The following is a 71,757-nucleotide window of genomic DNA, read 5'->3' on the forward strand; positions in this document are numbered from 1 at the left end:
CTCACCTAATCAATTATGTATTGCTTTTGCTCTTTTAATTAGCCCACACCCACAGAGCAATCCACAATCAATTTGGCCTGTCACACTCGACATTTCACATAATTCGCCCGATAAAGAAGCAAGCTGGGAGCATTTCGTTGCCAATTGACGATTCGCATTGGCAACTGATCCAAAAGGCGAGGATGTGGATACGGGGAGTGGGCGCTCCTACAGCCTCACATAATCCCAAGAGCTCGACGTAGCCGTGGCATTTTGTTTAGAAACTTTTAATTAGTGTTGCGAAAGTTTTTCAATTAACACCACCTGCACAACTATTTATCCTGCTCGCCGTTCGCTGGGCGGCGCTGAGCGGTGGGGCAGCTTCTTCGAAACATTTGCCCTCATTGTTGTTTGTGTCCTGGCTGTCGACTGTAAATTATAAAAATATTTTGCACTTGCTTGCCGGCCTGGTGCTATCGTTGTTGCCCTTTCAGCCGGGCCCTGCACCTCGAGCAGCTCCGAATAATTCACTGCAAACGCCCCCGACATCCTACTCATTCAGGTTTCAACAAAAAAAGAATAAAATCAAGTAGCCAACGTTGGGAGTGCGAGAATGGCGGAAATTGTGGGCAGCCGCTTTATGGAATGTTTTCTAATTGATTTTCACTCGATCGTAATTTAATATAAATTGCGCAAGTTTTGACAGCCAACGCAGTTGGCAAACACGGAGGTCCCGTTGTTTCCTAATATTAATTAGCCAGGCCGAAACAAAAACTGATGTTGCTGATGCTCTGACATCCGAAATGCCAGGGAAAACGAAAATTGCCAATGGAAGTGGGAATGGAAATGGAACGACTTCGCTAATGAACAACTTTTGGAGCCCTGTAGGGGGGGCGAGCCATTAACCTTGAAATGACAATCAATTATGACAATTTCTCAAAATGATAAACACGGCATGTGGCCCAGTACTTATTAACTTCCAAAGCCCTCTTATAATGGGCTAATTAGTGGGAAGTACGTATTAAGAGAAATTAAATAATTGTCAGAAATATAAAACAACAATCTTCAGAATACCTATTCTTTAGTTGGGAGAAAGTTGTAGCCAGCCATCATCAGCAGTTAACTTACACTCCCCTGAAATACTTCAATTTCCAAATATAAATCCCTAACGGTATTCTTTATTTAATCAATCATAATCCTCAAGCTCTGGCGGAAGCCAACTTCAAGAGAACTTTACGTCACATTAAACCAATATGAGCACACATCGGAAAAGTTGACTCCCGAAAAAAGGGAAATTATCGATTTCTTCTTCGGCTTGGATCATTATACAAAGCTGGCCCTTCCTATTGCCAACTTAATGAAATTTCTGCTTATGAGAATTCGCTTGTTGTTGACACATAAACAAGGCGAAGGCATCAATAATAAAGGCCATTTGGCCGCCAATAGAGGCCAGAGATGAAGTCATTGAACCGATGACGACGCAACTTCCTAGCCAAACAAAGGAATCCTGTGATCCTGCGCATGCGGATTAATAATAATAATAATAATAAATATTAAATGCCATTACAGCTGCTTCGGATTTATCTCAATGAAATTATCTAAACGACGTAATCTGGTATTCAATTGCGTGTCCGCAGCCCGAATGAAGATGCGCCGCCCAGACGAGCTAATCCGGGTCCGAGAAAGTCCCGGAAAGTATTCCCCGGAGTTCACGTAGACCGTAGAGCGCGCAGCGTAGAGCGAAAACTGTTTAGAAAAGCTTTATTTATGTCGAGACATAAATTTAATGCTAACAAGCATCCAGAACAGACGCGCCACGCCCGGCCAAAGGTGCAAGTGAAATTTATTTGGCTGATTTTCCCTCCGTCGCACTTGACGAAACAGCTGCAGCTGCATCTGCGAGAAGCGCCAAGGGTATAAAATTAAATTTCAACTTTTAACGAATATTTACGTGTTGCCAGATAAAAGTGGCATAAAAACTTTCCGCAAAGTGCGAAGCAGTTGCCCTAAGAATGGCCCGGCCCTTAACAACTCAAACTCAACCCCGACCCGGCGAAAAAACGCAAGTGTTAAGTGTGAATTATAGTGCAGCATGTGGAATGCATGGAAGGTGCTTAAAGAACAATGCAATCCATTTCGATGGCACACACGTTGCCGGCGAAACAATTCAGGGGATCCTTAAGAATCGATTAAGAGCCTTGGAGTACGAGGTATTCAGAAGAGGCGGCAGCATAAAATAGCTGCCCACTTAACTCCACTTACATTATATCAGAAAAATGCGCTATTTTATTAGCTGCTTTTGGTAGAATCAGGGGAAATATTTTTGTAAGTCAGTTAAAAAAGTTCACAAGTAATGAATATTATGGGTCTTGGTTAAAATATAAAATGGGTAGAGGCTACCGTCTTTACCCATTTTATAATTTATCATCTTATTTACGTGAATAAGAGACTGTTAAGAAATAAAGATGCTTTTAATAGTATTTAGTATTACGAGTACATGTTTATTGCTTTCAACCCAGTACCACGATTTCGTTGCTTAAACCCAATTAGCATGCTAACACAGTATAAACATATATTTATACTTTAATTATTAAACTCAAATAAATGACACTTGGGACTCTGGCATGAAAAACCAAACGCTACAATGAAACATAGGCTTCATGAAAAATAAACTTCTTTCAAATTAGTCAGAAATGCATTTGACAATTATTGAAAGCATTTTTATGATATTCGTTTCAAGTTTGCAGATTAAACGAATGCGAGCAGTATTCGAAATCGTAAACCACATGTTAATCGTTATATATATATATATACAAACACAAAATGGCATGAGGAAAAAGCAGCTTTTGATGCTTGCTCAATGCGACTTAGTAAACATTTATTAAATTCTGCAAATGTATATATGTCCCCAGAGTTCGGTTTTAATTGTTGTGTGTGCGGAATACTTCGAATATTATGTTCTGTGTCAAAGGGTTTGGATCCAAAACATTCTCACTAACAATGCAAATATATTTCGAATTAGTCACAAATTGTTTCTCAAGCCAACTGAAAATTGCAAGCCGGCAGGGGAATGCATATGTATCTATGGGATCCATGGCTCGTATATTAAGGTGCCTTTTTGGGGGAGGAAAAGTGAGTGCGGGCTTCTCGGGGCGACAGTTTTTGTGTCACTAGGAGCTGGAAACTGGAAGCTGCAAACTGTGACTGCCTGGCTGCAGGCCGAACGAGTGCCAGCCATGCAGAATTTTTCAATTTTCTTGGCAGCCAGCACAAATGTAATTTATTTTGCCGCACACACAGACTCTCGAGTGCAGATTCAGATGCCAGATACAAGATACAATGCCGTGCCTTCGGCAATAGTGCAACACAATTAACCTTCATGTCTTTTTGGCAGTTGCGGCGCCCACTTGTGAACTTCTTCAAATTATATCTCGGCTCGAGTGTGTGCCTAAATCTGCATCTCTGAGTCCCTCGAGATTGTTTGCCCACTTGAGGCTCTGCAAGTTTTTAACCAGCTCAAAGTCTCAATGGTCCGCAATTAGCCAGAGCGTGCGTTTACCTCAGCTATTTAGCTCGGCATTTATTCTTTTCGGCTAAAGGGCTGCTAATTGCGCTCTTCAGGCTTCCGTTTCGAGTTGCTGCACTAGCTCAAGTCTGGCTCAAGTCCCAAATGCATGCTCGACTTGAGGCTTCTGATTCAACTTCTGCAGCCTGTCCAAATGATTCACTTTATGAAGTGCGCAGCACAAAAGTGGGCAAATTGCAATTGCCTTTGCAATATACGTACACAGGGAAAAAGTGCAAAGGATGTGACGACCCGTTCTGTGAAATCCAGTATCATTTCTGTCTATCTACGGGCTGTATTGCTTTTGCCCTCTCTTAAATAAATAAATAAATCCTCTTTACAAATATTAAAGTTACATATGTAGCTTGAAAAAAACTTTAAGAATATAAAATGGATCGTCACGGTTTTTTTCTGTGTAGCTGCCACTACTAAAGCCATTTGCTAGTCGGCTGAAGTCGCTTTAATTGCCAGAATTTCAACATTAAATTGAGTTATAGCAGCACCTTTCCCCTGGCTCCAAAGCTTGGGCCCAACCAGGGGGCTGCATTGACATTTCCATTACCATCCTCGGCCTGTGCATTTGTTATGCAATCCGTGCCAAAATAGAACCGGCGGAGCGAACATTTTTCCCATTTGGCAGGCAGAGCAGCCAGACAAATCCCAGCCTGACAACGCAGCGCATTTTAAGTATTAATTTGAGCAAATCTTCGATAGCCCGAAGCCAGCGATTAAGGAATGCCCTAATCGAAGAGCAATGTCTTTATTTTTAAAATCATTTGTAAATCAGGAGTGAACTATTTTAAACGTTTTTATTTTTTGAGATAAATTATAAATATGTGGTGTATCAATAAATTCCTTATGAATTCAAAAAATATGTTTAAAATCAGTTTGCATCATTGGTACGTAATATTGTGAAATTAAAGCCGGTTAAATTAAAGTTGAATCGCAATAATAATCAAAACATTATGTAAAATAAAATTTATTTGTTAGTTTCAATTGCATTCTCTCTAGTTTTTTAATCCAAAAATCCAATCAAATGTTAATATGCTTAATTTAAATTCCTGAAATTCGGTTTCTGACTATATCGAATAAAACTGAATGGATCCCAGTACAGAAGTGCACAAAACAGTTCAAAAACCCTATGTCTCAGCACCACAGGGGAGGCCTATCACTTTGCCCACAGAGGTGCTAACCCTTCGACTGGGAAATTGATATGGCTACCGATTGATAGCATTTTTATATCCCTATAGAGTACATACAAAGTTTCGGTAATAGAAATTCGCCCGTTGGTGCCTGGGAATCGAAACAAAGGCTGGAAATACCGACTGGGAAAGGCACAAAACGAGCCAACTGCATCACGGCTTTGGGCCATGGCTCGATGCCAATAGCCATTCTCATAAATGTGTGTCTGTCTCAGTGTGTGTTTGAGCACTGCCCCGAAAAGAAAAAAAGTCCTGGGCGAAAATGTAGATTTTCCAGGAAATTGTGGGGCGTAAAATATTTTGCACAAAAGTTGTACAACAATAGCATTAACAAGGCGAACAGAAGTGAAACAGAAACAGCAGAAAAGCTAGAGCGTGTTGGCAAATATTTGAACAAATATTTGGAGTGCATTGAACGCTCGAATGCGTCGAAAACAATCGCCAACCATTTCCCATGAATATTCCCTGTCCGTTATTTTTTGTTTTTCAATTTCCCGCGCTCTCTTTTTTTGGCGATGGCAAACGCTCACACACTTGTATGCCATGCGTACTTTTAGCCGGACTCAAGGTCAACTATTTTGACTTTTAATTAGAACGGGTCATAATTACAGACAGGCGGCCAACTTTGTGGGCCACAACGCCCACAAAGGTCGGCGGTACTTGGCTGTAACTCAAAGGAGCTGCCGGCTTTGTCAACTTCCTTGACAGTGCGGCCACGTGCGACACGCTCCGGGCGGAAATTAAAATTCTGGCGGCGTTTCAAAGGCAACTACAGCAGAGACAAAGGACGCAGACAGACAGCAAAGAGCATCTAATAAACTTTCGCGCGCGGGCAATGAATTTTCCAAAGCCAAGTTGTTTTCCTCGAGCTTGGCTCTTCTATTTTCCGTCGACACTGAGGCACGCGCTGTTCGGTCTAGACACAAATCAAAATCAAAGAACTACGTCCCGCACTGCCAATCAATGTTGCTTTTGGTCGGGCTTATCCTGTAGATAAAACGAACGTACCTCTGGCTCGAAGTAACAGGACGGGAGATCCATTCTTAATTGTACCCTAGCATACTTACGACTCTTATAAATATTTAGTGAAATATATTATATTTAACTATTAAACTTTTTAGAAACATTTTTATGACAAGAAAATATTTTGAAATACCTTTTAAGACAACATAAAATTATTGCTTATAACATATGTAATTTAATGTCCTTTTAAGACTTAACGCTGAATAACATTAAATAAAAGTTAGTAATTTTCTGAAAGATTTTATTCTATCCCATAGAATATGTAACTAATCAACTATTTAGTAAAAATATGTTCCTTAATAATCAATTAATTAGAGCTTTAAAGTTTTTCAAATAGTTATTGATTAGTCAGATTTCTGATGTCGACTATGGTGAAATCGAACACAAAAATAAAATGTAAAATTTCATATATTAGCAAAAGACCACTAAATAACTAATTTTCGAATTTTGTCGGAGTGCAAGTCCTAGCCAAGATTTGCATGCAGCTGGTGCCACTTCTTCAATTAAAGTCCAGCGAAAGTTCGTTTATTGACCGAACCTGAGCTGGAGCAATTGTAACAGTTTATCCAAGTAAATAAACGGCTCAGAGAGGGTTAATGAACGGCCAACAGGGAGGGGAAAATGCATTTTAGTTTGCAGTAGGATTATTTATCTGACTCTTTTGCCCTGCCGGGTATTTAATGGGATAATTTCGCTAAGAAGAGATTTTAAGCATTTGTTAAAGTTTTATAAACTTTTAAGAAGCTACTTGTAAAGAACCAAAGTATAATTGCTTAAAATAAATATGGCATATCTGTATATTTAGTCTTATAGTGCAATTTTCAACAATTTGAAATTATTAAAAAACGTTTCGAAATAGCAGTTCATTTTGGTCGTTACATTTTGAAAGCTTCTAACACGCAATTTTAAACCTGCATACTGGATAATCGGAGTGCTATCTAAGTCACTTAATGTTCTTTTAGGGAGCTTTGATTCAATTGGTCAAAGCAACACTATTCCCATTTAAAGGCATATTCCTGTGAGCCGTAGGTGACGCAGAAGTCACAAAATAATTTCCACTTTCGGTGTTGACAATGCAAGTAACAGCTTCCTCTACCCCTATCCTGCCGTTTTCGTCCTGTCTCAGAAACAAAGGAGCTTTTAACATGTCTGCATGCCAAGGGGAGTGTGTGCGGACGAGTTGAAGTAACCTTTGGCCGATTAAACATAAATCCCTATAAAGCAACAGAGTAAAAATTGCCAACGAGCCAAGTAAAAACTTTGGCAAAGTGCTCAACGTCTTGGAGCTTCCCGGCATTCCGCGCTTTCCACGCTCGCTGGCAAGGACGTTCTGCCGGGTGGCGGGTGGTGGGTGGTGGGTGGTGGAAGGGCGGAGGCCTTTGAAGCGCCGTTAATGCAAAGGCGGTGCGGCCAGGGGCCAGGGGGCGGCTGAGTAATTTATATGCCACGCACAAGATCATCGCTGTTAGAGCATTAAAAACTTAAATAGTTTTAATGCGACACAAACTATGCGGGAGTGGAGCCGAGAACACGACGAACAAGCTTCGCAGCACCGCGCCCAAGGTGCGTATACTTAGCGCAGCCTTAATTATTGTACTTTTCCGGCGGAGGGCTGTAAGCCAACATTCATAATGTGCAATGGCTCGTTTGCTCGGCAGAAGACAATCTTGTCCTTTATGCCGGGCCAAGTAAATTTAAATAGGGATGCAGATGGCAATGGAGAAACAAACTCGGCTACAAGCTGCCTAAGGAATTGATTTGAATGAGCAAGGAGCAGGAGCAGCGAAAGTCCCGAAGAATAACAATAAACATTTCTATCTGCTTCATTGGTTATTTACTCATTTCGATGGGGGGAGAGGCAGCGGAGGCATCAAACAAGAAAAACAGCGTAAAACGAAAAATTCCCAGTCCCTCGTTGGTTTTTGAAATCGCGAAAAGGGCTTCACTGATGGCAGCCAAACTAAAGCGGCCAAATAAGCAACCGCAGGGCAGGGTCTGCTGATTTCTCTTTTCTGTGCTCCAAAGACAGAAGCTGCTTATAAAGCAATATACAATTCGCTGTGGGCGGCCAGGCCACAACAATCGAACCGAATCGATATTTTTCGCTGCTGGCCGACAGCCCACTGCCTCCCCTCTTTCCTCTTGGTTCTCGCATCCCATCCTCCGCATCTCGACTTTTCTTGTCTTTGGCCGTGGCCAAAATGGATTTCTGGCACCCCCGGGGGACCCGTTTCGCCGGTGTCACGGGCACTTGGGCGGGGTTAGGTGGAAATGCACTCCCGATCTGAGCCTCCGATTCCGGGCACCCCTCCCGCCGGCCGAGGGCTCCAGCTTGGGAGTTTTCACGCCTGAGTCCGTGGTGAAGTTTTCCCACCAGCTCACGCAGTCAGCTGCGAGACGAGGTTGGCTTTTCTGGCTTTCCGAGCTTCGCTTTTCCAGAGTGGCGCCGACTCCCTGAACGAGTGCTCTGTCATACCATCTGTGATACTGGGAGAGAGCCAATAAGGGGAAATTCTGTGGGAACAGTCTGCCATTGGCTCTTATACAGACGGGAATGAAGAAAATAAATATAACAATTGGTGGAAGGCAGCGAGGAAGTCGAGGAATCCTACAAACAATAACAATAACAAAGCAGAACGTGTAGGTAGCCCGATGGCTACAATCAAAACTCCTTGATTTTTCTGAAATTTTAATATAACATATGTAATATAATTATTATTTCTACAAGGGTTTACGGAGTCTGCAAAATTTTTAAATTTATTTGTATATAATCTTTGCAATTATGATTTTTAGATTGGTTCAAAATAACAAAACCAATAATGCTTAATTTTGCTGAAAAATACTAATTTTAAGCTCTGTACGCTTATATATTATTGGTGTTATAATAATGTAAAAAATTAATAACTAAAGTGTATTCTGTTATTTTCTTGGAATAAAATAGTGTAAGCTAAACAATGTAAATTTTGATAAAATTTTTTGATTTTCGGATGTGTCTTTTGACTTACAAATTTTAGGAATTCACAATCTTGTTTTTAAGCTTTTCTGATTAAAAATAAAAATTGCATTGTCTTTAATATCTTTTATATATATATTCAAATAAACCATTTCATTTTCACAAATTCTCATAACAGACTGGGGTGTTCTGTTCTCTAATGAATTTAATTTGTGTATGTTGAAGAACGCTTTTGAAGAATGTAATCACTTTGAAATGGGCCTTTTTATTTGAGATTATTTAATCCATATGCACATGTAATAAACAATCCTAATGAACTGCAAATGCCGGTTAGATAACTCGTGGCATCGAAAATGTTTGTATCTGATTTATTTCCCAGCTTCCTTAATTGACATAGAAAAGTGTATGAATGTGATTTAATGATGAATCCCGTTTACTTCTAAGTTTATAAGCGCGTAAATCACATTGAAAATATAAATAAAGTAGCTCTGGTTCCTTGGCTGGGAAACCGGTGAAAGTGGTGCGCTCTCTCGCGACGACTTTCCCTTGCGCTCTCTCGCAGCCCTCTTTCTTTCCCCAGAGAGCGAGGGAGAGAGTATAACAGTTTCCCGAGCGAAAAACGAGGCACGAGGACGTCGCCGAGAGCAGTGACGAACGCCGCCTGCCTTTCACTTGGCGGAGGCGTCTGCCTGCCTGGAAACCCGTCGAGCGTTGCGGGCGCAGCAGTTGAAAAGCGTCCGCCGTGAGCGACAGACACGCCGCAGTCGACCCGTTCGAGCCCGCTCGCCCGCTCTGATTCGATTACATCCGATCGGGCTCCGATCCGCAGCCCCGCCCGTGGAGCACTCCGCCGGAAGGACTGCAGTCCGGAGTTACTAGACCCAAAGAGGTGGCCAGTAGGTCAGCCAACGCGTACCAGCCCCTTGGTGCCCGAGATTCCGCGTGGTTCGTGTGTGTGGCGAGGGAAAGTGGCGAAAGCAGGGGGCAGTACGTGCCGCCATCAGGATTTTGCGAGTGCGCCGGGTAACGTGAGACGGGAAACGGAAAACGGGAACTCCGGAAAACAACCTGAAATCCATTTGCCGCAATTTGAGGCAGCAGCGACAACAACATGTGTAAGCGCTAACGAGCGCGAGAACGCGAACATTTTGATTGATTTTGATTGACATGCCACTCAACGCATGCCACCCACTGCGAAAAAGTGACAGAAAATAAAAAAGGGGAGTAAAAATAAAGCAAGCACCCAGCTCGAGGAACAAAAACATCGCCCCAAGTATTCCACCAAATAAAACCAAACAAATAGCTAGCAAATATTGAATCGTTTGGAGCGCTTTCGGGTCTAAAAAATAATTGCCTCGAGGGCTGTCAGCGAAAGTGCCAGCCAAACAGGAAAAACTACCCGCCACACAGGCCCAGAAACAAAATGCAATCAAATCAAGGCCCATAAAAACCGCACAAAACACGCTCGCATAAAGGAAAGAAAAGCCAGTCGGAAAATAATACAAAAAATAATAAAACCCACAGCATCAGGCGGCTAATCAACTACAACAAAATAACAAAAAATATACACATATAAAAAACGCTGAGTTTGGTAACTGTTTTTTTCGCCTCAGTCGGATTTCCTGCTCCCTTGCTGTGTCAGTGAAGTGGTGTGTTTCATTCGTGTGTCCTTGTGCGTGTGTTTCTGTGCGCTGCGTATCAAAAAAGGATAAAATATGCCGGCATTGATTTTACCCTGCGACAACAACACCATCGGCTGAGCAGCAGCCAGGACGGCAACAACTTTCATAATAAGGAACGACGAGGGAAAGTTGCAGGAGTCGAGGGCAAAGTTTTCGGACATTTTCGGTATGTTGCTTCTAATTTCTGCACTGTTTTAGTTATTCCGCTTGTTGTACATAAAACTCAACAATATTGCTGTCAAAGTTCTGACAGTTTGAACTTTTTATATGCTCGAACTGCCGTCCTATCATCCCGCCCTGAGCTTCGGGTCGAAGGAGCCCTGCCCGATATTTGTTATGCGGAAAGTTGCCTGTATAATTAGGTTAAATGCCTGTAAATAAACAAAAGTGTTCGATTTAAAAGAGTTGCCCACGCAGAGTTTGGCATTTTGAGGACTGGCTGCTTTTGGGGATTGGGAATGAAGTTTCGCAAGAAGTTTTATCCGGACAAAAGAGTTCGCACAACTTTGGACAGGAGCTCAAAATAATAAAATGGGAGATTGTTGCTCACGGATCTGCAGATCAGCTGTGAAATGTTTTCAGCATTGTTTTATTGCCTTAATCTGGGAACTTGCTATTAATTTGTTCAGCATTCCATTAGGCTCGAGTAAACTACGGCTGTCAAACGGCTTGCCAACATGATAAAGGCCCTTTGATAGGGTCATTTAATTGGCAAACACACAAAGTGCCCAAAGTAAAACTTGCTGATTTTTAAAATGTTTGTGTTGCGGCTGCTGTAAATTTCGTAAAGGGGAAAGGTGAAAAACCACAACAAAGGACCTCCGCTCACCCCGCATTTTTACCCTCCCCAAATGTTCGAAGTCGGCACTTTTCGGGGCAACCGGGGCTTAAACTGCAAATATTTGGAAGCCCACCGAAAGTCGTGTGTTTGCCTCGAATTAAATGGAAACAAGGAAATGCCGAAGGCAATGCCTTTTCAACGCTGACGGCGTGCAAATGAGAAAATTCATTATTTAACATTAATTAAGGCTTATTATGCACATTATCAACACAGTGGGCCGAGCACGCACACACGTACGTCGGTAACCGCATTAAGTGTCAGTCAAAGACTCGACTAAGTAAACACAAGCCAGTGGCAGCTTTGCCCCGTACACTGTGTGTGTGGGCGGCGACACAGTGCGGTTGATTGTCAGCGAGCGTGTGTGAGCCTGTGGACAACTATCAGCCACACCAGCTCACCAACACACGGGCTCAGGTGAAAGTTTTACTTTCCGCACAGCCTCGAACCCCCAAAAGGAAAGTCAGGTTCCTAATTCAAAGCCCATCGGAGGAAAGCGAAGGGATTGGTGCCCGGCAAGGAGAAAACAGGAAGCAAGGCGGCAGCAAAAAAGCTCAGGGAACAAGCTGAAGTCTGGGTGGGTTAGACTAGCGGTCACTTGCTGTTAAACAAAAATATTTCTGAAAAGCAAACGATCAATCAGTTTGCCCTTCAAAATGCTGGGAAAGCATTTGTCAGATACAATGAATACATTTTGTACGGCTAAAAATTATAATTAAATAAAAGTATAGATAGTTTAAAACCCCTCGGTTACTTTGTGAAAATTTTTAAACATTTTTTCTGCGAAGCCATCCATTTCGCTCCAAACCTGTTTGAAAGGATGAGCACGCCCGCTCTGATAGCCTGCACCGCCGCTGGGCGGAAAAGGTGTCTAAATTATTCAGTAAATTGTTAAGTAAATAACACGAAGGGCGCACGTTAAAAAGCAACCAAAAGCAACAAAAACGGCAGCCAGAACAACAGGCACAGACATCACACCGCCCCCATCCTCCCGTGTCTATGGGCCACCGAGGAAATTTACCTCTCATATGGCCATGGCGATGACGATGATGATGGTGATAATGGTGGTGATTCTGGGCTGATGATGATGCCGATGCTCTGCAACTGAAGCCAAAGCACATGTTGACACGCCGCACAGTTCACGGCTCAGCGGAGTCGCCGGCAGCAAATGTACAATTAAATAAACACCAAATGTGGAATGCTAGCCCCGAGGTTTCCGAAATGGGCGGCCAGAACGGAACGGAACCCAACGAAAACAAAGCCGGAAACGGAAGCAGCTATGAGAGTTCAGGCGGCTGGAACGACGCACTCTGAGCCCAGTAAACAATAGCGAGAAATTTGTTGGCCCAGGAGCAGGAACCGATGCAGGAAAGTCGAGAGTAGACAAAGGCCCTATTGACTCACCTCAGTGGCCATTCCGCCCTCAAAGCGGCAATAATTGTGGAGGGCTCTGGGTGGCAGAGCTACAAGTAGCAGAAAAACTGCACTCTACAGAATCCAGTGAATGATTTCGCATAGATATTTGAAAATTCAAATTCTTCGGGGTGGCTTTTGAATTGTATTTTTTTGGGGAGTTATTTCTGATTTTCACTTTTTTTTATATGTACAACATTGTCTCCCCCCCTTGCTTAGTATACTTTGGAAAATATTTAGAGCTTTATCTGTTTATTGAAATAAAGCTGACTGAGAAAAAATAAGACTTACATGAAGTGTGACAATTATATACATTTGTTAAAACAAGATTAAGAAAATTTAGAGCAGTCCTTTTTAAAAAACAACAAGAGAATTCTTTGCGTTCCTGAATTTTGGTAAATGTCCTTAAGTTTTTAATTTTTAAAATTAAATTTTCAATTCTTTTTCAGCACACATACCTAAACTCAAGCCTCAATAAAGTGTACTTTTCATTTTTTTGGTGTTTTATTTGTTTCTATAAAAAACGTATTTTTAATTATTTTACATTTTACAAGAAAAATTTGGAAACAAATATTTAAAGGAATAAATGCTTTACTTTATCTATTGCCTTTGCGATGTATTCAAATCTCGGCCAGGAAAGCCTACTTCCCTCTGACTCTGAAATGTTTCCTGTACAAACTTGGAGTTGGCCCCCTGCAACAGCAGAATCGCTTTCCGAGTCAACGAAGGCATCTTTGGGAGCCTGGGTCGATCGTGTAGTTTTCCGCTTCCTACCTTGTGGCCGTGGTTTTGGCAATTTCAATACATTCTTGGTCTTGGATCGCACGGGCTTGTGGGCTTCGCTTTTAACCTCTTCAGCCTTTTTTAGGCGATCAGAGCTGGACACGCGATAGAAATCCTTTTCGACTGGGACCATTTTGCGCCATAAGGTGGCGGCCTCCACGGCTAACAGGCCAGGATTGCTTTGCAGGATTTTGCGAAGAAAGTTCTTATAGGCCGGGGCGCTATTTTTGCGACGAACCGGCACCGATGAAGCCCCTTGTTGTTTGGGGGACTTTTTCGGAGTCACCACTTCGCGTGCCTTTGTCTTCAACCGCTTAACAGGCTTTCGCAGCACTTGAGTCGACTTATTCAAATTAGTTTGAGCTTTGACCTTTGGTTTCTGCTCCTGAGGCCTTTCATTAGCCACGCCCTTTGGGAAATCTTCATCCGGGTGAAACCCAACAGCCTTATAGATATCATCACGGTTCCCCACTTCGTTAAATAATTTAAGGACATAGTTCTCAGCCTGAAAAACTTCTTTTTGCCTGGGTGTCATTTCAAGCCATTTATCAAATGCTTCCTGCATATTATCAACGGGTCTAGTGCCGTGAGCCACGGATATATCCTGGAGAAAGTTTTCGAAGGGGTTATTGCTCACCGACACTGAAGCAACCGGTTCGAGGCCATTCAGATCAGTCCCAGAATAAAAGTCCATCACTAACTTCTGCGTTTGGTCCGCTGACTCGTTCGAATAAATTATACCTACTCTCCTATTAGCTTGCTGTGGTGCAGCACTATTTTCCTCCTGGTCACTGGAGATCGACGTACTGGAATATGCTAAGTTTCTGGCCTCTTCAAGGACTTGAACGTCATCTGGTGATGGTTCACCCATCTTCTTCATACCTTGTCGTATTATATTCGAAAGCACGTGTTCCAGTTTAATTTTGGGCTTGGATTCTTGACCTGTGTTTGATCTCTTCGACCTCAAAATTGGTGGCATTTCCTGACTTAGTGTTAGTATCTACGCTTCCTATTTATAGCAGAGATTAATATCTTTCACAGGATGTGCAACACAGAAAATAGAAGCAAGGTTGCCGAATGCTTCCAAAGGAGGCTAGAATTAGAAGACTTCTTTGAAACGCCTTGTGTAAGTTTCGGCCTAACCTTCTATTTTCTATGCAACAACTGTTTTCAAAAGAAAGCAAATGGAAACAAATATTTACCTTGAGTTGGAATTTGTGTACTGCCTCCTACACAGACTGAACACAACTGGAGAAAAGTAAAGGCTTGGGCAACTGGGACTTTTTACACTTTCAAAGCAAATGAAAATGTATATTTTTGTGGTAATTTTGGACCTATAAATATTGAAGATTTATCTGCCGCACACCGAGTGGGGTAGGCAGTGCCCCTCCACATCCTCCAGAATCTGGGCCGCAGAGTGCTCAGACGCAAATGACATGCAAAATAAGCGGCAGAACCAGAACCAGTGGATCCGTGAGCAGGAGCAGCCGGGCCACTTACTGAGCCCCAGACATCCGCCAGATAGGGTTTATTAGGGCACCGAGCCGGGCGCCGTAATTTATGCGGGTTTCGAGTAAAAATGTTTGCATAAACTTTATGCAAAAATATGCTCTGGCCAACGCATGCTGGGTTTTCATGGTTTGGTTGCTCGGGTGGTTGCGTGGTTGGGTGGTTGTGTGGCTGGGTGGCTGAACTAAATGTGCGGGTGGCATGGTCTCTTGCCAGCTAACTCTTGGCCCAGGCACATTAACAGAAATTGATTTTCGATTTTTCCCCCACTCGCTCGTCCATTCTGCTCGGAAAGAATGTCCGGAAAATGCTTCCTAGCTGAATTAGAAAATAAAGCAATTTGTTTTGCACATTTTGTGTCGTTTCGGTTATCCTGGAAAAAGTTCGATTAGTTTGTTTTGCATTTGTTTCAGGCGTTGGGTGCCGATAATGTTATTAATGTTTATATGTAGTGGCCAGGGAGTTTATCGAACTCTCGGGCAACATTTTGATTTTGAACACTGGCCGAAAAAAAACCTTTGGCAACACATTGGCCGAAAGTTTGGCATCAGGTCGGGGGTTTTAAAAAGTTGGCCAGAGTGGGCTTGAGGATTGTCCGTGAGTGTTGTTTTTTGTTACACACATTTAGCCACTGTTTTCGGTAATCCTTCTCAGAGGGACGGGCTGAAAGGGGTCAGGTTAGCTGGCTTTCAACCTTTTTGCACTTTACAGTAATGCACTTCGACCTCGCGCGGTTTCCTGAGAGTTCAGATGGAAGAGTTGCAACCCGGCTTACTTTTTAAGCTTACTTGATCAAATATTCTTTTAAACGGTTTTTGAATTATTTGCTTCAATACTCAATACGTTCTTGCACTTATCTGCTGCTCAACATTTTTTACATTTAAGAATCGAAAATTGTGATTACAATCCGTGGACCAAACTATGGTTTATACGCACTGGATTTTTGAAATTTATAATAGGCGAAAGATTTATCTACCAACTAACGAGAATTCATAGTGACCCATAATAACAAACCACTCTGTGCACAACTGAGATGTAAATTTTAAAATTAATTGTAATTTAAGTTCGTTTTACTTCCCTTTAACTGACGAGAACTTTTATTGGGGTGTTTCCCAAATAAATTCCTGCTTTTTTTCCAAGTTTCCTTTTTTACCATGAGCCATGGGAACAGGATGATGAAATTTAGCATTTTTATTCGAAATTAATCAACGAAAATTTTGTATTTAAGAAAACAAAAGTGTTTAGCTGTATCATTCGGAAAATGCGAAATGTAATGGAAAGGAAAAGAAACTGAAAAGTGAACAAATTATTTTGACTACCCCTATATATCCCCATATATATGCATGTACACTGGCCTGAAAGCCAAATGATGGTAATACATATTTCTTGCTACACTTACATAACTTTGTAGGTCACAGCAATTGGCAAGGTGCTAATTTGGTTTCCACATCTCGAGATCAAAGACTTTGTTCGGGTTTTGCCTGCTGCGAGCCATTCGCTGCCCCCCACAGCCTTGACCACATTCCCCGCTCAAACTGACCGTGACCAGAAACAAATTGGCGTGCAAAGTGCTCGACAAATCAATTGCAATTACCCGGCAGTCTGCCATCGGGGAAATGGGGCCAAGTTGGGGTGCTGGGGGCTGTTCGGTCCAAATGTAAAACATTAAATAAGTCCATTCTGCGCCTGTTTTGCGCCGCAATGAGCCACGAGCTCAATCAGAAAGTTAGCCAAACAAATTGCAAACGAAAACACAAATGAGATACGCTTTCGCCAGGATGCGATGCTTTCGGCCGACTTTATTTCTGGCTTTGCATTCACTTTGTTTTTCCCCAGCCGAAAAGCGGCAACAACAGGAAGGCGAAAAGTTGAAGGAAAATCAGGCAACAATAACAACGGCAAGGGCTTACTCCATTTTTCCGCGGAGAGCGAAAGCAATTTCCGTTCGTTAAACCTACATTTCGAAATTAAATTTTTTACACTTGAAAAGTTCGCAGCTTCAAATATTTTCATTTTGCCTCAGACGCGGCGCAATTATGCGCTGTCAGTGGGGGTGAGTGAGTGTGGAAAGGCCCGGCAACCCTGGCCCACTCGAAGAGAAGCCTGGCAACCCAAACCCCCAAGTCGAAACCCATTTCTGGAAACCTCCCCTCCTGAGCAAGTGAGTTGTAAATGCGCTGTAAGGTTGTGACGCCTGTAAAACTTGGCCCTTGGGTCGAGGGGGGATGGATCTGAATCTCCGACTTACGCTTTCCCTATGAGAAGTCATTGAAGAAACGTGCTTAATTATTAACTACAATTTGTTCCTTATTCCATTGACTTTCAAATGCCAATAGAGTTGCCATAGAACTGTTTTTGTACAACTGAAACTTATATGTTGACTAACTGTTTGAATTGGTTAATTATTTAAGCAATCTTAAAAAGAGATGAAAAAAGAGATCCCAAATTAATATTTGGATATAAAATATTTTTCTTTAAAAGCGCCCTAATCGAAATACCAAAAAAATTTCATGGGGTACTAAGCACAACCATCAACAACGTGCAGAAAAATATACATGAAAATATTGCTCAAACAAATGCCGAGCCTGAGCACGCCCCCGACCTTTAACACCGACCACCCACCCACTCATTGCGTCTTCCGTTGAGAAAGGCGGGGAATAAAAAGTTTAGACTCTGTTTGCTGTGGTTACCCCTCGTGGTCTGTGGGGGAGGACTGGGGGGAGAGCAAACAAAAAATGCTGGCGAGTATTAAATGTCTATTGGGGAAAACGTGGAGTGCCCGAACTGAGGCCTCGACCTCCAGGAGCTGAAAATATTATGCTTGCTTTTCATTATGTTTTCGTCGCCGGGTCGACACCATTTCTTGGCAGCTTAATTAAGGCATTACTTGTGTCATCGATTTTGGGAGAGCTTTACTTTCAGCATGGTACGGGTATCTGATCACACAGGCCGAGTCGATCCCATCTAATTTATATTATCTGCTTAATTTATGTGGAACTCGAAATTGCAAAACAACAACCCTTCCCAAAATGAATAGCACCCACACCCTCACTAAGTCGTTAGGCCAGAGAAAAGGAAACGTTGCAAAAATTGCTACAAGGAAAAGGATCCAAGGACCGCCAATAAAATCTGTTTTATTTGCATGCCCCTGGCGCGGGCAGGGACGTGGCTTTATTTTTGGTTATTCGAAAGGGGCCCGAGGCTAATAAACGGACAATCAGAATTCGAGTAAACTGGATGCAATTTGAGCTGAGAGAAAACGGAATTAGGATGAAAGTTTACGGCGTTTTTATTGGATTGCAGTGAGAGCTTGTTACTTACAGTAAACAAGAGGTTGGACTTTGACCGCGTTGCAGGAAGTTCAAGTTGTAGCCGTGAAGTGGCCCAAGAGGTCAAAGGTCCGCAGCCACGCCCCTGTTCCTGCAGGAATGCATCAAGAAAAGTTGGGCGACGCGTCTGGCATACTACGACGCCATTAAATAGAATATTTAATTTTATTGTGGCCCCCGCAGCCCTCTGGCATTGTCCTTCGTCGCCAAAGATACATCGCACACACCCACAAAAGGGTCAGGACGCTCTCACAAAATGAAGCGGCGCGCATTTTTCGAGGCTTAGCTACAAATTTAAATTCCGAGCATGCTGCTGCGAAGGCTCCCAAGGCATCCAGCATCCAACACATATTTACATATTCTTTCCCGTCTCACTCACAAATTTCCCCCAAAGCCATTTTATATTAAAAAGAGGAACAAAACAAAGTGGAACGAAAAGTTTTACACATTTCTAATAAAAACCCTTTTTGGTTGTTTTTCAATGCCTTTTCCTTCTTTTTTTCAGGTTTTGTTGGGCCACTAAGCCGCGGATGATTAAAACGATAAAAAGGTAGGTTGATGCAAAAATTCTGATAGCCTTAAAGTATTATTTCTGGTGCACAATCTACTAAGTACTTGTATGCTTTCCAAAAATATTTTCAACTCATAAGGTGACAGTGAAATGATTGTTCTGAAAAGATAACTTAAATACAGGTTCATTTAAGTAGCCTTTAATACGTTTTTTTGACTGCTTGTTTCTATGCAAATCAAATTAAATATGTAAATCAAAAGCGACGCCATGGCTTTGAAGTAAGTTTTCAATTTGCCGTAATATTTATTTTCCTTTGTGCTTTTTTGCCATCGACCTGTCATGGTCCTGGCCTTATTTATTTATGATTACATTTATTTATTTATAAATGTTACATGCACATATGGGCGATTCGTCAAAAACGCCCGCAATATTTCATTGGGGTTTAAAAACAATATTTATACGCCTGCGGGCCAAAAGTAAAACAGAGAGTTTTTGCTTGTTTGTTGGACTTGCAACTTTTTTCGCCTTCGTCCTTTCGGCTTTATTAACTGAACGACATAAAAACGGCCACAAAAATCGCTGGCAATAGCCATGTAAAAGTAGCGCAGACAAACGCCATCCGCAATAAAAACGAAATTGATTTATGAGGAGGCTTGAAATGTTGCCATTTTGCCATGATGCCGGCGATTTGAGACCGTATGAAAACCAAGAGCAGCTTTTATCAACGACCTTGACAAGATATATTTTCGATCCTTAAATATTCGCTTCAACCTATGACCCCTTTACCTATGATTTATTTTAGTATTTAACTTGCAATATCCTAGTGATCATATGTTTAATATGGCAACCTGGGAACCCTAGTGATCTAGGGTTTTGAGCAGTATTTTGTTCCACTCATCGAAAATCACGATTAATATGCACACAAGATAAAGAAACGAAACTGCTAGCTGGTTAATACACTACTTGAGCTGAGTCGATGTTTCAAAATAAATCAAAGCAAAATACTCTTATCGATGAGGAATATCTTTAATCTTACAACAACTTTAAAAATACTTCTAAATGCCTAAACGATATTTTTAAAGCCTGTAACACCCAATTTAAAATACGCTCGGCTTTAAATACATATTATGCTTATAAAAAGCCGTATTCTCGCGGTTCATTATTATTCCTTATACACTCTATTCTCGCCAGTTGTCTCCAAGTTATCTCATTAGATGTACTTGAGGTTGGCGAGGTGGAAAATACGGAGGAGAATGGCAACATTTTAATTTCTTTTTAATGCGGTACGAACTCATGGTCTTAGCTTCTTGCTTGGGGTAGGCCAAAAAATTAATTATCGTTGGCAAACACGCTCGGCGAAGAGGGTGGAAAGCGGGCGTGGGCTGGGCGGGTAAATCGTTGCAAGCGAATTGTAAGCCGGTGGAACTGAGGCTCCGCGTTTTTCATTACATTAGCGCTCTTAAGCTAAAAATAAATTGCTTATTAAAAAGCCTTCAGCCCATGCAGGCCAGGTGGGTGGCTTGCGGGGGCGGGTGGTGCAGATGGCGGAGCCACTCATTTACACTTGAGGGGGCACCAAAGCGATGTGGGGGGAGCAGTTAGCAGTGACAATGCGAAATAGAGCGATGGAAGCAGACATCCAACTGGGTGCGAATGACAAAGCCGCCAGGAATCTCTTACTCCCGTCTCCCTGCCAGTCTGCTCCCCTTTCTCCGGGTTCAAACACCTCCCACTATCACCCCTCGCTTTCTCCGCTAAGCGCGAGAAAGTCCTTGAAGCAATCGACTTAATGCCTGGCTGTGGCGTTTGTACATATTTAGTTTGCATTTACATGGCACACCCAGACACATCAAGGACATTGGCATAGAAAAGCACTGGCAGAAAACTGTGCTATACTGAGTTGCCTTAAATATAGAATAAACCACTTACACAACAAGTTATCTTTTCCGTTTTTTATTAACAATTTGGCTGAATTCTTTTTATTTTTATAAGACAATAAAATTTCAGAATGAAAATTTTAATGAAAAAATTTCCTTATGTTATAATAACTTTGTTATTTTTATCAAAACGTTTGTTCTGTAGTAATTTTCAACTTTTGGCTTTATTTGTTATAATTTTTACCTTATGTACCTTTACCTAGGTATTTTTTTTGGTAGCCCCTCTGTTCTTAATGTACCTGATGTTCCTTGCCCCACTATTTTTTCCTCAGTGTCTGAGGCGCTAGAGAGCACATTTAATTTTCTACACATTGCACCATGTCCTGATAGATTAACTGGATATTGGGATGCCACTCCACCCGTGTGTATACGTATGTGCTTCGCTCGAAATGAGCGCTTTATAAATATGTCCTTGTCAGCGTCCGAGGTGGGGACAATTTGCCACTCCCCCTTATCTCCATCTGCGCCAGGACCCTGCCGGGATCCTGCCAGGACCTGAGCAGGGCTGATTGGACGGACCAGAGTTCGAAAGTCAAGGTATCCTCCCGGCCAGTGAGGCTGAGTGCGTGTGCTCGTGTGCGTATCCTGCACGCTCCAATGAATTTTTGTCAACGTGATTCGCATTAGAATGTGTATTCAAATGAGCACATAATTTGTTTGTTTGCTTGCTACCCAGCAACCCCAAGTCTGTGAGCATTAAGATATGTCTACATGTGGGATTGGACTTCCTGGGAACGACGTGATCGACCTGGCGATGCCAACTATTAGATAAATCGGTCGAGTATTATTGGGAAAATAAATAGAAAAACGTTGTTTACCAGGATGCCAGGTAAACAATTCCGGCTTTCTTCTTCTTTTGTTCAGCAAAAAATATTCCCATCAACGGCATTTGTTCGTAATAAATATAGAATCGTTATAAAACGTCCCTAAATCGTTGCTCCAAAATAATACTGAAATTTTCAAATCTGTTGAAATGGAGAAACTGATTAAATTACAAAAAGAATGTGTCTGCGACACACTGTCTATCAGTGGGTATCACTCCGAGGCATAAATATCGGAGCGTGCGGAGCTGAGTATTTGGCATTTTATGAGTGCAATTATCTGTGGCAGGGAGTGTGTGAAATAGAGACCCTCTGGGGGCAGGAACCGGGTGTGGGGCCTGCGCTTGATATAAATTTCAAACAAATTACAAATAAATTGGAGTTGTCGTGGCTGCGCCATTGTCAACCCCAAAAGCAATCGCTGCCAAGAGGCCCCACTAGTAATTTAAAATATGCAAATTTCCCGGAGCCCTGTTCCAACCCTCTGAGCCCAGTCCCACCCACCACTTGGCGGAGTATTTATTGCGATTCGCTTTGTCGTCGCCGAAAACAGTTTTAAAGACAATTTTCATTGGGGTTTCCCCAGCTTTTCCAACCCACTGGCAGCACCCACACTCACCCCGCCCCCACATCAACCATAACATTTAATTTACTTAAGTTCACTAAGCCGCTTTCGGGCCAATCACTTTGACGAATATTGTGTCTGGGCCGCATTTTAATTAAATGTATAAACCCATGTGCAGCCTATACGGTGTTTGTGTGTATCTGCGGCCGGGCTTATCCTTTTGTCATTCTGCCCTGGTTTTGTTTGTGTCTTATGTTTGATTGATGGGCTCGTGCAACTTTTTGCGGCCAGCAAGTCAACGCGAATTGATTTAATGCGAAATGCATTTGCTTTTATTATTACTTGTTGGGGACTCTCGTTTGATGGACAATTCGCGGACACATTGGTTCCTCTGATTGCATCTGGTCATAAATATAAATTCTTTAAAGCGCCCATGATTGAGTTGCAGTGCTGCAGGCAGAACAAATGTTCCTCTGGGCTGTGTAAATCATCGCGCTGATGAATGGCCGGCAATAAATAAATTAAAATCGTTTATTGAAAAACGAGATCGTTGTTGAATAAATATTTGGAATACCACTTCTTTTACACGATGTTGTGCAGAGCTCTTCTAAATATTGTTCTTTTGTGCCTCTAAATATTTTATACCACTGTTGTTGGGTTTTATTTCAAAGTTTTTTAGTTCACTGGGATTGTTTGGCTTTCCCTTTTAATTTTGAATGGAAGGCAAGCGCACAAAAATAAAAATGGAATGGCTTGCTGCACTTTCAAAAATTAAAGTACACCTTAGCTAGGGCCCAAGCAGAAACTCCTTTTTGGAAACTTGTTCCGGCAGTTGAGCAATTCGACTTTGGTGCCCTCATAATTTTTGACTTTCACCAAAGTAACGTCAAAAAAACTAGTTGTTGGCCATGCTTAGATCCTTCCTTTGCTTTGAGCCAGCTTTATTTTCGCGCATTTGCTGTTTGTATAAAACAATAATAATAAATTGTGTGCCAATTCAGAAGATGGCTTTTGTCGCTTTGACTTTCCCCAGCTCTCGTGCCACACCCACTTTCCTGCCCCTCCCCTTACCGTTCCTGTAAACTTTCACTATTTGTGTTTGTGTTTTTCGGGACCGGAAAGTTTTGTGCCCTTTTGCATTGAATTTATTTGTTTGTTTTTGCGCCAAGGGGATTCGGGCAAATTATTTAAGCCTATTGAACCTGCCGGTTGCCTGGCTGTGGTAATTGCGTAACCAAATAATTGCTGGCTTCTTGATTTTCACCCTAACTACTTAGCCCGGCTTTATTAAATTTACAATGCGAACAACTTGTAGTACCCCCGATGCGAGGGGTTCTGGGTGCGAAAGGAGGGCGATGTTATTAAACATTTTCCTCCGAAACTCGGCATTTAAGCTCAGTTTCTGCTTGTCTTTTTCGCCTTTAGCCCGGATTCGGTGGCAATAACCCTCCCCTTGGCCTTCGCCCTATGGGTTGATGGACTTTTCTGACGATTGAGATTGAGGCGAACCGAGCGATGCAGAGGGCCCAAAGGCACAAGGAAACTGGCGCCATTTTGTATTCCGCACATATATACCACATACATTTATATATATAGACGTATTTATGTTGTGCGAGTGTGAGTGGCAAAGTGACGATAAAACATTTGCCTCGATTGCTTAAGTATGCCATACCAGGATGGAGCCGGCAAAGCTCTGGAAATGAGGGGATTGCCTCGAGGAGGCGGGGCTGATGAGCAGCTTGTTCCTGCACCCTAGCGAGTTGGGTATTATGATACCATTACGTAATTCTACGAGCGAACGGGCGAACGTACGCCATCAGAAAAATTGTGCAAACTCAATTATTGATGTGCCTCGTTGGCAAATCAAATGCGAGTTCGAGTCTCAGGTTTCAAGTGCCGAAAAGGGTTTTTGTTTAAGGGGCTTTAGATTTATAAGCCGCATGCAGGAAAATTGGTTAAGAGCATTCGAATATCAATTTCCGCAGTGGTTTCATCGACTCACTAGCTGCAAATATACTTTTCAATAATGCTAACACATTATAATCCGTTTTATTCACCTATCACATATTCCATTCTTTAGCAAAAGTTAGCTTGAGAAATTGTTCTTGCATCCCTTGCTCTTTAGAACTCTTCCAAGAGCCCCTCCCAAGTTGTCTTTTTTTAAGTGCACCCCGAGTCACCCTATGGCTTTACGACAGAACGTTAGTTGGCAGTCGAAAAGGCCAGGCAAGCTGCTCGGTGCTCTGTTAATTTAAGTAAAAAGCATTTTGCCTGATGTGTTTATTTGCCACGCCTACCGAAGAACCTCCCCCGGCCACGCCCCTCTCACTCATACACTCTTACACACATGCGGAGCGTTATCCTGGTGGCCAATATTACTGATAATTTAGTTGGTCTCTGTCCCGGCAGCGTACATTTATTGTTTGCCATGTAGCAATGGCTCTATATGTGGCGGAGCCGGGCGAGTGTGCCTGTGTGTGTTAGCCAAGCATCCGTGGGTGAGTGTGAGTGAGCTTGCCAATGTGTTAGTTCATTTTTGGCCTTTTGCCAGGGCCGACACATTGGCGTCCCTTTATGCGAAAATGAGTTGGGGCAATGTGTTGGGTTTGCTATTTTTCGCATGTCTTTTTTCGTTTTCTCATATCATTATGAAGCGCTTGAATGGGTTTTCATGTGCACAAGTGTGCGTGTGCCGCCTATGTATTGTCTGAGAGCGCATACAGGGCGGCTAATATATTTGGCTATTGATTTAGAGCGCCGATAAGTTAAATATAAATAGATTCTATCAGGAATTTAATGCTGCAGCGGCGGAAGGATGCGGAAATGGGAAAGATAATATAGACTGGTAATATTTCCCAACGAAATATTTAATAGCGAGGCTAGACCCTTCAATTTTAGTAGGGGAATGCAAAGCTAACACTCACATCACATTAGGTAGTATACCCCTACTTCATGTTATTTCTACTTTAGTCTAAGCTCCACCAACATTTATCTCAGTTCACTGCTAAAACAAAGTTATTTTAACATTTTCGGGTATTTTCCAATTTGGGTGTTGCCCGAAAATTCACAGCCAGCGCTCCCATGTTGTATACAGTCCGTGCACACACACTATCTGTGCTGGCATTTGTTTAACAATTATGCAAATGTCCCGGGCAGACATGCAAATACATTTTTCGGTAAATAAAACATTTTCGCGGCAGCTTTTAATGCTGCCAAATAAAACCAGCAGCAACAGCAAGCACACGCGAAAACATAAGAAAATAAATAAACAAGGGAAAAGTGCACAAACATTTTTCGGGCCGGCAACATAAATTATGCCAAAGCATGTGCCGGCAACAACAATGGGCAGACGCCCGGCAACAACAGGAGCCACAACACCATTGTTGTTGACCTACAAAACGGCAGAGCGAATTTCATTTCCACTTTCCCAGGCCAGTTTTCCGCGCAGGTCCGCGCAAATGGCGGCCAATTAATTAGCTGCAGTCCGCGGCCACTCGGAGTGGAATGTGTGACCCTTAATTTAAGGTCTGCGCGACACTTTAAGCATTAGTTGGCTTCAAACTGTCAGGTGTGAGAGCATACTGTGCGGTGAAGACAGTAAGATCACTTGGTGAAAGCTAACATCAAGGGAGAAAGTAATTTCCACTCGTTATCAAAGTACTCAAGCAACGTGCCCAAATTTAAATATTTTATGCAGAGCTGCTTAAATCTTACCAAGTGTTGCATAGAATTAAAAATTATTAACCCTGTTCATTTACAGAAGGATTATTTTCATTAATTTTCTTTTAATTTTCTATTTTTTTTTATCGCAGTCACCTTTTCATGATCTTATACTATTACATAACAATTATAATTATTAGTTACTCTAGAATGGTGCCAAAAGTTACCCAAGTGACATGGCCAACAATTAATAACAAACTCGGAATCGCAATAACTCTCCGAATCCACAACTGTTATTATTGGGATTAAGGTATTAGTACATTATGTAGGCAGAGAACAAAAGTCAGCTGAATATTTATGGCAGTTTAAGTTTCGGCTGAATTATCATGATACTCGTCCCGAAGCCCACTTAGGGAACTCTAATCCGACTAGTCCGCCAGATGCTCCCGCACCCTTGGAACTTAACAAATAATGTTGGACGCTGTCTCATTGTCGCGCAAGACACTTAGTGCCCGGCATCATTAGAATACTTACCTTGTTGATGGGATTACGCCGACGTATGCACGAAAAGTGCTGGCGGGTCAGGTGAAAATGGTCTCAAAGTACCGGGGGCTGGGGCTGCCAGGCGAGTTTGGAACACCGCAAAAGCCAGGGAGCCAGAAAACCACCCGCAACTCCGACCCGGGGTTGCCTGACATTTAATCAAGGCCCAGAGCAGAGGTAAACAAACGGAAATAAGCGAAACTTCCTGTTGCTGTCGCCGCTTTTTTCCCTGCCCGTTTGCCGCCTTTCTGGGCATACGAAACGGAAATACAATCAAAATTGTGTAATGTTTGCCTGCCACCAGGCAGGCAGCATCAGCTGGCTCAGGAAGTGCTGGTGGCATGGGGGTTGCTCTGGGTTCCTGGGGGTTCTGGGGCGGCAGTGGGTTAAGGGGCCTGCAAACACGTGCCAGATGCGGTAGGGGTTTTTAGTTTTTATTTTGCGCACCCCAAAAACCCCTGCCACTTTGATGGCGGGCTCTTCGGCTTTTGGGGTTTTGCGGAGGGCTGAGTGCTGACAGATGTGATCGGTGGATGTGTGTGCTAATGAATTCTGCCAGCCATCGAGTGATTAGCATTATGCCAATTAATATTTAACGCTCCCATTTATTTGCCATGTTAACGCGCGCATTCGATATGCAGAGCCAGAACCGCGAACAAGAAACTCACATTTCGACTTATTGCCCGACTTGTAAATGCAAATGGGGTTTCCCGGAAAAGCCGAGTGCGCGGAGGGGGGAGCTGCCAAGAAACCGTGAAGCATTCGACGAGTGTCAGTTATAATTGATGTTTTGACAAGTCAATTGTCAGCTAATTGGAGGCACATATGAGGCATGCAAATCAATAAATCGGAACTGTCAAGTGCGGAGTGACTTTGATGTGGGACAGGAATCAATTATTGGAACAGAAGAACACAATAAAAGATTTTCAAAAAAAGCTAAAATAATTACGAAGCTCCATTAAAATTATAATTCCATTTTTGCTTTGTACTTTTTCAAATGAATGTTTGTGGTTTCTCAGTTTTTGTTTAATATATTCGCAAAGTCATTGCCCTCTTAAAAAACTTTAAACTGAGACGCCCATATGGCGCCTCGATTTCGCTTCGCAGCGTGTAAATGAAAGTTTTGTGAACAAGGCAACATTTGTGGAGTTTGATAGAACTTTTCGGCGAAAGCGGCAATTAATTTATCTTAGAAAGGCCGGAGAATACTTTCATTTGAGCCTCATCGACACTTTTCGTTCGGAGAAAAGGGTTTCTATGATTTTCACGTACTCATTCTGAGTACACTTTAAAACTAAATAGAGGGCCCGGAATTCGGGTTATTTCATACCCTTTTCCCAGAAAAACCACTTGCTATCGGCGATCCCTTTGATTCATGGAATATCCCCTGAAACACACTCGACAAACAAACCCTTGCATAGCGACGGGAACGCCCTTTTATTTGCTACAAAACAATTTCCAAAGTCATATTTTATGCCATCAAAGGCATTTGTCATTTATGCACAAAATGTGTGGCAATTTGGGCAAACAGTTGCCAAAACAGAACTATGTAGTTTGCAGCGAGTGTCTGACGGATGAACACGAGGGGGGGGCTGTTTGTCGTAAAAATGTAGGCGGAAAGGGTGAAAATATAATGGAGAATACGGATACAAGCCGAGGAACGGGGCCGACAATTTAGCAAACTTGTGCTATTTGTCTCGCTGCGCAAAAATGAAATAAATACAGAAATGTGTAGCAAAAAGTTGACAGGACGAGCCATTTGATTTTGGCTTCGGCGCGACTGACAAATTTCCCTTTGCTTTCGGCTAATAGTAAAAAATATGCGCGATGGAGTTTCTGTGTGACAGCTCTCGAGATTGCCATGAATATATAAGCTTGGCCAGAAATATGTATACGAATCCGTGGGGCATGTGCACCCGGCTTAAAAAGAGGGCAAGGGAAGAGCAAACAAGCTATTTTATTACAGATGTTTCTTATTATGGATCAGATTGGTAAAATTCCTTAGGACCCAAATCGTAGAGTCATGAACACCGAATTCATTAGCAATTTTTTTCAAACGGTCTCAATATAATTCAATAAAATGTCCCGCTTAGTTTTTTTTTCCTTGCTTTTGAAGTCTCGTCAAAACAGTTCACGTTCTTAACGTGGTTTTTGCACAATTTCTTGCACGCGCTGTTTGCCACAAAATACAGGCCGGAGCTCGGTCTAAGCCTCAGAGTACATAAATCTCATCGGCGGACCTTCCCCTCCCCGACCCTGCACAAAGCCCTTTCACATGCAAAGTGTTGTCTCGTGTTTGCAGCCTTGTTCCGCCCCCGTCGCCTCTTTGGCGTTTTAAAATGCCCCGTTTTTATGAGTTAGTGTGACGAGTGCTCATAAATTTGATGGCTAAGAACTGAGTGGCAGCGTATATATTTATGCCAGGGATCCGGCTGAATTTACAAGTATTTTGGGTGCTTATAAATTGGGTGGATAAAAGGTTGAGGTTGTGGGCGAGAGCAAACAGCAGCGAGCAAGGATTACGCAAGAAATAAATCATGGAAAGAATCAGCCCAGAATGTCTTCCGGAGCACACTTAAAGCACAGAACGAAAAGGATTGCCAATCGCGGAGTGGAGTCGACGAAAAAAACTAAAACAAACAGCTGGAAGCCCGTCAGGAAATAATGTACGTAAAAAACAGAGCCCAGACACACAATCGAAGGACGCGCGAGGCTGACAGCGAAATTTGCCGGCTGTCAATGCCAGAACCGCCAAGGAAAACCAAAATTAAATGAAATTTTTCTGCGTATATTGAATATGCACATAAAACGGAAGTGAAAGAGTTGATGGCTTTGGGCTGGGGCGTACGCTACAAGGTGCTTGACATGCCGATCGATTTGCCGGGGATGCAGGTCAGACAAATATTTGCCATCATCTCGAAGGGTCTCGAGTGCCTTTGTCAGCTGTTTGGTGGCCCGCCGAAATGTGATTGACTTTAAGAATCGCCGAAACTTCGGCATTCTCTCTGTATGCCCGCAACGTAAAAAATTAAAACGAGCGCAGGCGGGCCCAAAACCACGGCAAATAAGCTTCGCCATTTGGGCCCATCTCTTTCCATTTCCCGGCTTCCCGTTTTTCCGCTTTTCCATCGGCGGTCAATGGAGCGTTGTGCCGACTTATCCGACTGCCGTAACGTGAAATGAAAGCACGTAGCATTTTCATTTCGGTCAGTGTGCGGAATGCCAATTACAAGATGTGGCGGCCACTTGGCGAAAAGAAAGTATTGCCCTGGAAACAGGGAATTTTTCTCTTTGGGAAAAAGCCACAACGACCGACAGCAAAATATAAAAATCTTGCTGTTCCTTTTTAAATTCTAAGATAAGAAATTGTAAATTTGACAAGTTATGTGGTTGAAGTTTTGAGAGTTATAAGAGAAAGGAATAAACATGTGTATCGCAGTTTCTTGCAGTGCTCTTGGCCTGAGTACAATGCCAGCTTCCTAAGCCAAAACTCATTGAAATGAGTCGCGCACTGTCGAAGCCGTAGAGCTCCATAACTGATGGATCCCTGTGGGGCGAAATTTTTAATAACCCCCAGCAGATGTGAGTGTGTGGAAAGCGAGAGCACCCAGAAGTGCTTATGTATAACAAGTAGGTCGGTGTGGATCCTACTATCAAGCCAAAGCTGTGACACAGAGCGAAACAGTGATTTTAGAGATCAATTAGAACTTAAGTCATTTATTGACACTAGGTACTTAATCAGTCAATAAATAAAAGTGAAAATAACCAGGCCCGCGTTATCCCCTACTTATTTAATCTTTTTTTATTTCCCTTCGTCAATTGCTAACACCTTTATTTCTTTGTTGATGTTGTCCAAAGCAATTACAAAACTTTGTTTCCCTTGTGCTTGCACTTTTTATAAGGAAATTATGAAGTCGTGAGTGAATTAAATGTGTTATAATATGGAAAAATGTATACAAATCATGTAAATAATTTCGAGGACTTTTGAACCTAAACAAAGCAATCAAATTCCTAACTCTCTCCGCTTCATCAAAAGACTTTCTGTGGCAAAATGAATGTAAAATAGCACCCAGACGCAGTAGGTCCTAAAAGTGTTTTATTATTAAGGTTTGCAGTCGGAATTTTAATTTTTATTTCGTAAGTTATGCGTGCGGAATTTCAAATATCTCATACTTAGTGCAGGTCCTCCGATAAGTTCCTCCCCTTTCTATGCCTTTTCCTTGACTTTTTTGGTTGACTCTTCATCTGCTCTCAATTTCCCGTGCTTGTGTGTGGGAAATTTATTATATTCATACGTGTGTCTGTGCTTGTTTTCGCTCTTCTTGTGTTTCGTACTTGGCTCGTTTGCTAATGGCCTGTGCCCGAAAAGTATGCCACATGGCTTTGTCCCACGGCAGACGTGGCGGCTACTTGATATGCACACCTGGCCACGGCGCCCCGAAACGCACATTGGCAACTTTAAAGCCCGCCTTGCAAAAGAAAGAAAATAAAACAATGGGGGACAAAAGAAGAACGCATGAAATAGCTACGCAATACCCAGCTTGCCTTTTAATCATACCGAAAGGGGAATGCTTTTCTCTAAGAAATAAAATATACTAACAATAGGTACCAATAATAACAATAATAGATAAAATGTAGATGCTTTGATTGAGAAACAGCTAATAAACTAATAATTGTATTCTTAAATCCTATTTTCTTCAATTTCGAGAGCGGCAACCATCTCGATTACTTCGAGAAACTTTTGCAAGAGACCCACTCATTCTGTGGCAGTTGGCTCAAATTAAATAATGATATAATCAAAGAGAGCTCGTACGCAGCATGCAGTCATACCTCCATTCCACTTAAGAGTAGCGAAACCCACTATATATCACAATGTTAGCGCACTTAACATAGTTTATCCTCGTGTCGCTGTCGCTGTCGTTGTCCGTGTCCCGTCTCTCTCTTTCCGTTGTATCTATCTCTATCTCTGCCCCGCTGCTTAAACTTCCTCCCACGCTGCCATTATGCACACGTCGCGCATAACCATAACGATTATGTTAATGCGCTGCAGGGTGGTGCAAGGGGGCGTGAGTGGGTGGCAGGCTGGGTTGTTGGGTGGCTGGGTGGCGGGGGGTTGGGTGGTGAAATCACCTTGCTTCGGGCTTGTTCTTGTGCTGGTTACCTGCTCGTCACTCGCCTTGGCTTATTTCTGCTTTATTTACATGCTCTAAGTAGTTGTAATGGGTTCTCCACAGTCGCGACAAAGTGTTGGCAATAAAGCCAGATCTCGTCCTTGGTTTAAGCCTTAGAGTGGCTATAGAAACCATGAATGACTCCGGCTAGTTTTTCCATTTTCGCATGACACACGGCTCGTGAAGGGATTTTGGCTAACGAGTGTGTGTGTGGATAATGAGAGGCGAAGTGAATTACACAAGGCATTCAATGGGCAAAGGATTTTCCTAGGGTCGTGCCTGAAAATTCTGAATGTGCACAGCCATTTCCATGCTATGAAACGTCATAAAGGGGGCATTACGACGCAGAGACCCGAAAAACTCAATTGCGCATGCAACGGCCGCTGGGAAAGCGTAAAACTTTCAATTTGCGTTAATGGCATTAAATAAAGTCACTTGCACGCACCCACACGACTATTACATATCTCGGAAGCGGGACAGGAAACGGAAACTGAACCAGAAATCGAGACCGAGACCGAGACCGATACCGGAACCCAACCCGTCCCACCCTATTGGCCAGCCACTTAAAAAAGGTTGCCAAAGCCGCTCAAATGGGCTGTGCAGCCTGTGATGTTTTCTTTTGCTTCGGAAATCGCATTAAAAATCATTGGCGAGCCATTTGCAAGGTGGCCAAAATACGACACGAACCCGACCAAAAATAAATAAATAAAAGCCGACTAACAAACAGAAATGTGGCATGCGTGGCAGCAACACGAGTTTCGTTTTCGGCTTAAAGCAGCTGAAATCTGGCCAAAACAACCGAGCCCACGAAGGGAGCCCGGAGCCCTCCAATCAGGCAGCAAAACAACACGAAATGTCTGAGCAGAGGTTGGAGAATGTTGTACTCGTACTTTAGATAAAGTTGCCGCTCCATGTTTGTGCTTGATGTTTTTTAGACTTTGTTACAAACATTCGACATGCAATGCACGTAATGCCACAAAAACACATGCACACCTTTAGGCGCACACAGATACTCACTAACAAACACCTGGCAAAAGTTTTTCTTAGAGACTTTTATCCCACTTTGCTTGTTGTGATGTTTTCTTTCTCCAGTTCGTACTCTGGCTGAGAGTGTGATAAGTTTTTCTAAAAACTTTGCCACGCCCGGAAAAAGAAATACGTATCCATGGTGCAGGCGAATATATTTTTGTTCTTTAATCATCATCAAACTTTTTAAATGCGTGCCAGTCTCCAAGAGTTAAAGATAGCTGAAAATGTTGGCATGCAGGAGAGTTTTATTTTAAATATTCCGTTCAGTAGTCTCTTTGCCCAAGAAAAGAGACAAATTTGTGTTAATTTTCACTCGAGAATGTTCAAGGATAGTAATTTTTCCAAATTAACGCTTTGAGTGCACATGAATTCGGTTAGGGTATTTTGTGTTTGCATTGCACTCCATGTCGCTTTTTCACTCAGCCTGATTTCTCGGCCTCCATTGTTGGGTTTTTAAAAGAGAAAATGCTCAGGGAGGGCGGGGAATTCAACCATTTGCCAGGACAAACCTCAGATGTTCCCCCATCACGCACCCGTCCTGTGGGCCCAACGTCAAAGAGTGTGGCTCACTTTTCGGGGCAAGGCCGGGCGTCGGGCGTAGAGCATGATTTGTATTTTACTTACATACCGTTGAGTAAATCACATGCACAAACACAGACACTTCAGAGCCCAGAAACTTGGGCATTTACCGAGCAGCAAACAACAAACAACGAACAAGCAGCAAACAGCTAACGGCTAACGGCAGGCGAAACAAATTCGAATCTCTCCCAGGGAACTTCATTCACTTCGATGTCTGCCCTCGACTCTGCCCCACTGCAGTAATAATAATAAAGGGAATTGTTATTGTTTTCTATTAATTTACTTTTGTTGCTGCCTGTTATTATTGTTCCTACTGTTCTTTAGTTGCCATTGCCACGTGTGTGGGTGTGCTGGGTGTGCTGGGTGTGCTGGGTGTGCTGGCTGTCCTGGGGTGTGTGTAACATTTCGTGCTGTTGTCTGCATTTGATTTGATTTGTTTGGTCTTGATTTTATCTGCTGAAAAATTGCTCAACCACGAGATCTGAGTCTGGGGTCTCTGCTGGAAATTGTCTGTCAGGTCGGCACTGAAGCGAGCAAATTGATATAAATAGATTTGAATGTGGAAGTGGAATGTTGTTTGCAACTGGAATGCGCAGAGCATGGCTGCAGCCTTCAAAAGAAGCTAGTGGCATCGTTGAACAACATGTTTCAATATAATTGGTATACGAAAACTGCCTAAATGTTATGAAACTAATCTGGTAGCGTTATATTTGTGAGGGAATTCGAATGATGGGCTGTATTATTTTCTTTACGATTCCGCAAATGGGAAATAGCTGAAATGCAATTTTAAGGGGAAAAACAAACTTCTAAAAGTGCAGTTGCAAAGGGAAAAATAGTTGGCATAAGTTCGTTTTGCATAGTCCGGACCTATTCCGAAATGGTAAAAGCGAAATACTCAGAAACAGGCCTGCGAAGCAATGGCAAAATATTTCTCATAAAGTGCCGCGCTTACATAAATATTTAAACTAAAGCGCAGGCATGAAAGCATTTCTCTATCTGCACTTAGGACTTGGCTCCGAGTGGGAATAAAAGCCCTCTGCCAGCTGGCGGCGTTGTACTTTCTCGGCAAGAGGACGTGGACCTCGGAGAAGCGCCAACGTCTTCGAATTCCCCCCTCCTCGCCATCCTTGCCATCGATCCTTGGGCGCACGCTGACTAAGTGAGTGATGAACAAGTCCTGTGTGTGCGTGGCTGTGAGTGCGAGTGCCAGGATCTGGGCCAAGCCAGCTGTCCTTGGGCCGGAAAAACGCTTTTCAATAGAAAACTCAAACTGGCAACATGTTACAGATTGCTTACCAGGACTCCAGCTTGGGCTCGCTCGCAGCAAAGTGCATCGCTCGAATGCTTGAAATGAGCTCGAAATGAGGCCAAAAATGTCTTAGACTAGCAGTCAAACGTTTGATTCCCCAATTATCATTAAGCATTTAATTTTATTCGATTTCGCCAATTTGTGTTAATTATAACGAAGGATAAAAACATTAATCATCTATATAAGTGTGCTTTAGTCTTCTTATTAAAAACAAACTTGTCTTTTGACAAAATATCGGTCATAAAAAATGATTTTCCTAGTTAATCTTGACTCCAAGTACTCCAAGTATATTCAAACCATTTATATCATATGTCAACATGAAATACATTTACTTTTTTTCTTAATTTGTGTGAGGCCGAACAGAGCTATATCCAATGCGCGAATAATGCGACGGATTAAATAGGCATTTAACAAAATTTTCAGATTGGTATAGCAGTCAAAACAAATTAAAAAGGCATTATTTACTAGAACAAATCTTCATCTATTTTTTTTAAGCTAAACTCTTTCAAATTCCCCTTTCCTCCCCGCTTTTGGGCAAAATAATGTTTTTACAGCTGCTTTGAAATCCAACGAATTTCTGCTCTGCCAAGTTTCTATGGAAGGCATTCGTATGGCTGCCTGCCGATTGGCATTTGTTGTTCACCGAGTTGGCTTCAATTTGCTGCACGCACTTTCGACGCCTTTCGGTTGCAAGTTGCTTTTGTTTTCGTAGCAGAGTGGCAGCAGAGGGGCTGATGGGCGGAGCCTCCTCCGCAGGACAGGACGCTGCTGATATAAGCCAAGTGTCTATCTCGCATCTTGTTGCTGTCATTCCAGGCTAATGTCTTCGCTCCATTTTCCCTTTTCGTGTTCAATGTCTATCGTCATTCCCATTTGGTTTCCGCTCGTCCTTTCCCCTTTTTTCCTTTTTTCAACCAGACATTGCACTGAGTTGTTGTTCTGCTGTTGCTTCTGTTTTCTGCTGACACAGTTGGTAGTTTTCCTTTTCGTCCTTGATACACATCATTCAAGCCTGCTTAACGTGTCCCATCATATTAACTTGGCCAAGATGCCACGGCTGGAATTTATGCTGAAAGCAAAAACTGACTGTCAGTCCGGGTGGATTAAAGAAGACGTTTCTTTGAATTAATTATTTTACTAAGAAGAAATTTCTTGTTTTCTACTTGCAGATTCCCCAACTATTTGGAAAGCTTAAAAGGTATGTAAATGAGTGTATATTCTTATGCATGAGCTAGAATATTTTGTAAGAAATATTAAAAAGTTACCAGGGAATTTTGTGAGTTTTACAAACTATTTTAATAAAGCAGGAGAAAACGCTACAGTTGATGGCTTTGACTATCAGATACAATATTCTAAACTGAGTGCGAGGGAGATGCAGAGATGCGTGCAGCAAATCGGGTGATTCCAAATCGGCTTTAACTCTACGAGAAACTGGTATAAAAAGCCAAGGTCAGCCGCCTTTAAAAATCGAATTATGAAGGCCAAGTACCATGTGAGCTGGGAAGAGTGCCTCGCTGATTTTCAGCTTAGCAAAGTGAGCAGCAAATTTTCCAGGTTTTTGGCAAATGCCCTGCTGTGGACTCGAACACCTGACTCCTTGGATGGCCTCGGCGAGGGGGCGTGAAAAGAGCTCCATGGGCGGCTTGGCACCCGGTAAAGTTAAGCAGCTTATGACCCAAACTGATCAATAATAAACGAATTTAGTTGGGAGCTACGGCTCATTAAGGTTGCTCCGGGTGCTGGGGGACTTCCACTCGGAAATTTATAATCCACAAGGCAAACTGCAATTAAAGGGACTTAATTGTTTATTAATGCGCACTTCCCCGCCACGGCGTGAAAAAATAAATTAATTAGTTGCTATTTTAAATATGGCGCAGACAATTTAAAATGCCACGCCAGTAAAAATAAAGCCCGTGGTGCCACGAAGGGTCGACTCCTTTGATTTATGCTCCCTGCACTTGTTCGAGCGGCTGCATCTGAATCCGAATCCGAATCCGAGTGCGGGAATAGAAATGGGGGAGCCAATTTAATTGCTCGCTGGATTTTCACACTAAGTCCGTGTTTCCTGCAAACAGCACAGAAATAGCCCCCTGAGTTGGGGAACATCACGAACAAGAACGCTAGAAATGGGGATATGTGGTGGCGGGGGGCGTGGCGGTTCGGGGCATGTCGTGTGATGATTAATGAGACAATTTTTATGACAACGCACAGTGGGCGAGCGCGTAGTCTGCCGACATAAATATCCGAAATGTGGAGGCATTAAGTGGAAATGGGCAGATATTAAATTGATTGCTTTACTACTGCTCCAGGGTAATGGCAGGGCTCATCTAAAAATTAAAGCTATTTTTCAGTGTCTAAATAGGATAAAGTTTGATGTTTTTGAAAAGACTATGTTTAATTTTCATTACAAAACTATTCTTAGTTTCTATAGCGCCCAAAAACAATAGAATTTTTAATAATATCAACTTTATTTTCATTTTATTTCTAAGTTTTTGTGTTTTTAAGAAGCAATTTTAAACACACGTCTGGAATTTAACTACCTAAGAATTGTCATCATTTGTCTTGGCCAAAAAACTAAATATATTCTTGCTAGTTTTTTATAAACACTTTATTTATGACTGAGTATAAAGGCAGGGTATTTCTGCTTAAGTCAGCTAGTGCAGATGTCAGGAGTTTGGGAAAACTCTTTATTTTTAACTGCAGTTTCCGAATCGAGCCAAACCGCCTAGTCAGAAAAGTAATCAATTCGGCTGTCACACAAGTGCCAATCCCCGACCACTGTGCACTGGGTACCGAGTCCGATCCAGAGGGCACGAAGACTTGTCGCTGGCACATGAATAACATGAATTGCGTTATGAAAAATGTACAACAGCAGTTCGAGGAGACGGATGGATGGCTGGGGATGGGATGGGGTGGTCTGGGCATGAGGTCTTTCGGGAACTTAGGGGTCTTTCGGGTCTGCTGCCATCATTACAGAGCTGAGCGATAAGCAACGTTGCATGCGGCGACACAACCGACGATTGCAGTATGATGGATATGTACGCACGCACATGTGTACTGGATGTGCGTGTGCCACCGACAGACAAGAATGCGAATTGATGTGTCACGTGGGTGCAGTGCTGGTGACTTTGAGGGATTTATACGGAGAGCGCTGACAGCTGGCAAAAATTAGCTGCCAGTCGGCACTCAGAACCCCAAGCTCCAAACTCCCTGCACCGGCAATGGGCATCTCCTGGCGGCATAATTAGCACAAGCTCAAAACTTTTCGACTCCGACAGCGAGTGCTTACCATTATTATGGCTCTGTTAGCCGTCCAGGCTGCATGCATAAAAGACCAGCAAGTCAAATTCCGAGACCGAAATCCCAAAATGTCAGTGGCCGGCAGCAGCAGACAGTGGAAGGCTGTCAGGGGACAGGACGTCAGGCAGGAGCAGCTGCTGCCTGCCAGCTGCCAGTTCTGCCAGTTTTGCCGGGTTTGCCGGGTTTGCCGGCTTGCCAGCTCTCCAGCTAGTAACAATGCAACAGAGCACTCAGCAAAACTGCAGCAGCTCTCAACGCTCTCATTATTCAAATGTGCTTTTCGATTTGCCCAAAAGTTGTGTTCGCCATCGTCTGTGTAAAGGGATCACTCAAACAAAAGAGGGATAGCACGTTCTTACATAAGCTGGGATAACTGAACTTAATAGATACCTTTGATACCTTTGAAAAACCGTCCTTAAGACTTTGAAAATATTCAAATTCCAACATAAGTCTTTTAAATCCTTACATATCAAATTGTATGTTTCACTTCCTTGTATTATTTATTTATATTAGGTTGATCATCCCGCTCTTTGGCAGCACTTCGCCCGCTCGCATCGCGGCCAGGGGGGACAGTGAGGTCTGGGTTGTGAAGAAACTGGGGCTGGGGAGAGTGCGATCCCAATAATCAGAGACATGAGTGCAAGGTGCCAGACCATTTTAAACTGTAGGAGGAGCGCAAATAGATCAAGCTGTTGCTAATGCGAATAATTGTAGCATGGTGGAGGATATTAGTGGAGCTAAGCCTAACAAATAGAAACTTAAAAGTACGTTGAACCAATGAAAAATGTGTTCAAATGTTAGTCCTTAAAATATAGTGTGATTTATTCTAAAAAAATCTATTAGCACATGATTTAACTTTACCATTGTAGGTTTTCTTAAGTTTATTAATGAAAGCGCAGAAATTGGAGCAGAAGTAAATCCAACAGGAATATTTTCCTCGGTAAGCTACAGCTTTGCCAAAATATTTCCAAATATACCTACCCATATCAAGTTATTCTCCAGCTGCACCTCCACGACCACAAGGGTTATCCTCTCACTTGTCATGCATTTTCCAGCTCCCCAGAATCCCCATTTGGAGCCCCTCCGCCAGTCCTCCCAGCTACCTGTTCTATTGCCGTAACAAATCCATTTTACCTGTCAGCTTTAACGCGTAAGCAAATGGCAGCGAGGCAGCAGCTGGCTAAGAAAGAGCGCAAAAAGCGCAAAAACCGAGGTGGAGAGCCATCTACATACTTGAATGTATCTATGTGGGCGCTTGCAGGTGGGAGTGTGGGGGCGTGGCACTCGGGAGGCGCCTCTGATATATTGCCGAGGCGCAATTAGAGCACCGACCGCAGAATGAAACGAAACGCTAGCTGCCGTGTAAACAAGCTACAATTGCGCTGGCTACGAGGAAGAACGTGGAAATATTTAGGGCCGAAAAATCGCACACTAAATGCACTAACTAAATTAAAATATGGTTTTTCGCTTCTTGAAATATATTTGATTTACTATTTGCCGTTTCGGTTTGCTTTGAGTGATTTAGTCGATTGTAGTACACTATTCATGGAACTGTTTGATTAAAATTCAATGACCTTCTCTACCTTATCTTCTTTTAAAAGTTATTCAAGGCAAACCAAATACCAATTTATAAAGTATCAATTTAAGTTCCCAATAGTTTCGCTTAGTACCTGATGGCGATATTCGAATCGTTAGAACCCAGTAAGCTAGAGGAGGCTCATAAATATTTTAAAACTGTCTTAGGTAAAAATCGTATTACAAAGTCAACGACATAATTTTATATTTTAGGAAAGTGATTGAGCACTAAAATAAAATGTGTGATCTGACAAAGTCAGTTACCAATCCCCCATACCCTTTGTGACCGAAGAAGAACGGAAATAAATTTTTGCGCAAACAAAATCAAGCACATCTACCGACATTCCCATTTAGACAATCAGACTTTTGTGCTCATGTCCTCCCGTGTATTTACTCGGAGCACACAGCTGCAAATTACGAAACGTATTGCGAGCAAGTCACAAATGTAATCGCATTAAATCAAATCAAACGAAACGAAATCAAATGAAACAATTCTGGGCAGCTGGCTCCCTGGGCTGGGGGCTGGCAAATTCCCTATCGAACGCCGTGTAAATCTCAGCTGACATCCGAGCATATTGTCGACTAATTAAACGCATGTGCACGCCTGGTACCCTGCACATGTAAGCGCTAATTAGTCTCGGGGCACCGACAATGTGACACGGCGCAGATCAAACGCTCGACTTCGGTACCGCCGCACAGGTCCTGAGTGACTTGGCATCCTCTTTTTATTGGGCCGCTGTCCTTGTCCCAGGCGGCGTTTTTATGCCGTGTTTACCCCTCAGCATTCAGGGCGAGCGAAATTAAACGAAAACACGGCGTTCGCAAAAGATCAAAGCGGATGCGACTTGTCTTTGGGGATCCCGAATTTCCAGGCTGCCCGTGCTGCGAAATTTAAATTAGTTGCCCCGTTTAGCCGGGGAACGCTGAATGCTAAATAAAGCAACTAAGATAATCCATTATCCATTATCCATTACCCATGTGCTAGTTTGCAAGCATGTAGAAAATGTAATGTAAGTTACTCACACAATCTTAGAAAATATTTCTTTAAATTTTCTCTTGTTCTTATGAAGAATATTTACCACCATTTATCATTAAATTGTGATGTTACAACTAGGGTATTGAACTTCAACGAGGGCAACAATTATTAAGCTTAGAAAATAAAATATACAAACATTTTGAAGACGAGTGCAGCGTATTACTTCATTCTCCCGAACACTTCAACGCTGAAAATGAGAAATAGCTTTAGTGTTCAAGCCATTAAGCTCCTGACAAATGCTTACCGATATATGCAGGTAGAGTTCGCACCGTGGTTAGAGTTGAATGAAAAAATAAGGTTCCGAAATAACAAGTCATTGTGCACAGTGTAGCTTTGAGTGCGCCGGTTGGCCGCGTTATCGAAGGTCCACTGTCCCAACAACTGCCGCTTGGAACTGTCCAAGGGAAGGCCCTGGCAAAAGGAGGTGTAACGAACGAACGCGAGCCAGAATCTTTCACTACTCACATAAACATCGAAGTCCTTGGGCGCACTCTTCACGCACAAGCTGGGCGTCATTTCGCGGGCCACGTGGGTGAGGGATAGGGCCTCCACGACGACGGTCTTGGCCAGATGCAGGGTCACGACGGCCCGGCTTCCGTTGAATCCGAAGCAGGCTCCCGGAGAAAGTTCCGGCCGCAGCATGTTCACCGGCGGATTGGCGCTGAAATCCAGCCCCAGCAGGCTCATGATGACATTGGTACCTCCGATCGGCTGGGCCTTCACGTCGATGATCCTGGCACCCAGGTCCTCGGAGGCGTAGTTAATGCGAGGCTTCCCCAGCGAAGCGGGCTCCTTTGCGGGACTGAATTGAGCTGTCCGAGCGGAACAGTCGGCACCCATCACCTGCTTCTTCAGGTTGTACACGTCGTCCATTAAATGCCCGATCTTGCGCTTGAACAGGGTGTCCACATAGGCGCTCACGTCCCGGTTATCACACCTGCCAGACCCACTTCCCTTTGGCTCTCCTCCCAGGCAGTTGAACTTGCCCGAGATCTGGCCTTCCCTGCTGTCCATCTGCTGCTGGCGGAGCATGTGCTGCGGGAATACCTCCAGGTTGAGATTACCTTTCAAGGGTTAACGCACAGCCTCACCGATATATCGTCCACATCCTCGCGAAGGCGCATTATTCCCATGTTATTCCTGCTGTTGTGCGCCATTAGGTAGTAGAAAAACGCCGAGAGCAGCACGAACGAAAGCAAATATGTGAGGCAGACTCGCTTGCCAGCGCGTCGACAATGGTCCATTTTAGATGAGAAATATCTCACTCAGGCCGAATTGCTTTCAGGAGAAAATTGCGGGAATGACTACTAGATGTGAGATAAATTAAATCTCCGCTTCAGTTTACCCGGTTCGAGCTCAGCACTCCACCACAAAAAGAAGTGTTCGATAATGGGGCCAAAGGAATTCAATGAATCAGATTTAATTCCCCAAGAAAATCGCTGGAAAATGAACAATTGTTGAGAATAATGAGGCGAAATCGCATTAGGTGCGGCAGCATCTGCAAAAGTCTCTAATTGTCAATGGCTAAATAATTGAGAGCCGGGGGCAGAGGAAGAAGCGAAGGCAGGCAGGACAGGCAAGGGCGAACGGAACGTAATAGCATTAAGAAAAATCCAAATGAAAATCACTTTAAATGCTAAACAGCTGGTTGCCGGCCGAGGCAAAATAAAAACACATAAAGCGCCTTCGGCCCTTTAAGCATCCATTAAAAATTTAATAACTTTGGCCCGGGCCCAATGCAATTTTGTGAAAATTTCTAGCAAAATTAATTAGTCAAACAATCCATCAGGACGGGCCGGCCAGTGCGGAGCGGACCGAACTGGACCAGCACATTGTGCCGGCCCAAAGTCCACAAAAAGGTACGAAGCCCCGCAGAGAAGGCAGCGTGAACGTGACCATCCCTAGTTTGGCATGGGCTTTTTTCGTCCCAGCAGTCCTTTTGGCCCAGCTCACGTGCGTTGCCTAAGCTGGCAAAATATTGACCCGAGGACCGGACGAGAAATTTGGATTACGGTCTGGGCGCAGACGTCCGAGACCGAGTCCCAACACTTCAAAGGCCGCAGCGAATGTAATTTTAATCAAAAATTGCTCAGCCCCAAGAAATCGCAATACAGGAATTCAGACGTGGTCGCTAATCCTTCTTAGGACAAGCGCTGGGCTCGAGTGGGATAATTCTACGCATTTCATTTCCATATATTTATGGCCTGTTCGAGCACAAACAGAATCGCTAAGAGGAGCTTCTAATGGCGAGCACAAATATTTCTATAACTTGCCAGACTGTGAGTAGCGTGTCCACTGCGTGCCCGGCAGTTTTCCTGTTTAATCGACTTTTGTGCTGCGCAATCACGACCCGAAACATTGGCAGGGAGCTGAAGACACGTCCTCGTCAGCAGACAGTAGACAGGGGACAATTAATTTTTAATGCAAGTCGCTCGGCAGATCAGCAGCAGAGCCGGACACAAACAAAAACGGCATCGTTGAGAGCAAGTGGCTCTGCTAATTGCACTCATTCACACGGCGAGCGACAACAAAGGCGGTCTGAAGGGGCATCCTCGGCAGTCGGCGGAGGAGCAGGAGGACGGGCGGCCTCCTTGGCGCACGGAAACGGAAGCGTTAGTTGCAAGGATATGTTGCAGTGGCGCACAATAGTTGGGGTCACCGTGGGACGAGTCTGAAGGCTGGGGTGCTGATCGTGAATCACTATAAATTTATGTTGGTTCTTTATTTTTGAAAGTAATCTTATTAAAAATAAAAATCTTTTAAGTAACTATGGTTTTAGTAAATCATTCATGTGCAATATTAAAACTTGGGTTGATGTTTGCTTGCAAGAGTTACCAAGAGTTCAACAAGAAAGTTAATCCCTTTCTCGCTACAGTTAAGTTGGACATTTTTATTATATAATAAAAATAAGTTTCCCATATCAATTTCTATGACTGTTGTAGTAGATGTTAGAGACATGTAAGCACTCAAAAATCTTTTCTTTATTTTTATAAACAAACTTTTTCGGATTCTATAAATATTGTGTCGAGTCAAAATTCGTTGCAGCTTGTTATGTGGTGTGAACCGTTCAAGAAGCTGCAACATTCTGTAAATGACTTGCACGGCAAGGCAAGCCGAAACAGACCATGCAGTGTACCCATTCTCTATAAATTCCCACAGGCATCGATTCGGTAGCTCGGCTTCCAATAAAATGCTTTTGCCCCACTGTGCCTGCTGCGATTGTGTGCACTGCAATTACGTGCCATTGAGGCAGCCCATTGTTAGTGAGGACTGCAGATAGCAAATAGTCGCATCCCGAAAGAGGAGTCCCTTCGGAGTCCGGCGTTTACGGAGCACCCGCCCGTCCCGTCGTCGCAGTTCACTGTCATTGCCTATTTCCGGCGTAATTGTTATGCCAATTTTTAAGGGCCACACTGGCTGGCGAAATTAAATGAAAATCAAATAAAGCCGGGGAGGGCGAAAAGAACACATAAATGCGGTTAAATTTGCAGCGTTAAATGTTAACAGTCGATTCACCGATGCACACAGTCGCCCCATAAAAATATCAACGCGTGTTTGCGTGCTCCTTTCTTATCTACTCGTAGCCCAAAACCCTTCCTCCGATAAGCCGTGCTGCCTGCTGGCCCATCAGCCCCCGACATTCCTCGTCATCATCATTCCGGCTTAGACTTCGGGGGAGTGCAAATTGACAATTTCTGTGAAATTGCACAAATACGAGCCTGTGCTCCAATTTTTTATGGCAAATTACCCAGCCGCATGTGTGGATGGCTGGGGGCGTTGGGGCGTGGCTCTTGTGGGGCTTTGCAGGCAGGAAAATGTCATAAAACCGTTTGGTAGACGCCGGCGGTACGGTTGGGTTTTTATGATTGGTTTTTAGGCGGCTTTCCCTCCCGAAAGAGGCAGAAGAAAAGGGAAGAATAAATAAAATATAAACTGCGTTATGTTTATGCGCCAAAAAAGCGAAAGAGGGCAGCACAAAAGCTATCAGGACGTCATCAGCCAGCGTATAATTAAACATTAGCCAGGGGCAATAAAAAGATGGGACAAAAGTGGGGGATTTTGCAGCATTTGAATGGCCCCGAAAAGGGGAATAAAACACCCAGCATATGTATTTGCGATAAAAGAATGAGTGCTGATTAGGTTAGGGTACAAAACCGGGACTGAAAGCTTAAAATATAGCTAAGAAGTATTCTATATTTTACTGTTAACCGTAGCTTTTGTTGCAAGTTGTGCTGTCGATACTTCTTGAAGCGAAAACAAACATTATGAAAAACAAATTTGTTCCTTGGTGCGCTGCAGAATTTCCCTTTGGCAGCTGTTGTTTTCGAGGAAAGTTGTTCTTACATTAAAAAGCAATTAAGCTGCACATAAGAGTACATAAAAGTTAATACACAGACAAACTGCATAAATTTCCTAATTTTATTAAGCTCTGCTCCCAGTGTTTTGGCAATAATTTACGCAAAATAAAAAGTGTCCCTCCGGTATTTGTTTTCAATGGCAAAAATGCCGCACAATATTTGCGAAACTCTAAAGCAATTAAAAAGTTTGTGCACTGGTATGATTTCCTTGCCTCGCGCCGGCGCACCTTAAGTCCGAAAGGAACTTTCCGGGCAGCAGCTGTTGGCCAAGAAATGGCAACATTAGGGCTCACATGTACCCCTAGAAGGAGCACAATAATGATAAACATAATATGCCGCTGAGTGCCTGGAAGTATGCTTAATTCTGTGCAGCTTTAGTGCCTTTAAGTTGCAGGCGGGACGCACGGAACGGGGAATCCCCTTAAGTGCGCGCTGGACGCTGGGAGGTCGGTGGGAAAAGTTTCCGCCCTCCTCCTTTCCGCGCTGCTGAAACTGGGCTCCTTTCTCTAAGTGCACATGCCACAAACAACCCGAGCTGCTAGGCAAAAGTACGTCGAAATGCGAAATGGCAGCAGGACGAAAGTGCTCAAAGGAATGCCGGCCGAGGCGTTTATTTGCGTTTATAATGTGTGAGCTATTAAAATTTTAGAGGCTGTTAGTGGGGCTGTGCTCGTGCGTCTGGCGCACTTGAATAAAAATTGTTTCTGCTGCAGCATAAAACGAAAATTAGTTGATTTTTTATACGACTTCGTGCGGAAGGCGCGCTCTTAAAGCTTTTAGGGCGGCAGCAGCTGCTGCTAGGCTGCCACAAAAAAGTCTTTTAAGTGAAAATTCTCACAGCGCTTGTTTGGATTACATTCATATTCATATTTGTATTTTCGCTTGTGTTTGTGTTCGCAAGCGTAAAGTGGAAATTAACATAAAACAGCGGCAACGCGGGGCGAATACTTAATGTCAAGCCGAAACGGGGATGCCCTCGAAAAAATGCAGAAATTAATTGCGCACAGGGAGACCAAACATTTCTAAGATCTCCATGGGGTATAAAATATTTAATTTATGCCGCAGAATTACCGACTCTGTCCATGGACCCCTATCGCCCCGCACCCCTCCCTTCGAAGCCCGCAGAGCTTAACGAACCCAAAAGTCCTGGCTCTTTTATTTACTTTGGTATAAATACTTTTTGCCGTAAGCTATGGCATTTTTTGCACCTCTCGGATTCAGCTGCAGCTTATTTTTGATGCATATTTTATTTTGCCATTGCATGCGTAATTTTATTTGCGCCCATCCCTCCGTCATGTTGTTGCTGCGGCTAGTTGCGGGCTCGTAATTCGCAGCGAAGGTATAAGTTTTATGACCATTGCTGCGATTTTTGTTGCTGATGTGGCAAGTGCTGCATAAACGTGTAGCTTTTTTCCGGCTAGATACCGGGTTAATTCTCAATGTTGTTTAATTGTAATTTACTTTTCAAATTTAGTTTTTCAAAAATAAATGTAAATTTAAATTAATTTGGATACTATTTAACAGTTTATTCTTACAGTTCTACACTTTATACAATTTTCTTAGCTTTTGTATTTTCTTCTTTTTCCATTTTATTTAATACTATAGCTGTTTATTGTTAATTAATATTACATGTGTTCAAAACTAAAAAATAGTTATAAGTCCAAAGGTTGTAGTTGCCTTACCTCCGACATCATGGTCTAAAATTTTTTGTTGCTTACTCTTAGTCACTTTTAAAAAAAGATTTTCTAAGCCGTAGTGATTTCTGCGGCAACCTTGATAAGTTTGGAATATTTTAGCCCTTTTTCGCCAGTTGCCATCACAGGTTGGGGCTCCGGCTTGGTCTCCTTTGGCAGGTTGTGAAAAATGTATGCATTCTACAACAAAATGCTGCTTGTTGTCGCCACCGTGGCTGCACCTGGGCGGATTGTTGTCGTCGTCTCGCTGCCAGAATATGCACGGCAATGTGCCAAATTAAGTGCTCTGCCTGCCAAAAAGGAACAGCGAAAAACACGAGAAAAAACGGATCTCGACGGGACGAGGTCCTGTGCCAGGACGTCGCTTAAGTTGCGATGTAAATTTTAATTTCCACATGTTATGACATGCTCGCAGCGCCCCTTTGAAGTTTTCCCACGACTGCATGACTAATTCCGAGTGCGGCTTTAAGAGGCCCAGGGAATTTAAGGGAAGAAGGCCCCTGTTAAATGTTGTTCAATTTTGTAATGCAATTTGTTGGCCCTCGATGAGATCGCCCGGAGTGGTTTGGTTGTTGTTGCCGACGGCAACCTGCAAACGCTTGGAAAATTGCCATTTACCGCAGCTGTTGATAAGTTTTTAATTAGGTTTAAGCTTATTAGTTGACCTAGGCCATGAAATGGTGCGGTTGAAGCATTCGCGGTCTAAACACTTACGCTAAGAGAGGAAATTTAAATAAAACTCAATTGTTTTGGTCCTTTGAAGTTAAGCAGGGATTCACTAAACTTGGGGCTACGATAGTCATCAAGCTGTTAAACGTCATAATAAAATGTAAATATGTACATTAAAAATCTATTTACATTTCCAACACATTTACAAAAACACCACTCATAAAAATGTTTACAAAGTTGTGTTGATGCAATTAGATCTGCAAGGCTCCTGATAGCTAATAAATTTAATGATGTTAAAAGTTCAACCTTTCTATTTACATTTTTTTATCACGCATACGTCATGTTGAACAGCCGTAAACAAAAAGTACTTGAGCTCCGACAAAGTCGTTTTTCGCACACAAATTATCCCCATCGGTTGCCCGTATTATCAGAGTCATCAATATTTCAAAGGGATTTTACAGCAACCCGATAGCGCATTCAATTCCTTATGAAATTTTCATTTGCTCGTGAGTGAAAGGTCAATTTGGTGTAAATGCCTATTGATTTTTCGATCGAGCCAACGCAATGAAATTGAAATTATTCCCAATGACAGCAGTTTAGAAGACGTGTCAATGTCTGGGCCTGCGAAAACATGGGACATGTGAAAAATAAAATAAATATTTATCTAGCCCGAATAATTCCAGAAGTAGCCGTAGCAGGCAGGAGTTGAACAAATCTCTCAAATCGCCCGAGGCCACTGCGTTCTTGTCGTCTTATTAAATCACACAGGATAGAAAAAGGTTCGGGCCAGGATGGATGTGGGATGTTGAATGTTTGTTGGCGGATGCCGGCTGTGGAGGGCGGAAAGTGAGTGAGTGCTCCACACACTGGCAGAGGTTCAACTGCCTCTTGGTCTCGACTGTCAAATCATTTTGTGATAAGGATATAACAAATGTGCACACTCCACTCACACAAATGCGAGCCAGGATTTTCTATCTCGTGTCTGTGTCTGCTTCATAACTGACAAATGAAAATGTCAAAAAATGTTTGCTGACAAGGCAACCAAATGAGAAAGAACGTTTTCCATTTATTCCGGGCCCAAGTTGCCGAGAGAGACGTTTCCGAAATTTAATTAAAACTTCAATTGGGCTTAAACTAACCGAAAACAGCAGGAAGAACTATTAAATTGTTCAATTATGCAAAAACCAATAGCAATATTTACAGATGACCACAGAAAAATCTAAATAATTTGTATTTGAAAATGGGCACTTCTTCCTTTGTCCAGTCAGTGTGATATGGGGACTTGTTATATAAGTTATATTAGACCCAAAACATTTCTCTAATTAAGAGGCCGCCATTGTGAGTCAGTCAGGACCTAAGTATCCCCACCTGGCAGGGGTACCATAACAATCACGACTTCAATTTCAGACTAAGCACCATACATTTGAGTGAAAGCCAAAGGCAGCTGCGGCAACAGCATTAGGCAATAGTCCGGTGGTCATGATTAATGTTCGGTTATTAATAATGTCGTCCTGTCGGTCGAAAAACAGACTTCAGGTGCCTGCCAAATCAAGTAAATTTGCTGGAGCCCGAGTATCCATTACGCATTTGCATTGGCGCCAGACTGAAATTCAAGTCAGCCTGAAGTATTCGGCGTGGGAGAAATGGCAACTAATGAAGGTCCGGAATCTTTTCGGATCCGCCCTTGTTCGACCAGCTCATCTCGGGTTTCCTAGAATCAGAGTCACAATCAGAACCAGAAGCGGGGGAAATCTGGGTCTTTGTTTTACGTTGTTTTCCACGTAGACGCAATGTCTTGGTGCGCACAATAAACCTGCATTTAAGTTAATTTTCCTGTAATTTATCTGTTATTTAACTAAGACCATCGTGCAATATGCTGCATGATTTATGCCCGACATTTTCAATTGTTTATTGCTCCCGTTTCCTGGTCTACTTCGGTCCGCCTTTTGTTTTTCACTTAGATTAATTTTGACAAATATAAATGTCAGCCTGCCCAGGGGAATTTAATGAACTGCCCCCATAAAAATATGAATAACAAGAGGTAATAGCAGGGACAAGGTGGAAGAACATAATGATGCGCCATAATGGGGCCAGCAAATTATTGGGATTATATCAACAAAGCGACCAATCCATTTCCATCCAATTAAAGTCGGACAATCGCACTCAATTCGTACTTTCGCTGTGTCAATGCTGCGAGTGCGATTTCCATTTCATTTTATCCAGCCCGGATGTGTATTTACATAACTGCGGTATCGATTCGGGATTCGAGGAGAGTGCAATAATTAGCTTGTCGTGGCCCTTGATTCACTGGCGATCTGAAATCGAACCGAATCGATCCGTTCCGATTTATTATGCAAGAAAACAAACACTTGAATAATTGAGAAGCCTCATTGAGAGCGAAGTGCAGCTGGCGGCGAAAACTATTAAAAATAAATCAGCCAGCTCGGGCGCAGAAATTGACCTTTTTCATTGGGAATAAATTCATGTCACGCAGATAATGAGCCAAATTATTTTCAATTTATTTGTGTGTTAATCGCACGAGAGGCGAATTAGTCTGGCTGTAACCACAGAGTGCACAAAATGTGTAGGAACGATGCTTTTGTTAGTTTAATGTCATTTACATTCTCCAAATCGATAGGTTGGAGGTTATAATTAATATTTCACTGACATAACGATAATAACCTAATCGAAGTGGGAAAATTGGTTTTCAACAAATATTTTTGCTTATTTACTGTGGTATTTAATCCATTCATAATTAAAATACAACGTATAATGAATTTTTAAATATATAGTGTTATATTTAACATTTTAAAATGAACCCAGATCCTTACTAATCCTTCCTTGGCGTCTTTTTTAATTTTCTTGCAGAAACCAGCGTTCAACGACACACAAAACAACTTCGACAAGAACACCCGGCAAATGCATTACATTATAATTTCATTAAGGACAAAAGCCTTTCTCCGCCGGCAGTGAAACAACGTTGCCGGGAGATAATAGGGGAGAAGTGGGAGCCAAGAACGCGGAGAAAGGCGTGCGGAGAAAGTCGGAAAGCCGCAAAAGGCGACAATAGCCCCCGAGCCCATTGCCTACTTCTGGGCGCTGTCAAGCGAAAATCAAGGGCCTGGCGTTTTTATGAAATTAATACAAAGGACGTCGCTGAAGCCGTAGAACTGAAAGTGGAAGCGGAAGCGGCAGCCATGACAAAAGCTGCGGCGACAGGACAATGATGGGCGGCACTCTGATAGCGATTAAAGTGGGAGTAGCGCTGCTTTTATGGCCCGACAATCCTGCTCCTCGAGTAGACGTGACAGCCTCCGATCGGCTAATAATATTTACCCGCGGAGAGAGCGCCGCTGCATAATTTGACATGCCAACGTGAGCCAGCTGGCGCAAAATATTTACCAACGAGCGGGAGTTCCCGAGAACGAAACTTAGAAAAATCTCTGAAGAAAGGAGCAGGCCACTTGAGACAATGAGGGCTCTGCCAATCTGGATATCAATCCTCACCCTGCTAGCCCCAAGCCTCGCCTGTCCGCCCGAGGTGTGTGTGTGCAAGTGGAAGGGCGGCAAGCAGACGGTGGAGTGCGGCGGCCAGCAGCTCTCCAACCTGCCCGAGGGCATGGACCCGGGCACCCAGGTGCTCAACTTCAGCGGCAATGCCCTGCAGGTCCTGCAGTCGGAGCGGTTCCTCCGGATGGACCTACTCAACCTGCAGAAGATCTACCTGTCGCGCAACCAGCTGATCCGCATCCACGAGAAGGCCTTCCGTGGCCTTACCAACCTGGTGGAGCTGGACCTCAGCGAGAATGCGTTGCAGAACGTGCCCAGTGAGACGTTCCAGGACTATAGCTCCCTCATGCGCCTATCGCTAAGTGGGAACCCCATCCGGGAGCTGAAGACCTCGGCCTTCCGCCACCTGTCCTTCCTCACGACCCTTGAGCTGTCCAACTGCCAGGTGGAGCGCATCGAGAACGAGGCATTCGTGGGTATGGACAACCTGGAGTGGCTGCGGCTGGATGGCAACCGGATCGGGTTCATCCAGGGGCCGCACATCCTGCCCAAGTCGCTGCACGGCATCAGTCTGCACAGCAACCGGTGGAACTGCGACTGCCGCCTGCTGGACATCCACTCCTGGCTGGTCAACTACAACACCCCGCTGGCCGAGGAGCCCAAGTGCATGGAGCCGGCGCGGCTGAAGGGCCAGGTGATCAAGGGTCTGCAGCGTGAGCAGCTGGCTTGCCTGCCGGAGGTGAGTCCCCAGTCGAGTTACACGGAGGTCAGCGAGGGCAGAAACATGTCCATTACCTGCCTGGTAAGGGCCATCCCGGAGCCGAAGGTCCTCTGGCTGTTCAACGGCCAGGTGATGAGCAACGACAGCCTGGTGGACAACCTGCACATGTACTACTACATCGACGAGACCATCGGAGTGAGTGGCGCCGAGGAGAAGCGCAGCGAGATCTTCATCTACAACGTGGGGGCGGAGGACAACGGCACTTTCTCCTGCGTGGGTCAGAACATCGCTGGCACCACCTTCAGCAACTACACGCTGAGGGTGATCATCAAGGAGCCGCCGGTGGTCAACGAGGTCTCCTTTCCCAGGGACTACATGAACTATATTGTGGCCAGCAGTGCCGGCGGCGGCATCATATTCGTGGTGCTACTCTGCACCATTGTGGTCAAGTGCAAGAAGACCTCGGAGCCGGCCAAGCAGCGCAAAAAGTGCGACCAGGTTACGAGCATCGCCGGTGGCACGGACTCCTCGACGGGCAGCACCCAGGACACGGGCATGGGCATGATGAAGTGCGCCTCGATCCTGAACGACGGCGGGGACAGTCTTAACGGGAATGCGGGACTCCTGCTGAGCGACACCATGACACCCACCAAGGCGGCGAACGGGGCGGCTGGCGGAGGCATTATCCTGGGCAATCAGATGAAGCAGAACCTCCTGCTGTACGCCAGCCCCAATCCCGGCCAGCAGCAGCAGCAGCTACAGCTGAATGTCAACCTGATGGGTACAGGACCTGGCTCACCCCCACTGCTCCTGAGCAACGGCCATGGCTTGGCGGCCGCCTACTGCTCACCCCCCGCATCCCTGAGGAACTACCAGGAGAAGAACCCGGACCTGGTCAACGATGCGGAGAGCGTGAAGCACAAGCTCAAAACGGCGGTGAGTCTGGACGGGGCCGGGGAGTACGAGACCCAGAGTGACTGCGGGCAGTATGAGGGCTGCTACCAGCTGGCGGCGGCCCCACATCCGCACCCGCATCCGGGACACCAGCACCCGCAACCGGGTCACCCGCTGATGGGTCGCTTTGCCCATGCGATGACCACCCTGCCGCGCGGCATGCAACTGAAGCCGGCTCCCCACCAGGTCGATGTGCACCTGAATCCGGTGTGCTTCCTGGGCCAGGATGGATCCTTCGCCTACGACTACAGCAGTGCCCACCTGGTACAGCAGCCACCGCAGCAGCAGCAGCAACAGGTGCAGCCTGCCGCCAACTTCTACCGCACCTTGCCGCACAACCGGCTGCACAAACAGCAGCAGTTCCAGGCGGCGGCTGCGGCCGGCGGCAATGTGGGTGGTGGCAATCCCACCCTGCGCTACAGCCTGGAGGCCGAATTCATCCAGAGGGGACCGACGGTGAGCTACGAGAAGTACCAGCAGCCCAACGTGCGCTTCACGGCGGAGGGCTATCCGCAACATCAGCAGCAGCAGCAACAGCAGCAACAGTTGCAGCTGCAACACCAGTTTCCCTCGCCACCAGAGGGCTACAAGAGCGATCTCGCGGTGATGCCGGCCCCCTTTCAGCAGTGGCCCAGCTGTCTGCCCGGCTACCGCTTCGCCCAGTCACCCACCAGCCAGCCGGCGGTTGCCACACCAGCAGCCGCAGCGGTGGCAGCCCCAGGACCGCCATCCTCGTCAGCCGCAACCACACAATCCACCATCCCGGAGCTGGACGAAAGCGAGGCGAGTTCGCCGCGCCTCGAGGAAGCCGCCGCCGCCGGGTCTGCGGCGTCACCTGGCGGCGAGGAGGAGAACCCGGACACCGCGAAACTCAAGCAGCTTAATGGACCGCTGGCCGACAGTCCCGACGAGGGCTACGTGGGCGACGGCCAGGAGACCAGCGACATTTGACCCGGCCAGCAGCCAGCAGCCCGACAGGAGGAAGCGGCCTTAGACGATTCAGTGGCTCTGTAAATGGCCAGGCTGATCAGCAAACCAAACCACTCATAACTTAAGTTCCGTCCCCTGACTTTCCTTTACTTACATTTCCCTTTTCTGTTTGTTGGTTTGCCCGCAAAGAACAGACAAACAAAAGGCAGAGTTTAACCTAATAATTGGCGGAAGGAGAAATGCCAGTCCGAAAAGGAGAAGGCCCAGAAAACCAAATAAAAAAAGAGGGCAAGCCGAAGTTCAAACACCCAGAATTTTCAGTTTCACATTGGTTTCTGAAAATATCCATGAAATTCGCGAAAAATATAGGCAAAATTACCTACACAATTTTAAAAAAATCAAGCACTTACTTCCAGATGGCATGTGAAAAGGTTGAGACGAGGGTTTCTTAGGGCTGGTTAACAGATAGAGATGAGCTTAAATCACCTCAGTACTAGAATTCAGTCAGAAGACCCCTACTGTGACACTTCAGATATCATATTTTGGATAAATTTGTAGTCTTCTCCTTCCGAAATCCCTCTTTTTTCCAGGACTCCTTGCGGTTAGGGTATTTGGCGAAACAAAGGCGGGCCTAACCTAATAAAGCCGAAAAACAAAGACGCCGCTAAACAAAAGCCTCTTGTCGTTGTTTGTTTCTGTTTGCTGCGTGCTTCGAGTGGCAAGCTGGCAGCATTTTATTTCCGCAGATGTAATTGAAAAACTTTTTCATTTAATATAAAGTTTTCAGCAGCTTCCCCGCAGCACAATGGCAAAAAGGAGGCAAGAAAGCGAGTGGAGGCAAGGAAATCCCGGGCCTACTAGACTAGACATATGGGGTTCCTATGTGTGTGTGCCTGCCGATTGGGTTCCTGGGTTCTCGGAGGCGTTGTTAGCTGACAATCGACGGGGCGGACCCAGACCCACCTCTTCCGAGGACCACTTCTCGGGGTTCCGAGTCGGTGGCTCACTTCAGAGCCAAGTGGCATGTGTATTCGCCATGGCGACACCTGCTCCTCGTGGCACAAAGGACTCCAACTCGAGGACCCGGCTGTTGAACTGTTGAGCAGTTGAACCTCTCACGGCGAAGGGCTAAGTCGGGCATTCGGCCGAAAATCGCGAGTGGCATTAAGGGCTTCTGCTTTGTAGTGTGCTCTAGTTTATGAAATTTTAATTCGGGCCACATCCGCTCCAGTGTAGCATTTAAATAATTTATCGCATTTGGTTCCACAGAACTTTCTTCGGGTCAGAAGCAGACCTTTCCCTTTCACCCATCCCAAGTTATCGCATCCCATCCTGACTTTGATTCTCCCGCCTTATGTTTGTTGTAGCGAATCGAGCAGGCATGAACACAAGTGTTTCCGGGTAACATTAAAGTAGATATCGTAACTAACTAACTAACTATAGGATACCCCAACCGTTTGAGACTTGTATGTAAATGTAGCTATAGAGACCGTTTAAACAGAGCCCAAGCTTTCACCTTTTAAAGTAAATGTTCTGTAAAGTGTTCAAGAATCTCCCACTGTAACATAAATGGAAATAGAATCGAGAAGGGCGGAGATTGCAAAATGCTTGCAAAGTGTTTTGAAGAGTGCCAGAGGGCAAAAATAAAAAGTTGGCAATACCTAAAATGCATATGAGGAAGCGAGGGCAGAGCAATCATTTAAGCACAATATGGAATATTGTAAATTGCATAAATAAATCATTAGACGTAAGAACCAGCAAACACTGACACCTGCAGGCACACCAACACACTCGTACTCAGAATGATTTGTGTATGTAGCGAACGATTAGGTTTTATTTTCACCAAGTGAGTAAGTTGGCAAAATGCACCTAAAGGAATATAGCAGCGGACACGAAATTAACAAAGCAAAAATACCACAAAACATTTTAGCCTAGCAAACTGTTTAAATCTCAGCCCAAACACAGACACACTCGACGGCAAATTAAGGAATAGAATTGCCTGCAGGCGGAATAATTTTAAATATTATGTGGCATACACTACAGTATAAAGAGAATGTTTAGCGTTAAGTTAATGGTTAGGCCAAGCAGAACATATACGCATAAGCCAAATAAAAGGCCATAAACGGTCGCAGAACATTTAAAAGATAGCAGACAGAAATACAGTTCAGAAGGACAATGGGAGACACACAATCTAGCTATAAACTAATTTTCTAAGTTAAATTAAAATTTAAATGCATACTGATAATAACAGAAGCAAGTGTAAAAAGGATAAGAGAGAAATTAAACCGAATAAACGCATTAAACTGAAGAATTTAATAAAAACTAAATTATGTCGCTTCTTATTCAGCCAAATGGCCGCTGCTCGGCCAACAAAGGGGGTGCAAACAATTCCAGCGATTGAATATTAAACAGATGGAAATGGAGCCTTTTTTTCTTTTTGCAGCTGGATAATGCCGGACTAACAGCGAATGGCGTGGGAGATGCAAATGCGCCGCTAAGTAGGCTATGCAAAAACCCTCTGGGGCTGCAGTAGTGCTGAACTAGCTGTGTTGGAGTATTGAAGGAGAATTAAATGAGAGAAGAACGGCGAGGGGGTGGAAATAGAGACGGACAACAGTGCAGATAAACACAATTTTGTTTTGATTAAGTATCGCATATATAGCGCTCTGAACGAACATCTTTATGTAACCTTGGATTATCTGAAAAATTTAAAACTAAGCTAAGAAAATGCAAAAGTAGGGCAGAAGTAGCTGAAATAGATCACATCAGAATTTACTTAGTAACTAAATCTATCGGCTTCCATACAGGGTAAGTGCAAATTGAAGTCAATTAGTGAGAGAAAGTTGTTTTAAAATGCTTTGAGCATTTAAAGTCCAACATATTTGGTTATTAATAATTTCATAAACTCGGTAAGTAAGGTGAAACGTAATTACCGTAAGTCAAAGGCAGCCCAAACCCTGCCAAATGCCCACCGAACACACACGCTTTTGGCATAAGTAATGACAGCTCTGCTGCTGCAAGTTTACTCGAGCAACAAAGCCCGTTGCAGCACAAGGTTACTCGCAGGCCTCAAGATGCGCACATCACGCATACGCAGTGTCTGCCCAAAATGAGCACGTCAAGGTGCGGCAAGGTCGCAGCCTGGCTCAAAGCGGAGCCAGCACAAGGCCCGGACTCAAAACCCGGACCCGGATCCGGGCCCTGGCACATTATACGTTTCAGTGCGCAATAATGTCATTAAAAGAGGCTGCGAGCGCCAAAAGGGAAGCACAACTGGGTCAGTTAATGCAGCCATCCAGTTGTTACCTCGACCTGACATTTATGAGCAGCTGTAGAAGCTGTAGATGGCCGCCCGGAGCGAAAGACACTTGCCAGCGCCGAGCAATTAAGAGCAGGGTTTAAACCAGCTCCGCGCCAGCGCCGGCTCCACATGAGTGTCGAAATTTATTGGAAGTGCCTTAAGCCCGCACACCCGAAAGCCGTCTAAAGCCCGCAAAAATACGACCACGAAAGTGGGCGGGGATAAGCATAAGGGCCGTGAGCCCCCCTCGAGCAGCCACATCGTTGACAGCACCGGAGAGAAACCCAAGCCAAACAGGAATTGTGGCGAAGGCGACGGCAACGGCATCAAAATCAAAGACGAGCACACTCGGCTCCGACCAAAAACCAAAGTCAGAGGCGCGCATAATTAATGTAGGCATAAAAACAAGTGACTTGTAAATATTGCCAAGGCAATGCACAGCGCCCAAACACACCATATCTGCCGGATGCCAAGTATCTTGGGGATGCGAATATGGTTGGGCGTGTGTCTTCCATGCGGCTACTTACAAAGTGGCAAGCAAGGACTGCGAGGCTGAGGTTGCCAGGCACTACACAGTGGGGCCAAGCTTCCAGCAAAATTAACTGTTTGTTCCAAGAGTTTCCAATGAGCCACAATCTGAAAGGCAAATTTCTTCTAAGTATGCGGAATTTCCGAAGTGTAGCATTATAATTTAATTTTACAAATTTTAAAAGTATTTTTTACCTTAAGGTATACGTTTTCAAGTTAAGGGTTACTTAAATGAAAAGCTGCAATAAGAATTTTTAGTGGGACTAGGGATGTGTTAAAAAAAACATAATCAATGCTATTTTCGTTAATTCCGTTTCAAAAATACGTCTTTTGCATGAAAAAAAGGTCGTACTATATAATTATTATATTATTAATAAGCCCTCAGAACCTGATAAAAAACATGTTTATAGGGTACTAAGTGGACTCCAGTTATCGACACTGGTTTCAGGACACAGTGCATCATCTAAGTTTCACTTTGGTGGGATGGCGCCCGAGTGGGCAAGAAGCAGAGCCACTTAAAAGCGCACACAAAGCCAGCTCCACGGCGTGTATGTGGTAGTGGGTGAGGGTGTCCTGGTAGTTTATGGGTGCGAGGATGGCCGAACCACGCTCGTCCTCCTCAAACCCGTCGTCGTCCTTCCAACTGCCTGCGTTTATATGGTCTAGTGATTGTGACATTGTAGCTACAATTACAAGCGGAAGTGACGCACATCAACGCACAAATATGGAGGCGTCTATCTTTGCTTTATGTACGGCTAATGCTCCACTAAAGCTGCGCACAAATTGGGCTTATCGTATGGTTATTCCAATTCTATTTTATGCCCCAACTGCCCCAGAGGCCCAGCCCCCGAACATTGTGTGAAAAATGTTGAGTCAAAGTTTGCGCATCGGGCCGAAGTATCCTGTGAGCGGTCGTTTGATGTCTACACAACTGGCTGGCTAGTTTGTCTTATAAAGTTATTAACCAAAATTAATGTTTGTTACAAAATTTGCTATGTGGTTCGGAAGTGCTTGTGCATAAAATAAACGATTCGGGCAGTCGATGTATGTTTGTTTGCTTGCGAGTGTGGTTTGCAGCCGCAAGAAAGGCAATCAGAGTCATGCATAAGTAAAGCATCTCGAAATGGCAGGTGATTCATGGCTAACTTTGTTGGTCATTAGGTTGAAAGAGATTAGGCGTTGAGCCGGCTTAATATGCCAATTAAATATTGATGGCGGTGCATAAATTTAAGGCTTTGAATTAAAACTGGCAGTGCTCAAAACTTTGAGCATAAGTTTCCCAGTATTTTCGGGCACGTTCCTAGCCTTGTTGCAAAACTTAACCAATTTCAAATCCCTGGCATCAAATGCGCCTTTGCGAACTTGCTTCATTTATATGGCCCGTTTCGGTCTGCACCGTAAAAAGAGGAGCGGATCCCGGTCTTTTGTCACAGGTTCCCTTACTCGTAGAGCTGAATTTAAATATTCACATTCACGCATGCATGCACATTAATTTGCATAACTAATACGAAAAATGTACAAAAACTTTCGGTGTCCCAGGAAGAAGTGGACTCTCGAAATATGTCAAACTGCAAAACTCGGCTGACAAACAATGGACAGGACCGAAACGTGCCCGGCCACGAATCGAGCAGCTGCTCGGTGGACGTCTCCAAATTAATTCAAACTCATAAAATATTGACTATAAACAGGCTTGGCCTGCCAGTTGGGCCGAAGATGACGTGGGACGACCATTCATCTTGGAAAACCTTACACGTACTGTATACTTCGCCCGGCCGGCTCGTCTTGGTATTTGTCTAGTTGTCAATTTTTAATGTGGCTGCTTGACAAATCAATTTTGCGAGACTGCAACAAATGAAACGAACAAAGGACTTCTTGGAAAACTTTCTATTTGCCAGATCCGGCTCACAAAGAGCAATGTCAACGTCTTTAGGATAATTTGATTCGGATCTGGATCTTTCGGCCCTCTCACTATTTTGCCAAATTGATGGAATTTTAAATTTGTTTTGCCAGGCAACGTCCATTGACTGGCAATTAGAATAATTTGGCCAGCTGCTGCTACAACTCAGCTCCTTGGCCATTCTGCTGGTGAGTTTTCCAGAATATTTGTCAAAATATTTAATGGTCACACTTTGGACTCGGCAAGTATACGGATAGGTTTCAAGTTGGAATGGCTTTATGGAAGCGACGTTGAGATACCCTTCACAGAAGAACCTGAGCTTATAAAAACAAGATTTAAATCCTACCTTTTATTCCCACAATTGCAAGATTGGTTAACTTTCTTTCAATGTAAGGAAAGTGTAAGGAGGCTTTAAAGTAAAAGTAATTATTTTAATATAAGAATTTATTTTTAAGCTAGTGGAATTAAAGTTATGCCCTGTTGTTTTGAAATATCTTCCGTGTGTCCTGTCATTTCGCTTCGGGCTCTGTTTGAATTTAATGAACTGAATTCTCCCAATGCATATTTTAGAGCGAATCTAAGGTACAGCACTTGCTTCCCTCTGAAATGCAATCTCTCATGCTTATCTGGGGCCGAATAACTACCCAATATTTTCACTTGGCACACACAAATCCGGCCCGACCCCTCGAACCCTTTGCAGGGATATTTGAACATTCTCTAAACACAAATCACCAAATAACCAAACAGGTTTTCTGGTCAAAGCCACTCGCACACAGCCACACTCGCACACTACTCCATGCGTATTAAGTGTAATTAACTTGGCCAGAACTTTGGATCTAAGATGGCCCGAAGGCTTGGCCTAAGCTCTGTTTGTTTATGCCCATCCTTTGTTGTATAATTTAAATGGATTTTGCGGCTATTTTAAAGATAACCATTGCAGTATCTTTGCCATAATAAGTCTAAGCTGGGCATGTGGTTGCTTTGCTTCCGTTCTTTTTTCGGCCTGGGAGGGGTTTGTAATTTATACAACTTCCGGTTGACCCAGTTCTTAGGGGGAAAGCGCTAAGGCGATTTACGGCCAAGCGATTGGGCCTGGCCAAAGGAGCCATGATATGACAATTACTTTTCACTTGCAATAGAATCTTAATCGCTCTCGGTGGTAAACAAAAGTATTGAATTTTTTAGAGGAAAAACATGGGTTTCAAATGCTGTTCTTGATGATCTTACAAGCCCGCCCCCTTTGGCCCACATTGACAATTCAAAAAGCTCAACACTTTGCCGCTGCGAAAAATCAATTTATATGTTAATTTGTAAGCAAAATCCACAACGACAAGGGAAAGTGTGTGAAAGCTTTTGGCCCGACTCCCCGTTTTCCATATCTCCCCTTCCCTTTACGCTGGCAAACAAAAATATTCACTCACGCAACACCAAAAGGGAGAGGAACAAGAAAAACCAGAAAAGTTCAACAAAGTGTTGTAGGTGCCAAAACTGACATTTGCCGAGCCAATATCTGTGTGTGGGTTGGGGCCAGGATATGTTGGTGTTGGTGCTGGTGTGTGGGCGGAGGGGTGGGAGGGGTCGGACAGGAAGAGACACAAGTTTTAGCAGGCAGCTGTAAGCCATCAGTTGGTAGAACAACATGACAGCCCTGAAGGCCTCACTTTGGGCCAGGATGCACGCACTCAACAACGGGGTAACAAAGCACATGCAATTTGTAAGACTTTAAAGGTTTCAAAACAGTTTTTGTAACCGTTTCAATATTACCTTACTAATTGAATTCTTCAGTTGAGCACTTTAGAACATTAGTTATATACAAAGACACTTTTAAAGCGTGCAATTTTTAATTGGTAACTACATGAAGAAAGTTAAGTTTTAAATATATTTTTTTTTTTTAATTCAAGTATTAAAAAATGTTTTATCATCACGTTCTTAAATCCAAACCAAACATTCTCCCAAACTCCCTACTTTTAGCGTAGGGCATCCCCGCCCCTTTGCTACAACAACTATAAAATATGGCGCAAGATCAACGGAAAAATCCTCGGACAAGTTAAACGGAAAAAGGATACGAAAAATATGGTTAACTTTCAAGCATTTTATTAGGCGTCACCCTTGAAGGGAGCGCAAAAAGGTCGCTCATAAATCTCGGCAGGGGAAATACCTACGATTTTTGTATTGTCTTCTAACTTTTGGCTTTTGAATCGGACGTTTAAGCCGTGTCGAGTTATCCTTAGTCCGGGTAAACAACTCGGGCCATTCCCATCCGCCACGCCCTCCCACGCCGCCGGCCGCCCATATCCTAACCCAGCGCACTCGCACAAAGTTCAAGATTTAGATGCGTTAAGCGTTATTTATGGCCGCAAATAAATAAAGCTTAAACCATACGCAATGCCTCATTATGGCGTTGAAAGTTTTCGACGTTCATTCCAATTTGGGTAAGTGTGCCAGTGTGTGTGCGACTAGGTCCTCTGCCCGCGCGTGTGTGCGGCCTCGCCTGCCGAAAGGATATTTCGCAGGGCTGTGGGCGCCCTGTCTAATTAGGAAGTGTTCGCAGGCGACATCGCATCCGGAATAATAAATTCGCATTCAAATGGTCAGATAAGTAAGGCATGGCTTTCCTTGAATACCGAATCAATTTAATTAGGAGCATTTATAAGGCTTAAAAAATGCAAATTCAGGGAGCTTTTGCATATATTCGCAAGGATGATCTCATCTAACATACCAATGTATCCGCTTTAATAAATTAGTTAAGCCACTTTAATTCCCGATGAAAGGCGTGTATGTATTTCTGTCAAATAAACTCACGAGCATTATTGACAAGAAAGCAGCAAAGTAAATAAAAATGTTAATTGGCCAGCTGAATTAAGCCGTTCGTAAATGGCCATCGTCTGCTGGTGCACTCTATAGCAGCAGTCGAAAACAAAAAAGACAAATCTTTTGAACAGGTGCATTATGAAAGCACAACAATCCGCGCTGTTGTTTGAACTAATTAATTTTGAAAATTTAAATGCGCGCCAAGCTAATTACACAAACTCTATTGAACGCAAACAAAAGCAAAGCGATCGTCTGGCCGGTTCGAAAAAGGACAATTACAATTACCGTCGCGCGGCTGAGCAGTCAATAGAACCGATACAAAATTGTTAATTAAATTCTCCCAAAATGAACTGCACCCAGCGACGAGCGCCAAATCAAATCAACTGCCGCTGGACCATATTAAACAGAATGCCACATTCCAAATCCATATTGGCGAGGCGGTTCCCAAAATCTGGCCGGGCCGCAGAGGTAATCTGTTAAATTTACCTTGTCCCGGACCCGGTGAAATGGCTGCGACAAATGCCGTGTTTGCCCGCCGTTATTATGTTTGCCTCCCCGTGGGTGCCGACATCGCACAGTTTGACGAAATTACCATAAATAAATTTTAGATTCTCCCCCAGCCGGACCCCACCCACTCCGTTCCGAAGTCCCATCAACATTGGCAAATTTGTCAAAAGGCGTGTGTGTGGCAAATATTATTGAGTTTTTGCCCAAGTCGCATCAGGTTGGTCCATACATTTTGCAACATTTCGCGGCTGCGCGGAAATTGCAATTAGAGCTCGCGCTGCGCATAAATAACTCGCAAATTGTTGTGTGCGGGTTCCAGGCTCGAAAAATACACAGAGTAGCAGTTCGAATGGGTAGTACCTTTTGAAAATCCACGTTGTACAAGAGCATTCAAAACTTCTTTGACTACGAAAAAAAAACCAGCTAAGTTTTACTCGCAAAAATGTATATCAAATAATTTCGTTTAGTTAATTAAATTACTTATTATAATGTCTACAAGAAAATGATATTAAACTTACTCAAATAATTTTTTAAGTAAAATTAAATTAGTTTGTCTTTTAATTATTTTAGCTAAAGTAAAATAAAATTTTCTTTTTTTGATGAAGTCATATTAAGTATATGTACGACAGCTTTGCACAAGCTGTATATCCGCTTTGATTGATTTTAAATTGATGATCTATAAGCCTCGTTGGCATATCTTAATTCCACTCGTCCTTCTTATCCTCCCTCCTTGCAACGCGTCTTTTCATTAACCTTACACTTCGCGCTTGTTTCTAAATCTTGTACTGCCCAGCGCCACTCCATATCCGGCCTGCCCTTTCCGCTAGAGGGAGTGCGGATTCGGACAGTTGGCCTGCGCATCTGTGAGGCACATAAATTATACAAAAAAACTGAACGCAAAAGACAAACAAAATTGTTACGGGCCATGGCAACGCCATAAGAATCGGAATAGGGTTTACGGGGATATTGGCAAAGGCTGGGGAAAAAGTGCCATGGAAATAAGTTCGGGAATAGCATCAGAAGTGGAAGCGGCAGCCCCGTCAGCGGCGTAAAATGAAAATCCGAGCGGCCCTTGTCAGCATGATTAATGATGACGTCTATAAAGGCGGCCCGCTGGCCAGCGGCCAAGGGAATCGCTTCCTGTCCTTTCCGGGCTCCAGGCTCTTGCAAAGTGTCCGGGCTAATCCACATCATGACTGCAAATAATAGAACTTAATCTATTTTCAATATGGCAGCGGCAGCGCAACACAAATTAAGAACTCATCAATTTTTAATGCCCTGCTCCGTGGGAGATGGAGATTGGAGCTGGGCCCAAGTTTCGCCCACGCCGGGCTCCACTTGAAAAATACGCCCCAGGGAATTGCTCGGAAGTCTCCGTCGCACAACTTTGTTGGCTCCTTGGATGGCGAGGAAAAGCGGCGGGAAAAGTGGGAAAAATCAGGAGGGGGTGTGCAGCTTGTCTTGACCAACAAGAGGCTTTAGGTTATATTTTAACAAACAACATAAAAGTTTCACACTTTCCCTTGCTTTTCCCGTTGTCCTTGCGGGTGTTGACGTTGTTATACTTTAAAAACTGAAATTAAATCTTCCAAAGTGTTTGTCAGGCATGAAGAAATTTTAAAGAAAACGCACAGCCTAATTCTTATTAGAATGGATAGAATACGCCAATAGGATTTTCGCTTGGAATGGAATTTACTTTAAATGTTAATAAAATTGTTTAATAACGGTCAAGGTAACTGCAACAACATTACTGTCTTCTTGAAAAGACGAGATATCTTTCCTCCTTCATATGCTGGCTCAGAGAGAAATTCGGGGAAACTCTGAACATTCCTTTAGTCCCTGATGGAAGCTCTAATTAGCACTCGTCCACTCAACACTTCAAACAAATCCCATCCGCTGCCGGCTAAGCGATTTTAAAGTCGCGGGCTGCAAACAGTTGTCGTCACAATTTGTCGGGCTGTAATTGAAGAGCATTTCAGAGCGCAGGAAACAGAAAAGCGCAAACAGAGGCCCAAAATTCAGCGAACTGCTGATCAACCGCCAACAGCAAACAGTCGCAAACGCAGCAAAAGCTGCAATCCCAGTGGCCTGAAATGACAGGCGCAGTTGGCCCCCCTTCCAGCAGATGCTCGCAGGATGCTAGGTATACAGATGCAGATACAGGCGGCGATACAGATACAGATGCAGACACAGCCACCGACACAGGACCAACATACTGCTAAACTAATTAACTAAGCGCAGCTGTGGCGACGTCACCTTCAGAGCCGCTGTCGTCGACCACATCGCGTCTGTTGCCGAGGGTCAGGATTTTTTCGCCTCCCTGCTGCACAAGTGCGTGCAGCCCTGCGAGGGCGGAACCAAGAGTTCTCTTCACACACTTGTCGTGCTAAAGGTGAACATTAATGAGTCTCCGAAATGGCAGCATTTTGAATCCATAAAATTAAATTCAAACAGCAAATTCCATAGGTAAGAGATGGGTTTCAAGAGCGTTTCATTAAACTAGCACTCTTAAGTTGAGAACATTTTCGAACGAAATTGAGTCTGATCGTCTATCGAAAACACATTATTAGTATTTTATATTCAAGCCGAGATAAAAAATGTTTGTTGCCTTCAAGAGTACTTTTTTCAAATGAACGCAAAAGGGAAACGGCTTCGCATCGCCTCCGATAGCCGCGTTTAGCTTTCGCATTCTGGTGGCGCCCCTCGCACCGACTTCCGCTCGTGTTTTTGCGAGGCGGACATTAGGCCGTTGCTGTTGAGGCAGTGGGTTTTGGGCGACGGCAGTTTCCAGTTGCCAACTCTGCACTCACTTGTTTGGCAATTAATTTGCCGGCGTCTGTTATTTCTTTTCGCCGGCATGAGTGTTTGCAATCTAAACACGGTTATTCGCTAATTAGCAAAAAACAAGCACACAGATACGATTCCGGGGTTGCGGGCAGGGGCTGGATCGCAACATTTCCCTGTGGTTCTGTGTTTGTTTTCGGAGGTGCTTGGCCTCGTTGCCATTTATTGGCGCTTCCCCAACCGCCGGGCTCCTTTTTTCGCACTCTCGCATAAAATTAGGTCGCCTTGTAATTAGCTGCTGTTGCTTTAATTTTAGCACTTCACGGTTTGTTTCGCTTTTTATGTTTGCTTTAAATGACGTCGCAAATGCGCTGCAATTGCAGGGAAGGCTTCAAGAGCCGGTCGCGTGAAATTCCAAATTAAGCCTGAAAAGAGAAGCTAATGCGAATGTCTTAATTAGCGTGAATATACGCTTCACAGACAAATTTTCTGACATTTTTTATGGAAAATCTTGAACCTTTCCTACTTGGGACTCTGTGGAACAATTTTAATATATTCAGACGTTGCTTCTACGGGTTTAATTTTATTACGCATACGACATGTTGCACAAAACGCTTATAAACGAATATTCAAAGCACTTGAAAATGCTGAGGTACCTACTACAAAACATATTAGAATAGTTGCCAGTGGCTTGTAGTTGTTTATTAAAATGCCAGAAATAATTTCTATTCGAAATTTCCTTAGACTTCCGGCATTCGTCGCTTTGAGTTTTCGGCTGAGGTGTGGCCTTGTTGAGGTTTTCCTCCGCACACACGGATAATAAATATTTGCTTTGGTATTTTGATACTTGCACGAACTTTTATGCAGTCGGGGATTCGAGGGCTTTGCAAAGTCAGCACACAAACATTCGAGGAGTGGGAGGCAAGATAGCTAAACAAAGCGAATAGTTCATAAGTTTGAGCCGGGCTCTGCTGGGAAAGCTGGTTGTTTTTCGGACTGCCGGGTAAAATGCCAGAAATGCTTAAACTCTTGCCGGATGCCCAAAAAGTAGATCAATTCGGCATGCATCTATAATTTATGCATACACAATTTATGCTGCCATTTTTAGAAACATTTCAAACGAGCAACGAGTCGCTTTTCAATTTGCTCGAGTCGACTCCATCGCACATGACTATAAATCGCAAGGAGCAAAACGAACGTGGAAATCAATTTAATTATGTGCTGCCTGGCGAGGAGAGACCCTAAACTTAATGTATTCTTTATGGCAGCGAAATCTATTGAAATGCACTTTGAATATCTCAACGGTGTGTAAAACTTTCCATCCGCCGAGAGTCAATATCATGAATAATGATGTAATAAAATACGTGATATGAATCCACAATTCAGTTGGCACACATGATGAACTGCGGGGTCTGTGGCTCTGTTCTGTCTGAGGATAAGCCTGAGCCAGCACATAATTCTTGAGCATTTTCTGTGAATTAGCTGGCATTCTTCAGCCATAAACGGCGAGCATCCAGCTCGTCCTCTCGACTTTCCAATGGTTATTTGCCGGGTCCTGTTCCTGGCTCTGTTTCTGCGTCCCCACGAGCGGCAGCAGGAAATTCAAGCAATTTTGCAGGCACAAACGCATCGCAGAAATATGATGAGATAATGCCAGAAAATAATAGCTGTGACTACTCCAACGTCCAGTAGCAGCCGCAGCAGAGGAAGCTCCCATAGGCACAACCTCAACCGGTTCCGACTGGAAAACACCCAGGACCAAGTTCCGAATGCCATTTCTCTGCACTGAAAAAAGTGTGTGTTGAATGGGTGACCTTTATTTGTACCTCTTGAACTGAAAATGTTATGGTACTTCCAAAGATGTATGGTTAGGGAATTATATGTTTTACCTTGACGCCCTAACACCTGTCAATCTAATATAATGAAAACCCTTTAGCCCTCTGCAATGGAAACCTGCGTTTTTGTTTTCTTTACCATATCGATTGGGGTTTTGCATGGAAATTAAAGAAAAGACATTAACATTTTTGTTAGGTTTTCACACGGTTAAAGATCATGCAATAAGTCTCAGTGCAGTTATTCTCGAAACCCAAATACCCCCGCAAAGACCACTGAAAAGTCCGAAGCTGGCTGCAAATTTTGTGACAGGCAGCAGTTGAGAACGGACTTGGTCCTGGTATCCGAACCCCCTCTCCCCGGGGGTCACTCAAGTCCAAAGCGTCTGTGTTTCTGCATATGCAAAATGCAAAATTTTCGCTTTGCTTGTATTTTTTGCTCGGTTTTAGACTTGCAGATTTACTTGCCATAAGGGTATTTGGTAAGATTCAGTGGGAACACAAACTAAATTGTGTTTCTTGTTATAATAACTTTGCAATTGCCATTTAAAGTTACGCATTGAGAAGGCAAAAGGAAATGTAGCAGCGAGAAGTAAATACGTCTGCTTAGCATTTGGAGTTGGTCAGAAAACTTAGATTAAATAAAATACTAAACTCAAGTAGTAAACTTCAATAGAAGAATTGCTAGCTATCAAATTATTAACCCGTTAACATCACATTAAAATTTATCCTTTTTGAAAATTATTTATTTTCGAAATTTTCTCTGATCTAGAGATTACACTCCTAGCACAGGGCATTAAAAAGTCGCTTGCTACTGACGTCGTAACTCTTATTTTGTTTTCTGTTTACGCTGCTATTTTCGTTTTCATGCAACGTCGCATTAGGCAAAATGCAGACCACTTTTTCCAGTTCTCCGCTGCAGTTGAAAATGAGGGAAATAAATGCGAAAAAGAAAACAATCAGCGAGGGAAAGGGGTGGGAGAGTGCTGCATAAATTCGTTGCAGGGGCCGCTCGCCAAATGCGAAGGCTGTCAACCTGGCTAATTTGTTTCGTTTGAGCGGCGGCGCTTAAGTTGCGGCGACAGTCGAACAAAAGTTTCCTTTAAAGGCCATTAAATGGCCTGGCCGTGACAGCTTGACATAATGCCTCGATTATGCTGACACAAACACAATCAGATATGTATGCGAATCAATAAAGTGTAAATTGTAACATTAAATAGTCATTAGTGTCTAGAGCCATTTGACCGGAAATTAATCAAGCAATAACCGCACGGGCCCAGCGCTTTATATTTGACCAGTCGGCCGGCCGTTGTTTTCCACACTCTCACGCCCACCGCACCCGAAAGGGTTAATGTTTGGCCAGCCTTTGTACATATCATTAAGCACACAAATACGCATGCGAGTGCAATCAGATTGCGCCTTGTAGATACGTCAAACAAGTGACGGAAACTGTTTATTATTGCCCCATTGCGGGCCGCAAACGGAAAAGGATAAAGGATGTGTCGGCCAGCCGGGCGTGATGGAGGGCGGGTGTGGTCCGTGCACTCGTTGGCCAATAAATTCCAGTTCTGGGGCCAACAATTTAAATGCATACCTCTGTCGGGCCAGATGAACCCGAATTCCAGGGCTTCTCTCGATACGCAGATTAAAATAGAAAATTGTCAACCATTTTCGGACTCCGTCTGGGCAACGTAAAATAAATGCCATAATGGCTTTTACTGCCCCAAAGCCGGAACTGCTAACAAAACCAAAATCCAGGCACAAAGACAAGTCAGCAGGACGTTTGTCTTTTGCATTGTGATTGCCCCCTCCCACACCCACACTCACACGGAGAGCCATTTTGCTCAAGGACCGCCCACACATATATCCACATCCGGTGGCCAACTTCCGTGTGTCAAGAAGCGCTCAAGCATTCATTTATGAATTTTTATTATTTTTTATCTTTGCCACCATTCGCTCCGACCAGCGCCGCACCGACCTCGATTGCCTCGTAGTTTATATTGTTTTTAGGGGCAGCTGACAGCTATTGCTTCGAGTGTCTCTTCGGGGCCAGGGAACTCTGGATCAAAGACACAGGTTGAACGGCTTGGAAACTGTGTAAACAAAGTTTGCAGCCACACGCAATTAAATTTCCGGAAATCGTCTATGCTGAATCCGATTTTAATTAAAATCGCTTTGTGCAGGAAGGAAGGAAGCCTGATTTTCGGGCCGACAGGTAACAGTAACCGCAGTCGCAAACAGAGCTGCTTGGAAAGGCACTCAGAAAAAGCAATTGTTGCGTTACAATTTGTTCGTCACTTAGTAATGTTTGGTTTTTTGTTATTTTAGTAATAAATTTCAGAGTAAAAGTCTTGTTTGTACATACATATCCGATGTATAAGTGCTTGATTAAATCGAGGTCAAGGCCGGCAATCATATTTCAATCACACAATTTATAAGCTCTATCTTGATAGTGGACTTAATTTGATTATTTATATTTATTATTTATATACATTTCAAATGAGATTTTAATAGTCATGAAAAACCTTCATTTACGTTTGTCAGAAGAAAGAAACTGTGAGGATAAAAAGCGTAAAATCTGTAAAATCCATTAAATAATAAACATTTTTTGTTGACTACGATATTCATTCGCTAGCCTTTGAGAGAATAATTAGGTTTAAGTACAACGTTTTTTACCTTTGGATACAATAGTTTCAGTCATAAGTTTGCAACTCAGTAAAGGACACCTTACCGGATCATCATTACTACGACGAATAGTAACAGGTAGAAATAAGTGTTTTCGACCCTATAAAGTATATCCTTGATCAGGGTCATGATGAGTCGAACAAGCCATGAAAGCCGGTCCAATAGCCCCGCTAAGATCTCAGAAAAAAAAAACAAAAAGAAAGTTTGGACTTGGTGTGTAGATTCCTGCGCAGCGCAAGTTGTTTTTTCAGCTGACTTCTGGTTTGATTATAATTACTCATCTGAATGCCAAAAATGGTTAAAATCGGATCATTTATTAAAATGTAACAAGCAATCTCGGAAAGCACGTTTTGCTGCATGCACATCTGCATCTCCCTCGCACTACGTCAACGGTCGATCTTAGCGTTTCTTTTTTGTTTTGGCTTGGAAAATGGTTTCACCCAAGATTAAAAAAAACTGGAAAGGAAGCTAAATTTGTGTCTGTGGGAACAATGTATGTAAACTTCTTTAGGATTTATAGCAAATAAAAAGTTTTTAATATAAAAAATATTAGTATAATATTCCATTAGAGTTTACTACCGTTCTAAAACAATAAAAGTATAATACTCCCAAGGGTAAAAGTAAATGTCAAAAAAAACTGAAATAATTATTTTTTAAACATAATCTAAAAAATATTCTTGGATCCTTTCTACGGAAGCTATAGGTCATTCTTGTCCTTCTGACTGCAAAAGAAGTAAGGCTCTAAATGAGTACATAAATTTTGATCACGTTTGTCCTTAAAATTCTAATAAAATGCTCAGTTTTAACCCTGTCTATTGACATGTAAATCCTCTATCTTTCTTTCAGTGCAAAAGAAAGCCTTAAGGACTCTGACTGCATCTGTCATGCAGCCGTAAAACCGCCGGGCTCGCAGCACTGGCTTTTAGCACCAGAAGTTAAACGCTGTCCGCTGCTATTCATATATATGTGTGCAAACAGCAGCCAGCTGAGTAGCGCTAAGCAAACACAAACACTCGGGCAAATATCGCACACCCACAGGACCACACACACGGCGGGCGAGGGCTGCTGCTGGTCCGGCTTGTTATTTACAGCCGGTTTTCAGATCTTGTGGCATAATTTAAGCACCTTGTTTAGCCACTGTTTATGGTCTCTCATGTCACTGGTCCATCTGCCTGTGCGTGCACTGAGACAAATGCGACAAATGAACAAATATGAAAGTATTAAAGACTTTTTGAAGACCTACAGACCATTGTGTACCTGTTATAAAATTTGTTGTATCCATTGGTTTCATAGTAGGTAACTTAACATATATTTATTGTACTGCACACATTTTATAAGTGCCATTTGATGTGTAAAAATAAGTGTATTTAATAAATTAAATATTTTACTGCGCCACATTGGTTTCCTTTCATGTTTCCTTATTTTAATTGTCTGCATATTGCTTTACTGAAATAAAATAATTAGTTTGCAATTATATTACTGAATCAAAATGACTGGTTTGCATATTGTTTACGGAACCAAAACCGATTTCCCTTCTAACAAGGCTAATTGTTCTCCGTGTGTTTGTGAGAGCCCCGCGCCTGAGTGTGTAGTTGCCTTTGGGGTCACGGGGTCAATGATGGTCAGCGCACACATTCATCAAGCGAGGCTGTGCTGGCGCTCTGCCACTTTAAATAATTTATAAATGCGACAAATGTAAAAACACTTGGCCATAAAGTCGCTCGAAAAGGATTTAGGGCCCAGCGACGCCCCTCGAACGTTACTTACGCAAATCAACAAACAAATCAACGGCCCGAAAGAGGAAATCCTTTGCCGAAGCTCCTTGAACGATTTCTGCTCCGACTCTGTCAGCAGAAAATTCTTATTCGGCTATCAAATTGTAAACTGAAAACCGCTGACTTATTTTCGCCCCGCCACATTCGCCATATGTGGCGCGGGGCTGGGTGGCTGTTGACTGCCTGGCATTATGCAAACAAGACAGATCCTGGGCAAAGCCCAAAAACCCTTGCCCCTCTCGCATTTGCGTGCTGTGCGCAGTCAACGTGTTTCGTCCTCGAGATTTTGAAAGTTGAGAATTTGCAAACATCGGAGCGTAAGAGGCGGGGTTACCGAAAGGAATCGCACCTCGGATGCTCGAGTGACAGGGAAGGGGGCACCAACAGATGCCACTCCGTTTGGCAGTTATGATTTTTAAGTGACGCCAACGATTTCATTTTGAGACTCTGAAGATTGGATCAAGAGATACCCGCCGGGGTGAAGTGTGG

The 71,757-nt window shown here is 43.6% G+C and overlaps 3 protein-coding genes across 4 annotated transcripts; 1 reads left to right on the forward strand and 2 right to left on the reverse strand.

The window, feature by feature from the left end:
* The first annotated feature begins 9,457 nt into the window (after positions 1–9,457).
* LOC108034058 (uncharacterized) lies at positions 9,458–53,822 on the forward strand. Of its 2 annotated transcripts, XM_044094011.2 has the most exons (4): positions 9,458–10,570; positions 18,782–18,826; positions 35,571–35,599; positions 49,902–53,822. In XM_044094011.2, exon 4 carries the CDS (start codon positions 50,506–50,508, stop codon positions 53,167–53,169), a length of 2,664 nt encoding a protein of 887 aa, XP_043949946.1. In that variant the 5' UTR covers positions 9,458–10,570; positions 18,782–18,826; positions 35,571–35,599; positions 49,902–50,505; the 3' UTR covers positions 53,170–53,822. The 2 variants fall into 2 exon arrangements, with proteins under 2 accessions (XP_043949946.1, XP_016964302.1); XM_017108813.3 differs by lacking the exons at positions 9,458–10,570; positions 18,782–18,826; positions 35,571–35,599 and adding an exon at positions 49,523–49,617.
* LOC108033379 (uncharacterized) lies at positions 13,141–14,781 on the reverse strand. The gene is made up of 2 exons (XM_017107699.2): positions 14,641–14,781; positions 13,141–14,447 (listed from the first exon to the last, which is right to left on the reverse strand). The coding sequence occupies exon 2, from the start codon at positions 14,415–14,417 to the stop codon at positions 13,230–13,232; it is 1,188 nt and encodes a 395-aa protein (XP_016963188.1). The 5' UTR covers positions 14,418–14,447; positions 14,641–14,781; the 3' UTR covers positions 13,141–13,229.
* Positions 40,315–41,622, reverse strand: LOC108033482 (SUN domain-containing protein 1). Its single transcript, XM_017107821.3, has 4 exons — positions 41,404–41,622; positions 40,778–41,347; positions 40,557–40,723; positions 40,315–40,499 (listed from the first exon to the last, which is right to left on the reverse strand). The coding sequence occupies exons 1-4, from the start codon at positions 41,554–41,556 to the stop codon at positions 40,472–40,474; spliced, it is 918 nt and encodes a 305-aa protein (XP_016963310.1). The 5' UTR covers positions 41,557–41,622; the 3' UTR covers positions 40,315–40,471.
* Positions 53,823–71,757: the final 17,935 nt, after the last annotated feature.

Source organism: Drosophila biarmipes, chromosome 2L (assembly GCF_025231255.1).
Source record: "Drosophila biarmipes strain raj3 chromosome 2L, RU_DBia_V1.1, whole genome shotgun sequence".
Lineage (NCBI taxonomy): Eukaryota > Metazoa > Arthropoda > Insecta > Diptera > Drosophilidae > Drosophila > Drosophila biarmipes.

Bases quoted from the DNA above. Each gene is read 5' to 3' on its own strand.
- LOC108033379 (XM_017107699.2), bottom strand. From the start codon at position 14,417: ATGCCACCAATTTTGAGGTCGAAGAGATCAAACACAGGTCAAGAATCC.
- LOC108033482 (XM_017107821.3), bottom strand. From the start codon at position 41,556: ATGGACCATTGTCGACGCGCTGGCAAGCGAGTCTGCCTCACATATTTG. The intron at 41,348-41,403 runs GTGAGGCTGTGC...GTATTCCCGCAG, and splicing joins AGGATGTGGACGATATATCG to CACATGCTCCGCCAGCAGCA. The intron at 40,724-40,777 runs GTGAGTAGTGAA...TCCTTTTGCCAG, and splicing joins CCAAGGACTTCGATGTTTAT to GGCCTTCCCTTGGACAGTTC.
- LOC108034058 (XM_044094011.2), top strand. From the start codon at position 50,506: ATGAGGGCTCTGCCAATCTGGATATCAATCCTCACCCTGCTAGCCCCA.